Source organism: Glycine max, chromosome 13 (assembly GCF_000004515.6).
Source record: "Glycine max cultivar Williams 82 chromosome 13, Glycine_max_v4.0, whole genome shotgun sequence".
In the NCBI taxonomy this organism is placed as follows: domain Eukaryota; kingdom Viridiplantae; phylum Streptophyta; class Magnoliopsida; order Fabales; family Fabaceae; genus Glycine; species Glycine max.
Genome location: NC_038249.2, coordinates 207,261 through 279,349, shown reverse-complemented (window position 1 = coordinate 279,349; position 72,089 = coordinate 207,261). Strand labels below are relative to the sequence as shown.

General features: G+C 34.6%; 3 protein-coding genes and 1 non-coding gene across 4 annotated transcripts; 1 reads left to right on the top strand and 3 right to left on the bottom strand.

The window, feature by feature from the left end:
* The first annotated feature begins 24,175 nt into the window (after positions 1 to 24,175).
* Positions 24,176 to 25,443, top strand: LOC100500530 (mitochondrial import inner membrane translocase subunit Tim13). The gene is made up of 2 exons (XM_003542101.5): positions 24,176 to 24,441; positions 25,136 to 25,443. The coding sequence occupies exons 1-2, from the start codon at positions 24,328 to 24,330 to the stop codon at positions 25,280 to 25,282; spliced, it is 261 nt and encodes an 86-aa protein (XP_003542149.1). The 5' UTR covers positions 24,176 to 24,327; the 3' UTR covers positions 25,283 to 25,443.
* Positions 25,444 to 28,205: 2,762 nt separating this feature from the next.
* On the bottom strand, positions 28,206 to 30,450 carry LOC100804569 (uncharacterized). Its single transcript, XM_041008613.1, has 3 exons — positions 30,076 to 30,450; positions 29,385 to 29,550; positions 28,206 to 28,881 (listed from the first exon to the last, which is right to left on the bottom strand). The coding sequence occupies exons 1-3, from the start codon at positions 30,448 to 30,450 to the stop codon at positions 28,292 to 28,294; spliced, it is 1,131 nt and encodes a 376-aa protein (XP_040864547.1). The 3' UTR covers positions 28,206 to 28,291.
* A 9,293-nt stretch (positions 30,451 to 39,743) lies between these two features.
* Positions 39,744 to 39,882, bottom strand: MIR9724 (microRNA MIR9724). Its single transcript, NR_126756.1, has one exon. It is a non-coding gene; the product is annotated as a microRNA MIR9724 (primary transcript).
* A 10,245-nt stretch (positions 39,883 to 50,127) lies between these two features.
* On the bottom strand, positions 50,128 to 55,300 carry LOC121173367 (uncharacterized). Its single transcript, XM_041008612.1, has 3 exons — positions 54,576 to 55,300; positions 50,876 to 50,960; positions 50,128 to 50,304 (listed from the first exon to the last, which is right to left on the bottom strand). Exons 1-3 carry the CDS (start codon positions 55,298 to 55,300, stop codon positions 50,128 to 50,130), a joined length of 987 nt encoding a protein of 328 aa, XP_040864546.1.
* Positions 55,301 to 72,089: the final 16,789 nt, after the last annotated feature.

The window sequence follows — 72,089 nt, the reverse complement described above, 5'->3', positions numbered from 1 at the left end:
ATTATTATTATTATTATTATTATTATTATTATTATTATTATTATTTATACTTGTTTCTTTAATTTTTTTCATTGTACTGGAATTTAAACAACCAATACATATTAATTTTACAACAAAATTTGGTAGGCATTACCAAAAAAAAAAAAACACTTCAGCTGCCTCCACCACCACAAGTCCACAATTCCCAGGTTCCTTCGTATTCCCCCACCTACATCATTTCGCCAACTACTAACTCACCCACACTTCTCCAAAAAAACACTTCTTCTGCATACTTCCATGCCCTATTCCTTTGGGAAAAAACACTTAAACGGCTGCCACCATGCGTTCAGACTCATCTTCCAACTCAACCGACACAACCATCAATTCAGACTCATTGGCCGAGTCAACTGACACGACCATTAGTTCAGAACCTGCATCTATTACAAGCAAGGCAAGTCTAAAATGAATAACTGACTTACCTTGTCCATTTCTTTTTAATATGTTAATCGAAGTTTTTATGTTGTTAGTACATGGTTAGCTCTTCGTCTTGTCTTCTGCTATTCTGTTATGAATCGAAACTTGTTGCTTAGTTCATCTTTTCAATGCATGCATCCATATGTTTTGACTAATTAATATTATCAACTTTGAGTTCAAAATTTAAAACCAAACAATATATAAATAACTGTTGCAAATTTACTTTTGTTTACCTTTCACTGCCACACTAGAAAAAACAATTTTTTTTCCGGTGTTTCTTCTTTTCTTCGATATTAAATTTGCAATATTCCACTCATGCATGCTGATTAAATCTAATGCACTCCTGCTAGGATCCCTACCATGAAATTCAGATAGCATTATGTTTTTTGTAATTTTTCATTGACCCACATTGAAAGACTGATATAGGTCATATGTAAATTAATTACACTTTAGTTTAATTTACACCAAATATGAATTTCGTTTACCTACACTTTTCTGTTGTTATTCTTCAATTTGTATTCCAATTGAATGTCTCTTTATCGCAGTAGCTTGTCTGCATCAAAACCTTTAACTCCAAAATACGGTTTATAAAACCTGCCAACTTAACAACAAATATAACCATCAACATTTCATCCACAATATTATACGAGCATTTAAGGTTGTAAAAACACTGCTGAAATTTGCAATTTCTTGAGTTCAGACCTATTTGCTTTTACTCATTGCATGATAGCCTGATTAATTTGATTCTATTATTCTCATTGTTCACATATTTTGACATAGTTGGTTATAATTATTGCACTCTATCTCACTGCAGATTCAATATCCATTTAACACAAAACCCTTAATCATGTAATTCACAACACCATTCCACAATGATACGGTTATCTTATAAGCCCAATTTGTTTTTTCTTTTTTATTCTTTGATTCGCATAATCTGATTTACATTTTCTCACTATGGTTTTTTGCAGGACACCATAGAAGTGCCTTCTTTTTACCACCAATAGTGGCCAGTATACCCTTGCTTTGTCCGCTTTAGATATGATGGAACAACGTTCTATATCAGACTAAGACAGCATCAACAGAAAGTCTACTTTGCCGATGGACTAAACCACTTCAGAAAAGATTTAGAAATTTTTGAATCTGTCACCATTAAATTCTTGGCATGCGAAAACAACTCCACTTTTGACCTTTATTTCATCCCCTCACTACAGCACCAGAGCTGCGGAAGGCCACACCTCTTCTCAAGAGAGCGTATTTGGACACTTCAAATTACACAGTCAATGCTTGTTGCACTGGAACCGCTGGTAACCATGAAAACCTGTTCCAACTTCCTTATACAACTTCCTGCTTATATATGACACTATTTTTTCTTCCCTCCACAGACTTCCAAATTGTGCCATGACACATGTTAACGCTTGTGGTAAACACATGACCATTCTGAGAAGAATTGGACCTCCATTACATTTGAATGTTATGGTCCTTGACATTCGAATGAGCCAGAGATATGTTATACAACCATGGTATCAATTCCTCACGGATAGTGATTTCTCACACGGCGATGAGGTCTCTGATCAAGGTCGTACCTGAATCAAATAAACATTAAAAATGCAATATCTAGGAAGTGATCCTAGGTCGTCTCCCAACGAGCAATGGTCAACCAAACATTCATAACAGATAGTAATAAAACAGTAACGAATTAGGGGGGTTGTTTGTTTTTGTAAATTAAACAGCGAGCAAATTTTAATTAGAAAATATCATAATTAAAACATGTTGTTTCCCCTTGATTCACAAGTAAGTCTCTTATCCTAGGTTACGAGAATTTATCCTTTATCAGTTTAACCACTTAATCCAACCCTAAATTAAATTACTAAGCGAAATTTAACATAAGGAAATCATTATGTGATTAAACAACACATACACCAATTAATCATGAACAAAACTGATCATTAAGCATAAACGTAAATTAAGCACAGAGACAATTAATCAAGCACTAAGCATGCATGGGTTAATAACAACAAATACAGAGTAATTGGTGAAGAGGAAAAACTTATCAGAATTCAATAGTAATAATAAAACCTCAAAGAGAGTTGTGCTTGATCCTCAAGAGAAAACAACGCTAGAGACTTAGTCTTCCATTAATCAGTAGAAAACAAAATTGCAGATTGAAGCAGAAAACGAAATTTTATTGTTACGTGAATAGTAAAAACTGGAATTGCAAAACCTAAAATTATTCTTTCTCCCAAAAATGAAAAGGCCCCTCCTAAAACTAAAACCTTGGTGTTGTTATATAGGTTCTCAGCCCCAAAGCTTACAAATCTGTTTTAAGTCCAAGCCCATTAATAAAATAAAATCTGGACAAGATAAGATAAGATTTGATAAAATAAAATAAAATCTAGATGAAATAAAATCTAGATAAGATAAGATAAGATAAAATCTAGATGAAATAATATCTAGATGAGATAAAATCTGGATAAGATAAGATTTGGTAGAATAAAATTGTCTACTCTCTTCAAGTCCAAGCCCAATTTCGGATTCAAGCCCAATTGCTTATAATTCTCCTGGAAGTAAATTAAAAACACAAAATTAATCCAGTAGGCCCAAATGATAAAACTGCATAATTAATTTGACAATTAAGGCTAATCAGTAATTAAAATGGTGACAAAAAGGGTTAAGAAATAGGAGAAAATGATGACACATCAAATCCCCTCACACTTAGCCTTTTGCACTCCTGGGAAAAAAAAAAAACAAAGCAATGGACAAATCCAAAGACAATAAAGAGAAACGAACAAACAACAATTACATATTTCTCAATGAATCTCAAGGAATGAAAAGAATGGGTAACATCCAACACGTAAAGAGTTAAAGAGTCAAGGTCATCATGAAAATCATCCAAGCATCTCAAACATGGCAAGATAGTCAATCAGCTCAAGAATCAAAAGTGATAAAGCCTCACAAGATATGCATTCTATCTCTCAAGTGTCTAGGCTATTGTTTACTCTCAGAGCACCCATGAAAACAAACATCACATAGACTTGGCAAGACTCTAAAATTGACAACCACATCACAAGCACATGCACATGAGGATCAAAAGGTCTTTTAAGGTTGTAATGGGGCCAAGGATAAGGTAGATGAAAGTATGGGATAGTAGCTAAAACTCAAAGGAATAGAGGAGCAATGGGGAATAAGTGGGAAGTAAGGAAAAGTAGTGAACCCCAAAACCAAAATTACAAATTAAGCTTTAAAAAGTAAACCCAAAACAAAATCAACCAAGTCTTCAACCAATCCAAGTCTTCAAACCAAGACCTTATTTATTCAACTTCAATTTTTTTTGAATTTTTATTTTATTTTTTTTGTGTATGTATATATATATATATATTTTAAACGTGGACAGTAGCAATTGAAAGAATTTGAAAAATAAAGCCACAATTAGGCAATATATGTATACATCATCAAGCATGGCCAATAAAAACATATCATCCAATGAAACATACCCCCCCCCCCCCCCCCCGCACACTTATTGTCAAATCATGGTTTTTCACTTAAGGCTTGTAATGAGCTTCAAAACAAAGAAAGGGGAACATAGGCTCAAAGGGGCTAACAAAGGAATTAATTCAAGGTAGGCTCATTTGGCTAGAGGCTTATAAGAACAAAATGCTTAAATCATCTCCCAACATGCATGTGAAGCAAGAAGTATCAACAAGAGTCAAGCCAAGGCTATTGTGCAAGCAATCAATGGGGCAAAACACACTGAATAAAATAGATGATGATGGCTCAAATTCTCACCAAGGGTAAATCTATCACTTTCAATTCGAACTTTCAAAACTAAATTGACATGTAGAGAAAAACAAGGGTTTCAATTCACAAAATGCCAAGAAACTCCTATTTCAAAAACAATTACCCATTACCTGTACATAACCCAAAATTCAAGGAGGAACATGCAATGTTGTACACAAACATAAAACCAAAATAACAAAATTAACCTAGAAAAAAACTAATAAAATTAAACTAGAATACCCAACAAAATTAAAGAACAATCTCCCCCCCCCCCCTCACACTTAAACAACACATTGTCCTCAATGTAGCACAATCATAAGATCAAGAACAATCAATAAATTTGGACAAGTGCAATAAAAGTAAAGAAGGAGACAGAAAAAGAAAACTCCCTAAGTCATGGTGGAAGAGAAGTAGGGTGAAGTAAGGAGGTCTCCTCCACCACTACATCCACTAAGGAGGGATTTGTGAGGAATGGTTTCAGCCGGTGTCCATTGACCTTGAAGCTCTTATCTGTGGATTCACTTTTGATCTCAATTGTACTATAAGGAAAAACATTAGTTACCACAAAAGGACCAATCCACTTTGACCTCAACTTACCACTCATGAGTCCGAGCCTAGAGTTATACAATAAAACTTTCTGTCCAACCACAAAATTCTTCTTAGCTATCAATCTGTCATGGAACTTCATGGTCTTCTCCTTGCAGAATTTGGAATTCTCATAGGCTTCTAAACGGATCTCATCTAGCTTACTTAGTTGCAACTTCCTTTCCTCTCCAGCCTGATCAATAGAGAAGTTACATGGTCTTCATAGGCTTTGTGCTCTATCTCTACATGAAGATGACATGCCTTGCCAAAGACAACCCGATAAGGAGACATTCCTATGGGTGCTTTGTAGGTAGTCCTATGCGCCCAAAGAGCATCATCTAGCCTGGTGCTCCAATCTTTTTTGTTCAGCTGCACAATCTTCTCCAAGATCCTTTGTATCTCCCTGTACGAAATCTCAGCCTGCCCATTAGTTTGGGGGTGGTATGGTGTGGAAATTATGTGCACGACCCCATACTTTTTGAGCAAGGCATACATGGATCTGTTACAAAAATGGGTGTCTTGATCACTAACGATGGCTCTAGGGACTCCAAACCTGCAAAACAAATTAGATCTAACAAAATCCCCAACGACCATAGCATCGTTAGTTCTGGTGGGTTTGGCTTCCACCCATTTTGAAACATAATCAACAGCAAGGAGAATATAAACAAAACCAAAAAGAGACAGGGAAAGGTCCCATAAAATCTATACCCCAGACATCAAACACCTCACAAAATAACATGGGTTGTTGAGGCATTTGTTGTCTCCATGAAGGTGAGCCTCCTGCTCTCTGACAAGGCTCACAAGTGCTATAGATTCTCCACGCATCCTTGAAGATGGTGGGCCAATAGAAACCGCAGTCAAGCACCTTGCAAGCGGTCCTTTGTAAGCCAAGATGGCCACCTGGTGCGGAAGAATGAAAGAATTGCAGGACTGAGTCAATCTTATGGTCTGGAATGCATCTCCTAATAACCTGGTCACTGCATAACTTCCACAAATACGGTTCATCCCAAATATAATGCTTAGCATCACTTTTAATTTTATCATTTTGAGCTTTAGATTCTAAGGGAGGAAAAACAGAAGCAACCAAATAATTCACAATATTAGCAAACCAGGGAGTGGGGAAGGAATCAGAAATACTATATAGAATGTACAAATGGTCATCTGGAAAATCATCCCAAATGGGTGAGTCCTCAGACGCTCTCTCAATCCTACTCAGGTGGTCAGCCACGAGGTTCTGTGCACCACTCTGATCACAGATCTCCAAATCAAACTCTTGGAGCCAAAGCATCCACCTGATCAATCTAGGCATTGATTCAGCCTTCTTCAACAGGTACTTCAGAGTTGCATGGTCAGTATAAACAATAACACGAGTACCAAGCAAATATGAACAAAATTTTTCAAGAGCAAAAACTATCGCTAATAGCTCCTTCTTTGTGGTAGTGTAATTTTCTTGAGCAGCATCCAAAGTTCTGGAAGCATAGTAGATCACCCGAGGCAGCTTATCAATCTTTTGAGCAAGGACAGCCCCCGATGCGTAATTGGATGCATTGCACATTAGCTCAAATGGGGTTGTCCAATCAGGTGCCTGAATGATAGGGGTGGTAGTCACCGCACGCTTGAGGCAATCAAAAGCCTCCTTGCATCAATCATCAAAATCAAACTCCACCTCCTTTTGCAGGAGATTGGATAGTGGAAGGGCCACTTTGCTAATATCCTTGATAAAGCGCCTATAAAAACTTGCATGACCAAGAAAAGAATGAACCTCTCGCACGCAAGAGGGGTAAGGAAATTGTGAAATAACATCTATTTTTGCAGGGTCTACCTCTATGCCCCTACTGAAAATGATATGCCCTAAAACTATACCTTGTTCTACCATGAAGTGACATTTTTCAAAATTCAGCACAAGGTTAGTTTCAATGCATCTACTAAGAACTCTATCCAGACTATCCAAACATGTATCAAAAGAGGATCCATAAATAGTAAAATCATCCATAAACACCTCTATGCAACTCTCTAAAAAGTCACTGAAAATGCTAAGCATACACCGCTGGAAGGTGCCAGGGGCGTTGCATAGGCCAAAGGGCATCCTCCTATAGGCAAAAGTGCCAAATGGACAGGTGAATGTGGTCTTTTCTTTATCCTCAGGAGCAATATGAATTTGTAAATAACCAGAAAAACCATCAAGAAAACAGTAATGAGACTTACCTGCCAAGCGCTCAAGCATTTGATCAATGAAAGGCAGGGGAAAATTATCTTTTCTGGTTACCTGATTCAGCCTCCTATAATCAATGCAGACTCGCCAGCTGTTCTGCACTCTTGTGGGGATAAGCTCATACTTTTCATTCTTGATCACTGTGAGGCATGTCTTCTTAGGAACCACTTGGACTGGACTCACCCACTGGCTGTCAGAAATGGGGTAGATGATTCTAGCTTGCAAGAGCTTGGTCACTTCCTTTTTCACCACATCTAGAATGACGGGGTTGAGTCGCCGATGTGGCTGCCTCACTGGCTTAGCTCCATCCTCTAAAAGTATCCTATGCATTCAGGTAGATGGGCTAATACCAGGAATGTCTGCTAAAGTCCATCCAATGGCTTTCTTGTGCTTCTTGAGAACTAGCAACAACTTCTCCTCTTGCTCAGCAGCAAGGGAGGCAGAGATGATCACTGGAAAATTTTCCTTGTCCTCCAAGTAAGCATATTTGAGGTTTGTTGGTAAGGGCTTCAACTCTGGTGTGGGTGGTGGCTGAACAGTGGGAGGAACCATGGTAGGAGAAGAAGAAGGTTCCTCAGCCTGTACCTCATTAAGCAAGTCAGAAGTATATGTACTTCCTGCAAAATGGTTAGTGCATTCTGACTCTAAAAAATCAACATCAAGAGGTACAACACCCAGAGAATCAGAACCAGACTCAAATTCAAATTCATTCTCAATGCATAAGGAATGACAAGTATGCAAATCAAATAAAAATGGATGTTTTCTACCATGAAGAATATTGTCAAAATCAAACATATAATCATCAACAATCTGATCAATTATCTCAGCACGAAAAACAGAATGATCCTCAGATGGATGTTTCATGGCATCAAGAATGTTAAAGTGAACAACAATATCACCAAATTCCATAGACAATATGCCAGCATAAACATCTATCTTGATTCAGGTTGTTTTCATAAATGGCCTGCCAAAAATAATTGGAACTGAACAATGGGAAAATCCCTCTTCCATATTAAGAACATAAAAATCAACAAGAAAAATAAGTTCACCAACCCGAACCAGCACATCCTCTATGAAACCTGCGGGGTAAGCAACACTTCTATTTGCCAAATGAATCACCACATATGTAGATTGCAAAGGTACAAGAGATAAATAATTGAATATGGACAGAGGCATGACACTAACTGATGCTCCTAGATCTAGCATGGCATTCTCAAATTTACTATTCCCAATAATGCAAGGTATACAGAAAGTACCTGGGTCCTTACATTTCTCAGGAATGTGAGGAACAAATTTACCTATCAATGCTGACACATTTTTGCCCATGCTAATCCTTTCATTTCCTTTTAGCTTCCTTTTGTGGGTGCACAGCTCCTTTAGAAACTTGGCATATCTTGGAATATGCTTGATGGCATCTAGTAGAGGTATGTTCACCTCTACTTTCTTGAAGGTCTCTAAGATCTCCTTTTCCACTTCTTCCATTTTTTTGTTTGGAATTGCTTTAGGTGGGAATGGAAGAGGGATAAGAGGTTGCTGTAAGTCAAAATTACTAGAAGAAGGTCCACCTGCATGAAAATTTTTGTTAGGAAGCTTTCTCTTTTGTGCAACTATCTCATCCTCTTTTTCAGGTGTAGAATGAAGCTTCACAGGTTCAGGTGCAGGTGCTACTACTGGTGGAGGCACTTGAATTTGGTTGCCAGACCTCAAGGTGATGGCACTCACATTTTTCGAATTTTGCACATTTTGTGAAGACAATTTGTCAGAATTTTGGGACTGAGCTTGGTTCATCTGAGTAGCCATCTGCCCCATATGATATGTCAGACTCTAAATGGAGGCTCTTGTCTCTTGCTGAAATTGCATATTCTGGATGGTCATTTGCCTCACTAACTCTTCTAAGTAAGGTTGAGGAGGAGCCTCAGTCTCTTGTTGTCTTTATTGTGACTGCTGCTGTATTGGAGGAGGAACATATGGCTTGCTTGGACCAGCAGCATCCTGGAAAGGAGGAACAGACTGTTGTTGTTGTGGAGGACTTGTCCATCTCAAATTTGGATGATTCCTCCAACCTGGATTGTATCTATTGCTTGAAAGGTCATAATTATTCTGCTATTGTTGGTTTTGCTGCTGAGGAGGTCTATTATAAATGTTTGCAGCATAAGCTTCATGTTGCTCATTGACTCCAGATTGCTGCAAAGAAGGACAGAGATCTGTATGGTGATCTGCAGAAGAACATAGACCACAGACTCTTGCAACAGGTGTAGATTTTTTATTCATGGCAAGCTGAGTTACTAGGTGGACCAAGGCATCAAGTTTTCCTTCAAGCTTTTTATTTTCAGTAGATGAAGATGAATCTGTGGCCACCTCATGGACTCCTCTAAGGACAATGGCATTATTTCTTGCACTGAATTGTTAGGAGTTGGAAGCCATCTTCTCAATCAAATTCCTAGCCTCAGCAGGGGTCATATCACCAAGAGCTCCACCACTGGCAGCATCAATCATACTCCTCTCCATGTTGCTAAGTCCCCCATAGAAATATTGAAGAAGGAGTTGCTCAGAAATTTAGTGGTGAGGACAGCTTGCACACAATTTCTTGAATCTTTCCCAGTACTTATACAGGCTTTCTCCACTAAGTTGCCTGATGCCTAAAATGTCTTTTCTGATGGCAGTGGTCCTAGATGCAGGGAAGAATTTCTCCAAGAACACCCTCTTAAGGTCATCCCAGCTGAAAATAGACTTGGGAGCAAGGTAGTATAGCCAATCTTTTGCCACTCCCTCCAGAGAATGAGGAAAAGCCTTTAGAAAGATATGATCTTCTTGGACATCATGGGGCTTCATGGTGGAACAAACAATATGGAACTCCTTAAGATGCTTATGAGGATCTTCAACTACAAGACCATGAAACTTGGGCAGCAAATATATTAGTCCAATCTTGAGAACATATGGAACACCCTCATCAGGATATTGAATGCACAAGCTTTCATAAGTGAAATCAGGTGTAGCCATCTCCCTAAGAGTCCTCTCATGAGGTGGAGGTTGAGTCATGTTCTCAGTATAAAAATTAGTAGTGGAATGCTCAAAATCAGAATATTCAGAATCACCCTCAACAGAATGCTCAAAATGCACAAAATGACCAGGATGCACACTATGCCTAACTAATCTATGAAAGGTTCTATCTATTTTGGGATCAAAGGGTTGTAAATCACCTAGATTGCCCCTAGTCATGCACTATATGCAGCAAATAATGTGTTTCTCAACAAGCACCTAACAAGGGGGGTAAAACTACAACTATACTCAAACGATATCAAAATGAGCTGAAATTTTGTGAGGAACACCCTAAAATCATGAAAAGATAGCACAAAAATTTTCAAACAAAAATTCAAATTCTAACTATGAAAACTACCTAAGGAAATTTTAGAAAAAAAAGGACAATAATAATTGAAAAATAAAAAAACTTAGTAAACGGCTGATTTTTCGAGTTTGGGAGACCCCAACCGGCTTCAGCCAATTGTTAAAGAATGGGAAATTTTTTTCTACCCAAAATGCATATATAATAATAGTTATTCTGATACCCGAAGCAAAAGTTATGGCCGTTTAAGTTTTGCTAAAAACAAGTTCCCAAAATTTTTGTCTCTCTCAAATACTGCCACACCAAGTGCTCCTGGTATTTTTCACACAAAATATGAATCAAAAGAAGCTACCACACAAAAAATCAGCCAAAAATAACAACTCTAACTATCAAAACAAAAATCGCTAATTAAATTGTAAAATCAGTCGCTAATCACTGTTCAGCACTGTTCACAGCAAAAAACACAAAGTTGAATCAGTCGCTGAATCAATCGCTAAAAACAATCACTAAAAAGAAGATGCAACTAAAATGCAAAATAGAACGCTACACAAAATAAGATAACTAAACACTATTATGAACCTTTGGCCCACTGCTCCCTGGCAACGGCGCCAAATTTGATCGAGGTCGTACCCCAATCAAATAAACATTAAAAATGCAGTATCTAGGAAGTGATCCTAGGTCGTCTCCCAACGAGCAATGGTCAACCAAACGTTCATAACAGATAGTAATAAAAAACAGTAAAGAATTGGGGGGGATTGTTTGTTTTTGTAAATTAAACAGCGAGCAAATTTTAATTAGAAAATATCATAATTAAAACATGTTGTTTCCCCTTGATTCACAAGCAAGTCTCTTATCCTAGGTTACGAGAATTTTTCCTTTTTCAGTTCAACCAATTAATCCAACCCTAAATTAAATTACTAAGCGAAATTTAACATAAGGCAGTCATTATGTGATTAAGCAACACATACACCAATTAATCATGAACGAAATTGATCATTAAGCATGAACGTAAATTAAGCGCAGAGACAATTAATCAAGCACTAAGCATGCATGGATTAATAGCAACAAATACAGAGTAATTGGTGAAGAGGAAAAACTAATCATAATTCAATAGTAAAAATAAAACCTCAAAGAGAGTTGTGATTGATCCTCAAGAGAAAACAACCCTGGAGACTTAGCCTTCCATTAATCAGTAGAAAACGAAATTGCAGATTGAAGCAGAAAACAAAATTTTATTGCTATGTGAATAGTAAAAACTAGAATTGCAAAACCTAAAATTATTCTTTCTCCCGAAAACGAAAAGGCCCCTCCTAAAACTAAAACCTTGGTGTTGTTATATAGGTTCTCAGCCCAAAAGCTTACAAATCTGTTTTAAGTCTAAGCCCATTAATAAAATAAAATCTGAACAAGATAAGATAAGATTTGATAAAATAAAATCTAGATGAAATAAAATCTAGATAAGATAAGATAAAATCTAGATGAAATAATATCTAGATGAGATAAAATCTGGATAAGATAAGATTTGGTAAAATAAAATTGTCTGCTCTCTTCAAGTCCAAGCCCAATTCCGGATTCAAGCCCAATTGCTTATAATTCTCCTGAAATTAAATTAAAAACACAAAATTAATCCAATAGGCCCAAATGATAAAACTGCATAATTAATTTGACAATTAAGGCTAATTAGTAATTAAAATGGTGACAAAAAGGGTTAAGAAATAGGAGAAAATGATGACACATCAGTCTCCTTCTATTACAGGAGCAAAGATAAAATATGGGAAATTGTGATCCGCCGCAACAAAAATTGGGATTATTAAATTCATTTTATGTAGTTTAACTTGTGTATGTGTTTCACTTTCCTAAACAATTTGCTTATTTCACTTTCAACACTAAATATATTATCAATATTGAATCTATTGTTATTTGCACATTACCTTTTATTTATGTATGCTCTAAAAAACAAATTACATGCAAATGTATAAATGTTGACTTGGTTTAAGTGGAATATAACTATAGCCTTTCTTTTCATTCATCGAGACCAAGTCAACGGTTCCAAATTTGATATATCTACCATGTTATTCAAGTTTTTTGAACTTCCCATTCTTACGAACTTTCGCAACTCTACAAATTAACAGGCCACAAATTTCTTAAAAAAATTATATAAAAAGTAGTCACAATTATCATGATTTTTTATTGATTGATAGTACAAGTACAAATTTTTACTATCTATAAAAATTAAAATATAACAAAAATATTTTGTTATTAAAAAAATATTTATTATATAATTTTTTTTATAATAATTATATAAAAAATTCACAATTAGCATATTTTTTATTGATTGATAGCACAAGTACAGATTTTTACTATCTATAAAAATTAAAATATAACAAAAATATTTTTTTATTAAAAAAAATATTTATTCACTGCTATCTACACATATTAGTTACTTGGTCGGTATTATGCCAAAGGGAGAAGTTCAGCTATAGATGACTGAAGTGCTTTTCCTAAAATGCTTAAGCTATAGATGCCTTGTCCTTGGAATGGGCCAGCCACCCTCTGGCCACTGCGGTATGTTACTTACTTACTGACATGATTGTTCTTCAATAATTCCTCTAACACAACTCAAATGACAACCTCAAATTATTTAAATGTTCGAATTACATCAACTTATATGTGTCTAACTACCCTTGAATGATTGCTTTCAACACAAATTTCTTAATAGTAACAATAACATTACGATTTCCGATCCATCACAAATGAATATATCATCACTACTATGTCAATCTGCCCAATAAATATTCCATTCACAACATTACCAAATTTTAACACCCATTAAATCTTCTTTCATTAACATTACAATTCAAAAATTCCACAATTCCAGTGTGCACATTACAAAAAACCAAAAACCATTTGCCAAATTACATTCCCCCCTGCTACATTATCAAATTACACTCTTCTGCTACATAATAAACACACTAAGAAGCAAATACAGACCCAATAAACAACCAATACAATCCATATAAATTTTTCCTTCATCTTCATGTCACTGATCCTGCTTTGCAAATCCTTTTCCCTCAACTTCAATTCATCAACCTCCTTCATCAAGGCTACAATGATCTTCTTTTGACAATTGTTGTCAACTGGATCATGCCACTAAAAAAAATTGCACCATTTCCTACATCCCCAAAATAACCAAAAACAATCAACAATTAACACATAACATAACCCCTACCAAATTAATATTCCTTACCTTGTGTAGACCACAACCATAAAAACGCCTCCCTGGATTTTCCTCAGTCCACGATGTCACTAGTGGAGCCTCTGTGTTACAGAGACAAAACACGCCACTGCGGGCCTCGGAGGTGTACGATGACGAACTCCTTTCCATGGTGCCATTTACGGAGGACAACAACACCTTAACCCCTTAAACACCTTTTAAACAACAGTTGCTTAGCACAATTTCAGCCCCAATGACAACTTCTTTCAGATCTCTGTCACTGTAATTACAGCCACAGCTTAATATTATAAATACAAATAGACATCATGTGTAACTCTAAATTACACCAATTACCACATAAAACATGTCAAATTACATGAATGACCAAAGGTTCCAAAGGATTGAAAAAGGTTATTCATAACTTTATCACTTGTTCCACTTCTTGCACTTCTTCACCTTGTTCCATGAACATGTCAACTCAACAAGGTTAATCATCCAGATCATCCTATATTCATATAAACATCATACAACTAAATTAATCTTCCTTTTCCTTAAAAATTCTCCATCCAAATCCTCCATTTTCTACAATCCACACATTGCAAAACTACTGCTCATACAGACCGCATGCATCTTCAAAACTACAACACATAACATAACAACACAGAAAAACATTGAGGCAACCCATTTTGCAAAACGAAAATCAATCAAAACAGCAATATAACAATGAAAAAATAACTAAGATGAACAACTGAACAAACTGCAACACTAACAAATAAAAACCGATAAAAGAGTGGAAATACCTTCACCAAATACAGACTTCCTAGAAGTGATGACCAGATTTTACATGACTCCTCAGCTACCTTAACCCTCACGCGCTTGCCATTTGCATCACCAACCAACACCGAACAAACTAAAACAAACATAAAAACCCAAACACGGCGGTAAGCCAAACCCGACATTCAAACTGCAAAACGAAAATGACTAAGGCATACCCGTCTCGAGGTTTTTGACGTCGTAGGATGAAACCATGAATGTTAGTTGCTGATCTAGCCCCAAAGCTCCCTCAACCTCGGTTTTCTTTCATCCTCTATTCCAATCCTGCTCAACGACCACAACGTTCAACTTCGATCGTTTTACCGCGACCAAGCCAATGCTCTACTCATTAGTGCTGAACGAAGACACGGCTCTGGTTCACTCGCAAAATCGCCACCTCTGCTAGGGTATGCAACCTTGTAGTTTTCGTGAAAGGGGAAACTGGACCGTTCTTCCTCGTTACAACCCATTACCCTACCCTCAACAGATCCCGACCATTTCATTTTTTAATATTTAAATCCGACGGACGCCATTCATTCGTTGTTTTTTTGACATGGTTCTTCTATCAATCGGTAACCCTTGACACATCCCAACCATTAAATATTTTAATCTTCAAATATGACGGATAAGATTCACACGGTTCTTTTTTTTTTTTGCACAAACTTTCATAGGGTGCGAAAGTAGTTTCACTTTCGCATCCTAGACATTGTCTTGTTTTAGGCCTAACCCCTTCTTTTGTGAAGTAAGAAATAAAATATACAACTACTATTTACACCTATTTTTTGACACATGCACCTTTTCCATTTTGGGCCCAGCCCATATTTTTGAAGTCCGAAACAAATAAAATCGATGGCTACACCCCTTTTTTTATATGTGCACCCCTGCCACTTAGGATAGTGACTAGGCCCGTCACATCAGCACTCTGTTAGAATTGACTAAGTCCAAGTCAATCCTTTGAATTTGACCCACAAAAAAACAAAACAAAGAAAAAGAAATAAAAAATAAAAATAATTATACATATTAGTAAAGAACTCTTTATTTTATTGTATTTCTTTATTGTCTCTATTGTTTGTTCTTCAATGTGATTTATTTTATCATAGCTTGTTAGTTAGTTTAATTAATATTGTATCGTAAATATCTTCTTTTCCCATATTTCAATACTGCATCCTTAATTACTACGTGTACTCCCGACTTCTATTCTATCCCTCTCCAATTCCATTCTACTTATCTGATTTCGTAGCACTATGTCAAACATTTATTTATTTTTGCAAATCTACATTAGCATTCTTTAGTACTTGTTTACGTTCCGTGCACTCCATGTTGGGTCCTCGACTTGCTTGACAATGTTTCAATAAAGTGTGAGTAAATTTTATGAATGTCATGTTAGGTTTTCGAATTGCTTGACTTCACAAAGTTTACCATAGAATCCAAAATCTTTCAAAATAAAATAAAATAAAATAAAATTAATCCAACACACAAACGCTTTTTTCTACAAAGAATTATATAAGTATGACCTCTTCATTGCACTTGGGGATATGTAGGAGCGAGGGCAAATCACTTGTCGACCAAAAAAAATTAAAAAAATAAAATCCTTTTATTAGAAAAACTAAAAAAATAAAAATTTGATTTCCTTTTCTAAATTTAAAAATAATATAACAAAATATAATTCGTGTTTTCAAGGGAAGATAAAAAATTAAAAGTCACTTTATTTTTAGCACCCTCAATTAAAGGTTGTCGTCTTCATGACGAACGCGTGGGGTGCTAACACCTTTCCCGTATGTAAACGACTCTTGAATTCTTTTTCTCAAATTGTAGACTATTCTTTATGCTTTTTTGGTTTTCTTGACGTTTTCCTTAAATAAATGTTGGTGGCGAATCCCCAAGTTTTCCAATTTTTGGAAAACAATTTATTTATCTAAATAATTTTTATTTCATCGTCCCGTCATGACCCACATTGCAACAAAGAGATTTTATTTTCTAAGCATAAAAGAGTTTACGTGGGTAAAAGATTCACATCAACGTTAATCATCAAATTAAAAACTTATCAACTAAGGGTATGAAAACATCTTCGACCCAAAACAAGGTCGTTCAATTTTTGTTTACAAAAGGAAAACAAGTTATGCAGTGGAATAACATAAAGTAACATATTCAGAACATTATGCAAATAATATATAAACTCATGCCCTAATACCATATCCTATTAGAGCATTGTGTCTCAGCATCCTCTAACACGAGGTTCTTTAAATTCATCCATCTTACCATCTGCTCTCATGAACATAAGGTTTGAGATCATCACAAGATTCAAACACAAACAACACACACGTAGTGATTATCACATTCCTAAACAGGTAAAGATAAACAAAAGCACACACACATTTGTTATCAACTCAGCATAATTCACATCATTTTACCACTCATTTCCTAACATCACTTGTCCCAAGGATTTAATCACAAAATCACATACCACACTTTCACATCAGTCACATGTTTAGAACAACACATCTTAAGTACAACGCAACATCTCATATCCACACAATTCATTACCCACCATCACGTAACAAGTCGCAATGACCATTACATAGGCATTATGCAACAAATAAATTAAGACTCAATCTTATATGCAATGTGGTATCATGTCAGTGAAAAACCTCGTTGAACGCTTAAGAGTACATGACTAGACAGACCACACACTAGTAAGTTAGGTCACTCTCACTAGGTAAAATCATAGGGAGACCAATCAGGGTCACGTTGTTTTGCAAGAATGCTCCAACCATGTGGGATCAATACAAGCTTAAAGGAGCTCTCAAACCGAGTGTATTTACCCCGAGGACCTAGATTCTAAAGAGTCTGTCAGGGCCTCTCCCTCTTGATTCAGGTCCAACCCCGAAAACATTTTAATGCAAAAACTGTATATATGAATTATACAAAACACATAACTCCTCAATTATTCTCAAAATAATTTTAACTTGCCGCACCTCAAAGTAATTCAACTTGTCAGGCTCCCACAGTGGACCCTATCACAATACTCGGCGTGCATTAACTTTTTGCCCTTAAAGGGTCTTACAGTCGTTTGATTGTATGGTTTATAGCTCATAACTCAATGCACACAACATCTCAATATATGTATGATCTCATAATTTAACACATACTCAACTTATCACATACACTCAATCTCAATCACAATGTTATAATCCCAAAGTAACACGTTATCACACCTCATGAATCATATACACCACATAGTATTAATATATACATGGCACAAACACAAACTTTACCTATGAACTATACAATACACACAACCACTCAATTGTTTTCAAAATCATTTTAACTCGTTGTGCCTTAAAGTGATTCAACTCGTTGGGTTTCCATAGTGGATCTCGTCATAATACTCGTCGCGCAAAAACTCATTGCCCTTAAAGGGTCTTACAGTCGTGTGATTATATAGTTCATAGCTCACAACTCAATGTCATCAGTTTACACTTCACAACAACACATTATCACTTCTCATACATAATATATATATATATATATATATATATATATATATATATATATATATATATATATATATATATATCCATGGTTATCAAACTCTCGAGTTAACTCACTAACTCTTACGAGTTTATGAATCTACTTATACTCTGCGAGTTGACTCATGTGTAAACTCTCTTTTTAGTAGACTTTGGGTAGACTCTCGAGTTTACCAGGCTGGATCTTTGAGCTTCACTGAGGTCCTTCAATGGTGATTTTCCACCATGAAGATGCAGCGGAAGACAAAGGAGAAGAAGTGAGAGGAGGTGCCATCCACTAGGGAATAAGCCATGGAAGAAGGAGCTTCGCCACCAAGAATGTGCCTTGGATAAGAAGCTTGGAGAGGATGCTTCAATGGAGGAAAAGAAAGAAAGAGAGAAAGAAATAGGGGGGAGCACGAAATTGAAGGAGTAAAAGGAGAGAAGTTGAACTTTGAGTTATGTCTCATAAGACTCTCATTCATTAAAGTTACAACAAGTGTTACAAATGCTTTTATTTATAGCCTAGGTAGCTTCCTTAAGAAAGTTGCTTGAGAAGCTTCCTTGAGAAACTTCCTTGAGAAGCTTCCTTGAGAAGCTAGAGCTAAGCTACACACCCCCCTCTAAGAACTAAGCTTACTTCCTTGAGAAGCTTCCTTGAGAAACATCCTTGAGAAGCTTTCTTGAGAAGCTTCCTTGAGAAGATTCTTAGAGAAGCTACAACTTAGCTACACACCCCTCTAATAGCTAATCTCACCTCCTTGAGATGAGAAACTAGAACTTAGCTACACACACCCCCTATAATAGTTAGGTTCACCCCCATGCCAAAATACATGAAAATACAAAAAAAAAGTTCTTACTGCAAAGACTACTCAAAATGCCCTAAAATACAAGGCTAAAACCCTATACTACTAGAATGGCCAAAATACAAGGCCCAAAAGAAGGAAAAACCTAGTCTAATATTTACAAAGAAGAGTGGACCCAATCTTGGTACATGAGCTCAAAAATCTACCTTGAGGTTCATGAGAACCCTAGGGTCTTCTTTAGCAGCTCTAGACCAATCTTCTTGGAGTCTTCTATCCAATACCCTTGAGGGCTAGGATTGCATCATCCCCTCCATCTTGGAAATGATTTGACCTCAAATCCCGAGGTTCTTCATACTTTGGGCTCCTTCCCTCTACACCTATAAAAAGAATAAAAACATATGTATTAGTGGTGTTGGGTATGTTAGAATAGGGTAAGGTCTAAAAACTCCTTTCATGGACATCTTCCTATGAGGGAACATGGTTCCTTGCCAACTCAATGAGTAGTGCTACAAGTATAAAAAAATATGGGATAAACCTTTTGTAAAAGTTTGTTAAGTCATGGCAGCCCTAGATTTCCCTTATACATGGTGGAGTAGGCCAATCTGGAAAGATCTTTATTCTCTTAGGTTCCGTGGGAACCCCTTGATCACTATTTAAAAAATTAAGGAAAGTGATGCAAGAAAACATACCTTTTTCTGTATTTTCATGTTGATTATTCCTACAAAAAAAATACGACAAACCTAAGGTGTCCCATATGAGCACCTAGGTTTGTATTAAAACCAAAAATAAGAACAAACCTACCTAATGAGTCCCTATGTACATGAATCACGAAGATGTTGGGTGCATGAGTGGTTTTACAAAAGAGGATTGCAACACTCAACACATTCATCATATCACTTATTTTAGGAATTTGGTGCCTAATAATGCCTATTTTTGGCACCAACAAAGCACAAGTATTTAAGCTCTTACGAACCAAATCCTCATCCAACAACTCCTTTACTTGAGGAATAACGTCAAGCCCAAGAGGTGTGGCAATGCTAACAAGTGTCTTTTTACAAAGGAGAAAATGTGGAGGTTGTCTAAGAGGGGAAGTTTCTTTAATTTTTATCTTTATTGTAAAATGATTTTCCTTCTTGGCTAACCTCTTAGAGAAGACACTTACCTCCTTACACTCCTCCTTAACCATTAATGGTTGTCCTTCTTCTTGGGGGTAGATTTCTTCACTAGCTTCTTCCTCTTTTGCTTCTTCACTTTCACTAGAGGAAGGAGAAGTAGTAGCCTCATCTTGGCTATTATAAATGTCTTCGCCCCTCATAATCATGGTTTTCTTGGTGGGGCATTGAGAAGTAATGTGTCCTCTTCCAAGACATTTAAAGCACTTTATGGAGCTAGTCTTCTCTTGCATACTAGCCTTAAGGGTTTTTTTTTCTATTGTCTTCCCCTTATCATCTTTGGGCTTAGAAGGTGTCACCCCTAAGGTGCCTTGCCCATGGTCTTTCTTTGGATAAGAGTGAGAGCCATAAGATTTTGAAGTAAACTTCCTTTTAAGTTATTGTTATACCTTATTTCCCAATCTAAGTTAGTCTCTACATTATCCTTCCCATGGAAGTATGAGACGTTAATGTTAGCCTCTTGAGGCTTTCTTTCCTTTTCTCTCCTATGGGAGTGAGGTCTAAGATGTGACCTATGCCTTCCTTCATAATAGTCACGAAGTTCTTTACTTAGACTCTTGCAAGAGTTATGACTACTATAGAAGACGTGTTTTTCTTTTCTTAACTCTTTTAGTATTTTTCTTCTTTCTTTTTTCCTTATTTTCTCTTTTCCATCTTGACTTATTTATTCCACTCTTTTTTCCTTTTTATTTTCTCTCTTGTTTTTCTTTCCACAACTTAAGAGATCTCAACTCATCTAATATCTTATACAAGGGGTCCTTAGGAGTAGAACCCTCACCATTAACACTAGATGAAGAATGAAGTCTCATGTTGGTCTCTAAGTTGTGGTTCTTTCTTGTTGGGGATTTGAAAACAAAAGGTAAAAGAAACTATGGTTGAAACTAGCCAAAATAAACACTAAAAGAGGTGTGAAAGATAAGGTAAAAACTAATTGGTAAAAGGCAAGCTATCTAGGTGATTTGACAATGAAAGGTAAAGGAAATAAGCTATGAAAGTAATCAAGAAATGTAAACTAGACGAATCCTAAGAGTGTTTGGATGACCACATTTAAGGTTCCCAACAAAACATTCACTATCCTAAGGAAAAAGTGCCTAAAATTATTACACACAAATGGAAGTAGGGTGACCTATTGGAAGCTTCCAACTTACTTCCAATGAAAAACCTTCTTGTTACAAAATTTGAAAACAATGAAGGTAAGTAAATTGTCAATTACAAAAGTACATAAAGGTCCTCAATTTTGGTGGTTGCTCTCTCTTTGATGATTCACTCAATTTGGAGTGCTTCTTAGTTCAATAGCTTTTAAGGTGGTTGGCCCCTCGCTTCTTGATTGAAATTCTTCAATGGATGACATCAATCCTCCTTTCCAATTCCCTATATGGAAACTCACAAACAAGAAAACAAAGAGACAAACAATAACCAAAGACCAAAAAATTAAATGAAAGCTAAACCAATAAATTTTTAACAAGAAAAATTTTCAAGGATTATTCGACAATTAAAGCAATGAAAAGGACATAGAAGCAAGCTAGGACTCAAAGAGAAACTTAGAATGACTCTAGAGTAGAGTAAAAAAATTAAAAAAAGACTCAACAAACCTCTAGCTTTGGCAATGGTTTTCACACTAATTTTCAATTGAAATTTTGGAACTAAGATTGGTATAAAATAGGCACCAATTATAGAATAAATTTTGAACCAAAACAACAAGCACACTTCCTTTTCATCTTTTTTTTTCCTGAATACTGATTTTTCTGCCAACTTGTGTGATTTTTTGTATTTTTTTTCCTTTATTCAAATCACTTGGTTCTTTTTCTATAAAAAATTTTCCAGATGTCTAAAAACTTCAGCAAAAATTTAGGCTCAAAATTCTTAGTGACCAATTCTCAATAATTTTTACAAGTTTGTATGTTCAAGCTGTCAGCACCAGCGATTTCAGACTTCGAATTTTTTTTAGCATGGAATATTGATTGCCTTGGGCTTACTTTCAACCTTCCTCTATATGTTAAACTCACTAGGCTTGTTTACCAAAGTTTTAGGAGTTCAATATTCAATTAGGATCAAAATTTTAGCCTGCAATTCAATCACCAAAACTCAAATTCACAATTGACACAATCATAAGGAAACCTAAAAGTTCAAGAAAATGTTCACAATCAAAGACTCTAAGAATTTTGCATGAACATGTTAAGGACTGATTAACATGTAATATTTGAATCAAATCAAATAATAGGCTAAAAGAATTTCAAACACTCATGAACAAATGAGTTAGACAAAGAAACAAGAAAAATAAAATTCAACAGAACATAAGAAATCTTATATGACAAGTTTCATGACTAGACATGACTTCTATGACAAAACTTACAATAGGTGAACAATTCACTCTAGATTTTTGAGGTTTTCTTCTACTTTAATGTTTTTGTAAGAATTTTATGGTTTGGGTTTCAGCCACAAAAAATAACAAGACAAAACTAAAAGGAACCTAAACTCAACACAATTCATGGTTCAAGAACAAGAACAAGAAATTTGAACCATAGAAAATCAAATCTAGCTTTTATAGCAAGTTTAATCGGTGAAAACTCTAAAGAATCATGTTAACAAAATTTAGCACAAGACATGTGAGGAGATACATGGTGAAAAATGACGAAACAACAATGAAGGAGAAGGTAAAGCTGAAAATTAATGGAGGTTTAAGGAGCACCTACTTGAAGCTCTTGTGCTCTGATTACCACTTGATGGAAGCTTGCTTGTGGAGCTTCTATGGAGGTGATTTTCCATCATGGAGATGCGGCGGAAGACAAAGGAGAAGAGGTGAGAGGATGTGCTATCCACTAGGGAATAAGCCATGAAAGAAGGAGCTTCACCACCAAGAATGTGCCTTGAATAAGAAGCTTAGAGAGGATGATTCAATGGAGGAAAAGAAAGAGAGAGAAATAGAGAGGGGGAGCACGAAATTGAAGGAAGAAAAGAGGGAGAGAAATTGAACTTTGAAGGGTGTCTCACAAGACTCTCATTCATCAAAGTTACAAAAAGTATTACACATGCTTCTATTTATAGCCTAGGTAGCTTCCTTGAGAAGCTTTCTTGATAAATTTCCTTGAGAAGTTTCTTTCAGAAGCTTCCTTGAGAAGTTAGAACTTAGTTACACACACCCCTCTAATAACTAAGCTCACCTCCTTGAGAAGAGAAACTTCCTTCAGAAAATTCCTAAAGAAGCTAGAGGTTAACTACACACACTTCTCTAATAGCTAAGTTCACCTCCTTGAGATGAGAAGCTAGAGTTTAACTACACACCCCTATAATAGCTAATTTCACCCCTACGCCAAAATACATGAAAATGCAAAAAAGTCTCTACTACAAAGACTACTCAAAATGTCCTAAAATACAAGGTTAAAACCCTATACTACTAGAATGGCCAAAATACAAAGCCAAAAAGAAGAAAAAACATATTATAATATTTACAAAGATAAGTGGGTTTATACTTAGTCCATGAGCCCAAAATCTACATTTATGAGAATCCTAGGATCTTCCCTTACATCTTCGGTCCAATCTACTTGGAGTCTTCCATCCAATGCCCTTACGGGATAGGATTGCATCATATTTTATGTATGTTTAGTGTTCAGCATATCTTCATTTAGTGTATTGTTCTCGAATAAAAAATTTTCACCTTTAATTTAAAATATTGTAATATTATATTTGTTTAAATTTTAAAAAAATTCAAACAAATATTTATATTCGCTAGTTATGAAAAATATTGAATTCATAAAAAAATTAAAATAATTTAAATTTGTTAGTTAGAAAAATAATTCAAACAAAAATTTTAAATTATTTAAATTTGTTATACAAACTATTGAAAGAAATATTTTAAATGTATAACAAATTTGTAAGTTATAAAAATGATTGAAATAAAATTTTAAAATATATTAAATTTGTTAGTTATAAAAAAATATTGACACAAAAATTTAAATTTTTTTACCACAGAATAAATTAAATATATAATTCACAATATTTAAATTTCAATTTAAAAAATAAAATTAAAAACTAAGCAATTTGTATGTTCATACGGATTAGAAATCCGTATGAACCATACGGATTGTCAATCCATATATTTCTAACAAAAATTTGTATACCTCTTTTTCTCTGACAACGAAAAGCAATTCAACTTCATTGTATACTCTTAAACAATGCTCATATATCATGGGAGACCAAATACGCTTCGAATCCTAACGGAGACAACTTACACTAAGTAAGATTTCACAAAAAAAAAAGAAAAGAAAAATATTAATGCTACTATTAGGAAAACTGCCAGCAAAAATGCTTGTGCCCCAACAGAATAGGTGAATTAGGGTTTCAAGGAAAGGGCATTACTTTAGGGGTTATTTAACAATAGCTTGGCTGCTTCTGTTAGGCGGCAAACATAGAGTGCGTTTCTAAGCTACACTTCACAGTTGGGAAGCAATGGATTCGTTCTCAAATCCATCCAGTGGTTCGTCGCACCAATTATCTGCGCACGATCTCAAAAATCAGTTGAAGAATCAACTTGCCATTGAGTATGCTCAACAATTTCTTGAGGTATCTACTTTCCCCTTTTAACGAAAGCCAGCCTGGGCTAGAACTAGGAAGAAATAATCTGATTCATAACCTAATAGCTCTATTCACTTTTTTTCAATGAAAGTAGTTCGAGTGAGGAATAGGGGTCACGCTAGGAGAAAGGAGAAGACATCGGTGGGTGGAAGGAGGAAATAGTAATGGGAATTGGGATATCCGGCATGGGAGTAGAGGAGAGGCATAGGAAATTTAGGCCATGAAGGGCACAATCTCTCTAATTGTTTATTATTTTCTTTTTATCATTTCTTCTGTTTCATGAGCAATATTTTCCCTTTAAAGATTAGCAATAGTTTACCTCTTGGTAGTTGCTATTGTTAATGTAGATTGCGAAGATTGGCCTAGGTATATGAGATTGATGATGGTTTCCTCATCATATCTAATGGCACTTAGTCATTGATATGTTTCTTCTACATGAATCGTTTTTTATTACCAGCTGTGGATAACTGGTGCTTTCAAATATCTGAAAAAGTCTCGAGGTGCAATTGGTTTGCTCTAGCCACTTGCAAATTCTTGAAAAAATGTCTTCAGCGTTGGCACAATACCCGGAGATTGCCATTTATTTTGCAAACAGTGGATAATTATTAAGTACTGATTTTGTTCAGTGTCTCATCTGCTATCTACAATTCCAGTCACCTTCTCATTGTCATTTATTTTGCAGACTGTGGGAAGAAAGTGTTTTGAGAAGTGTGTTACAAAACCAGGTTCAAGCCTCGGTGGGAGTGAAAGCAGTTGCATCTCTAGATGCGTTGATCGATATATTGAAGCCACAGGCATAATTAGCAAAGCGTTATTCAGTTCACAATGAAAATAAATCTTGTAGTTGCTCAGCATTTTGTCTACTAATTTGTAGACATTGGAGATTATGTGTTATCCGGGTTTTTCGTTTCCCTTTTTCTATTTCCCATTATAATAGACAATCATGCATTTTTATTTTATAAATAATATTTCTGAAGATTTAGTTTTCAATTGAGTTGATTGATGTATAATTAATGTAATAGATTTTATCTAGTAGGATAAAACTTTGTTATGGTTGGTAATTATATACTTGTAAGCGATTTCCTCATAGTTGTATTTCATCAAACACAATTTTATTATCTAAGACCTCAGGATTCAGAATTTTATGAGTGTTTTTAACAATGATAATTAAAAATTTGTTAGATACAATTTTATTTGTTTCAGTAAAGACTTGGGTGGGGTCCAAGGACTGCAGCAATCTAACCCATACCACCATGTGGATACCAAATGGCACGTTGGACAAATCAATTGGGTAAAAGCTATTACTGACGGATCCGTTACGCAGAAAGGAAAACAAGTGGCTTGTGCTGGTGTTTTCAGAGATATGCATTGTAGGTGGATAGTTGGGTTTATGAAAAATTTAAGATCTACAAATTGCAAATGTGATTATGTCTAAAGCTTTTGGGGGTAGCTACAGCGCTCCACATGGTATGGCCAAGTGGCATTCGCAAGTTAACAGTGGAAAGTGATTTCAAGATTGTGATTCAATTTACTAATCAGGGTGATGTTATGCATCTTTATTGGTCCTTGGTGGTTTTTATTTGTCATTAAGTTGTCAAAATTCAAAAAGAGTGTAAGTTTGTGTTAGCAAACTTAGTTGCAAACTATATAGTTTTAATGGCTGACTGTCAAGTTAGTTTTAATGGCTGACTCTCATGTTACTTCCTATACACACCCACCCCCGCACCCCCTCCTACATTCTAAAAATTTATTTTAATTTTGTTAAGCTCGAAGACTAAGTACGACAACACTTTATACACATTATAAAAAATTATTTTAAATTTTTTTTAAGCTCAAAAAACACTTTATACACACATTATAAAAAAAAATTAAAATTTATTTAAGCTCAAAGACTAAATATGACACCACTTTTTACATTCAGGGTTAAGGGTCAAACACACACATATTCTAAAAACATATTACTTTTATGGTTTAGGATTTAAGGTTTGAGGTTTAGATATTGGAAATATGGATTTAGGGTTAAGGGTTTGGGATTTGGAGATTGGAGATTGGGGATATGGGTTTAGGGTTTAAAGATTGGGAATATGGGTTTAGGATTTGGGGTTTTGGATTTGGGGTTTAGTATGAAAAGCTCGAAAGCAACCTCATATTCGAAGGCTACAGTCGTTTAATCATGTTTGCATTAACTGCAAATGGTTTGATCGCAAACAATGGAATTAAAAAAAAAAAGAGACTGAAGAGTTAGTTGCTTGACAAATGAAGATTTTGGCTTACTAAACGAAAGATTGGAGTCGTGAACTCATGGATCTCAAGAGATATTGATCTCAAACCTGTTTCATGTTCTCTATCAGTATCACAGTTCAAGAATCCTCCACCTTCTCCAATCCAAACTTGGGCTCAGACTAGTTTTAGCCTTCAAGAATGTAGGGAATTCTTTCCCCTTTCACCAATCTTACTCACAAAGAACTAGTACCCAATAAGATTGTCCAATTACTTGAAGTCAAACGAGCAAAATTAAAGAGTGTTGCTAGGTGTACCCAGCATTATTGCTGGTGCACCCAGCACTAACCATGAAAAGACAGAAATACCCCTTACGGATCAAGTTGATCCGTAAGTTAATTTTTAAGACTTACGGATCAACTTGATCTGTAAGTCTTTTACGGATCAAGTTGATCTGTAAGTTGATTTTTAAGACTTACGAATCAACTTGATCTGTAAGTCTTTTACGGATCAACTTCAAGTTGATCTGTAAGTTTTTTATGGATCAAGTTGATCCGTAAGTCTTAAAAATCAACTTACGAATCAACTTGATCTGTAAGGGAAGAAATTAGTAGGGATAGTTTTGTCATTTTTAAAGAATGTTGGGTGCACCAGCAATTATGCTGGGTGCACCTAGCAACACTCAAAATTAAAAGCTTTGAAGTCATGGGAGCCCAACCCTCCATTCAATTTTCTTGTCTCTTCGATCATCTACATCACTAACCCCAAAAGAAGGTAATGAAACAGTAACTAACGCAACATTTTTCTACGAAGCGTTGCATTAAGATCCAATTTACAACGACTTCAGTAGTACTGCTCGCTCAAGTTAGAGAATGAAAGACATTGGAACTCCACTCTAAAGCATTTAAGCTTATACCAGCGAATTTAGTAGTAGTATTCGGCATTGTTAAAGGGGAATATGATAAGACTATTAGTTGCTCAGATGGATCAAAGGATAAAAATGGCTGAAGTCATTAGGGGAGAAAGAGGGAAGAAAAATTGCATAAACATGAAACATTGTCACATTGAAATGCTTCTTTCTGCACTAGGAGCAAATTTACAATACTTCTGTAAAACCTATCCCATTGTTTAGTTAACAAACTTTAAATATATACAGTTTCCTCTCAATTTTTTGTTTTGAAAGAAAAAATGATCACACATGTCAGGTGTTATAACTTGCGGGTAGGAGTACATGCAATAACAGGACTGAAATTTTTTTCCTGCTTTGGGGTCACAAAATTGCTTTGCTACTGGAATAATAAATATCAACAGATATGTCTAATGCTTTGAATTCTAAAAAAATAGTATTAATTATAGCAGGGTATCAATTCCTTAATAAAATTAAAAGTGGAAGGAAAGAAATACCCTGTAATTACATATTAATTAAAACTACAAATTGCATAAAGATGTGGAGCTTAACTTAAAGGGAGAGTGTAGGTCGAGACCGTCTAGTATGATACAAATCACAACTACAAATGAAACAAAGTGAAATATGAACAAAATTAATTCATCATTAAGCAATACGTGTATAGTCTACTAATCTAAAGTCTAGTTTCACTCTTGAACTAAAAACCTCTAATCAAAGTTTTGTCTTGTATTGGCACTCTTGGTTCCCAACAGTTCCATTAGAAAGATTAATTGCAACATCACAAGAAGTGGAGGAAACCACATGGACTTTGATAAAGCCTAAGATGCTGACTTTCCCAGACATCCTCACGAAAGTGCTTAGGGGCAATGTACCAGATGTGACATCAGATAAAAGCTGAGAATTGGAGAGCAAACGGTCGGCCATAATGGTGTGGGTGAGATTGAATCCTTTGGTCTCACCGGATGAAATCTCTCCGGCAGAGATCGGGACTTCACCTATCAGCTGCCCTCTGTAATTGAGGTGGGCAGCGCTGTCTGAATACTGGAATCCCACCTTGTTCGGGTTCTTCACTGAGACATCCACTCCCAAGGTCACATTCAAATCTACCCTTAGTTTTACTGGATCCAAGCTCACGTGAAAGTCCTCTAGCTTCGTTGAGTCCACTATGGTAACAGGATGCTTGGCTTTGAACACTGTCAACGCTAGTATCACAATTAGCAATACAATTGCAATCACAACACCTGTCACCGTCAGGCACACTTTTCTCCCTTTACCAGATCCTACCTTTATTCTGCTTGTTCCTTCTCATCAGCCTATATTGTCAAGAAAATGTTAAAAACATATACAGTAAGCAAATGTTAAAAACATATACAGTGATGTCATACCAACTACCAAGTATATTTGGGGTATTTGTTTCTTATATATACATGTAAATGTACTGGATGTTTGGAGGGAAATATAACAACTTACAGGGTTGTCCTCTCCAGTGATTTCAGATACAAAGTTTATAATCTTAATTTTTCAAATTTCATTTCCTTTCTAACAAATGCAAAAGGCCATAACTTTCCAATATTTAGTTTCCTTGTCGGCTCGATCGAAAGACAAGAAAGGTGAAAATTGGTATACCTGGGAATGCAATTGAGGTTATCAGGGGTGGGTGTTGGTCGCATACATCCACCGCAAATCAAAGATGAAATCTCTCAAAATGCAATCCTAATTCAAGTCAGGATAAAGACTCGTATTAAAGCATTATAATTTCTAACAAAGACATATATATAACTTACAAACCCTAAAGGTAACTTACCTTCAAAGGATCCGTTATCAAATGATAGTCGGCAGTCACGAAAATTGAGAAGAGAAACTGTTGAACGGGGATGCGTAGGATTACACTTTAAAGGCTGTTCAACGGAACTGCCATTAAAAGCGGAGTGATGGTATTGCTTTTTTGCTTGACAGAACCGAAGAACTAACTACATCCACAGTTGACACTTTGACATTCGAAGATGTACTACAATTTCCCCCCTTTTTAATCGACTCTAATACACTATTTTTTTTATAATACACTTTATCTAATAGTACATACTACAACTCTACTGAATGAAGATACTTTCAATAGGTTAAAATAATGTTTGCTATACTTATTTTCATTTAGAAAAATATTAATTTTAAAAAGAAAATTATCAAAAAGTTTAGTATAAAAAAGGTCAAATGACTTATTTGGACTAACAACACATAAGAATAGATAGACACAAAACAAAGGAGTAGAGTGCCTCTTACAAAATATAGAAAAATAGAGAGAACCGACACGGAAACAGATTAAATAATAAATAATTGGAGGAAAAGAAGAAAACAAGGAATGATACTCAATCAATTGTTAACAGCAGAGTCTATCACAAGATTTGGTAGTAGTTTTCAATCAAAGAGGTCTCATTCAAGTCAAGGGTTTGAGTTTGCAAAAGATGTGAGAACACTTGTAGTAACCACATTTAAAGAACATTCAATGCAAGGGAATAGTCACTGAAGTCTGAACAATCAGAATAAGTGGTGTTAACATAGTTGTCAATAGCAGCCGTTGCGGCCGCTATAGCAGCAGGGCGGAGCAGAGTGGCACCCATCCGCGACGGGCACATGTGTAGCGGCGCAGTTTTGGGTCGCGGCGGAGCGGTGCGGGTTGCAGAGCGGTTTTTTGCGCCGCTACTTCGAAGCACTGGTGGTTCTGAGTGGGTTCGGTGGTTCTGTTTTCTGTTGCTTCTTCTACTTTGTTCTTCCCAGAGAGAGAGGGAAGAGAGAGGGAGGGAGAGAGAGAGAGAGGGCTCTATGTTGCGGCGCGGTTTCAATATATCATTAGGGGATTCAGCAAAAAAAAACATATATACCACTAGGGTTGGCTTATGTAGAGGCAAACAATATTAATATATAATAATAATGCTAATAATTAAATATTACAGAAATAATATTAAATAAATATAATAATATCATAATTTTATAGTATTAAAAACTTGTATATATATATATATATATATATATATATATATTTGTTTTAAAGTTTAACATATCTAGTTAAATTGTAGCCAAACAATATTAATATATAATAATAATGTTAATAATTAAATAATATAAAAATAATATTAAATAAATATAACAATATCATAATTTTATGATATTAAAAACTTACATATATATATTTATATTTTTGTTTTAAAGTTTAACATATCTAGTTAAATGGTAGCCAAACAATATTAATATATAATAATAATGTTAATAATTAAATAATATAGAAATAATATTAAATAAATATAATAATATCATAATTTTATAATATTAAAAACTTATATATATATTTATATTTTTTTTGAACATATATATATATATATTATTAATTATTTAACATATATAAAAAAACATTAGAATAGTTAGTTAAAATCTGGCATACACTCTACCTATTCAAACACAATTTTAGTTAGATAAAAATGCATTAAATCTTACAGTTTCGAACAGTCAATTACAGAATTATTTGAGTGCATTCATTTGTATAATATGCATAGCAAATTGCTATCTAATTACTCAAGTTTATGTTTCTGTTCCTAATAATTTGCAAAAAAAATTGTCAACATGTATTTGGTAAATGAAGGTGTTTGAAGATATCTAGCTTTTTGAGAGCCACATTGTTACGTACTGAACCAGAAAATGAAATAAAAGTTTAATCTTCATTTCTAAAAACTCAATCTCTGCCCTGGTATCTATGTGATACAGCAGATATGTGAAATTGAACCAACATTCACAAAAAAGGTAGCAAGCAGCAAGCTGCCTATGCTTAATAATGCAATTATAAAATATTGACTTTACCTGCATGCCAAATTTAACAAGAGATTGGAAATATTGACTAAGAAAAGCACCAACCAACACAGGAAGAAACACAACCTGGTGAGGGAGAATGAAGAGGCAATTGAAAGGAGATGACAAAGGGACATCACAACAAATCAGAGACAGACAACATTTAAGAAGGAAGGCTTACTTTCAATGTTGATATCAACAAGTCAATTACATCCACAACTTAATATTTTCCAACAAATTGAGCTGTCAAAAAGGGAGTCATGATCCACAATGTTAATTTTTCAGCTAGTCAACGAGGGAAAAAGTTTACAGTTTATGAAAGGTAGTATTAAATGATAAAATATAATAACTCAATTACTATTCAACAATAAAATATAAAAACACAGTTTCCCCCTCCCCCATCTTCCTCTCTGAAAACCTAAATAACTGCTCAACAGGGTTGAATTTAATAAAGGCCACACTTCAGTACACATCTGGTGGAGAAACCTTAAAACTGAGGTAAGCCATTGTCTGTGGGAGCCCACATTCAGTAAAGAAACTATGTTAGGCTTCCTATTCTAAAAACAAATTTGATGAGTTTCAATGTGGTTTCAACAATAATAAGTATAGAATCTATAGATATGAGACCTTGGATTTGGCACCTGATCCCTACTAAAATAATCACATTTCTCAGCATTTTAAATATATTCAAGCTGGAACCATGCATTCTCATTCCTAAGCAATGATCAAATTAAGGTATGTTTAGAAGAGCTTATTTAAAGTTTACTTTGGCTTATCTTCAGTAAGCATTCTAGGATAAATAATGAAAACAACTTATATCTTATGTGAAAATAGTTTAAACTGATTTCTTCAATTATAAAAATAAATTATATGATATCTAAGTGCTTATACAATAATAGACAGACTCAAGTTTTAAAGAGAAAGAAAAAAACCAGCATGTATGAGGAAGAAGTCAGCTAAACATGTATGGTGCATTTGGCTAAAATGCAGTGCTAAGTAAAATCTCAAATACATTGTCAATTTTTAAGGTGTTCACAGTAGATGCACCAGAGAAAAAATAATAATACAAGTGATAATGTAAAAAGTTATTCCCAAGATATATCAATTGACCCGCTTTAATTACATGTAACAATTGTCAGTACAGATTCGTAAGTTTTAATTGGTGGAAAATAAAGTACAGAAACAAAGTTCTTGCTGCAAGGATTACATGAAGAAAGAAACAAAGTTACAGAGGCATGCCATGAACCAAAATCGATAAGATACAAGAGGGAGAAAGGGAAACCAGATCTGAATTTGACAACAATGAAAGACTTCAACTAGCAAAAGTCAATGCGAGTGAATGGGGAGAGAAGAGTGTACCTATCACTTGGAGATTGAAGTGCGAACAAACGATCTGAATCGATGTTAGGGTTTGTGAAGGCATAGGGTTCTTGGTACTGAGGTTTGTTTGATTCTAAAATTTGGGGATGCTAGCACTCGGGGTTGGTAATTGGTAAACCGGGTTAGGTTGTTTAATAATTGCGTCGGCTGAGTTGGGCTGCTGTGGGTGTGGGCTGAAAATGTAACCCATATGGACAGGCCCATGTCATTAACAAACCTTTTTTTCTTCTTCTCACCCTCTACTTCTTTAGCTTTTTGTAAAAGTAGTTTCCGTAAATTGCGCTGTTTAATTTTATATAATAGTTTCCGTTAAGGATATTTTTGTCAAAACAATAAAGGTGAGGGTGCCAAGATTAAACCGACTATCAATATCATGGGCCTTATGGACATAAGTTAAGGAGCTGCTCTATCCAAAAAAATTATTAAATTATATATATTAAGTCTTATTCATTATCACAATTTCATAACTTTTTTTTATTTCTTAAAGTTGTAGAACATACAATTTATTAAAAATATTATACTTCTATTCTTCTTATAGGATACTTGTATTTATTAAAAACATTATACTTCTATTTTAAATGTCTCATTTTACATGATAACCCATTTTTTTCACATTACTTTTATCCCTCCTATTAATGTTGTTAACTAACATTAATTAAAATATGTGAACAAACAAAATTATTTTAACATTTTCATTTTAAAACCAAAATTATCCTTTCTAACAATTGAAGAAGATGCAACTTTTGATTGAGATATTATATCGAACATCTAACCATAAAAAATAAATATTTCAAACAAAGGAGTTAAAAACTGGCATAACACTAAAATTTGAAATAAAAAATCATATTCAATCAATAGACATTGCTAGAAATTCGTCTAAGAAAAAATGCAACAACTAAATGACCTAACACGCACAAAGAAAAATTGAACTAAAAAAAAGAAGGAAAGATATTAACACATGTGTATCAACAAAGTGAGTTCACATTCAACAAAAAGTTAGATTCAAGTCTAATTGGAGGAAAAAGAAAAAGAAAGAAGAGTGTTATAATATTTTCCGGTTGAAAATGATGACATCTTTTATGGAGTTAAGAGGAAGGAAGTGAAAATATTTTAAACATAAATTTTCATAAGTCATGTGACTAATACATGCTTACTTTCTATTAAATTATTGAATAGTGTTTAGGAGAGAGGGGGTCTGAGTGTAATATAAACTAGATAATTAATAGTTTTTTTTGTAGGATAGTAAAAGATATCATGTGCAATTTAAAAAAAAAACGTGTGCGAGTGTAATTTAATCTTAAATTACTACCTAAACTTTTAATTTGCGTTATTACCATAAATTTTTTTATGTTTGATTTTAGTATTTGTTGTAAGTCAAGGTCCATTAAGTGATGTTGTGTCATGTTACTTAACTGATAATATGACGTTCTACTAGTTTGTCACGACAAACTAAAAAGCACAATTTTCTTTAAAAAAAAAATACACGCGACAATCTTGTTTGACTCTTTGATGACATAACAAGTTATTGGACAACCAATGTAGCAATCATGTTATCAAATAACATTGTTACTTAATAACAGACTAAAATTTTAGAAAAATAAAAGACCAAAAACACAATATTATTTAGAGACAAAAAATACAATTTTTGAAAAAAAAATAGAACCAAAAACTGAATTAACTCTAAAAATACAAGAGACATAATAAATAAAAGTAGTTACTAACCAAAATATAAGGAAAATAACATGACATAGTAATGGGTTAAATAGATTTTTATATCCAAGTGTTGAATCTTTTAACAATATGAAATTCATTTTAATTTTGAGATGTAAGGCTTTCATATACTCCCAATAATGGTTCTGACTTTTATGATTCTGATGCTAGTAATAAGCCTTCTTTTTTATTTTAATCCTAATAATTTTTGTCAATTTTGATTTTTCTAAAATTTTCTTTTATTGTTTTAGTATGTGTTGGTATTTCCTAATGATATTACAATCATATATTAAAGAAAAATTTAAATAATGGGGCTAAAATAAATATTTTCCAATATAAAAACTATATAAGAAAATTATAATATTTTTAGTCTTAGATAAAATATCATAGATCTAGGTCAAAATGTATTGGATCAAACACTAATCTCATTCACAAAACGTAATTGTCACTAGTTCAAGAAAATTTTATATATGAAAGAAATCAAATACAAATTCTTCAACTAAATAAATCATTCACCCACATCCACATCTAAAATAAACAAGAATTGACACTATTGTGTCAATTATATAATTTAAACAAATTTACAGTTTTAAAATTATTATAACAATGACAAAATCTTATAAAAAAACTAAAGTAGAGAAATATTTTATAGGGGTTAGAAATATATTTGTTTTTTTTTTTCAAACTCTATGATTTCAATTAATATTTACAAATCCTTTATTTTTTAAGAAAATCCTACAAATTTAATACCGAAGCGACAAAAGTATTTTCAACAATAGGAAGTATAAAAAATATAAACCAAGGCCAATTACACAAATACGCTTCAGATCAAAATCCACACTAAACAGGAATAGCACATACCTAGGAATTTCATAATTTAAATAGGACCAAAATGTTGAGCAAAAATAGTCTTGTTATAAATGACTTAAAAATATTACCATTTCCCTTTATTTTATTGTTTTTACAAAAACAAGGTAAAATACTTGCATTTCCTTACTGCTTGAAAACAAATAATGGTAAAATGTATACAATACCTTGTTCATCATATTCCACTGACCAACTTGGGGTAAACAATTCTTTTCTTTCAAGCAAAGGGAAATCTAATTTCATTGAAAATTATATCTTTGGAGATGTATATTCTGTCATCTGCAGCAAGGCATTTAGAGCCTTCGTGGGAAAGAGAGTAACCCAAAAATATACATTCTTTAGACCTTGGTTGCAGCTTGTGCTGATTATAGGACCTGAGAAGAGGAAAACAGGCACAGCCAAAGACTTTGAGGAATTTGTATTTTGGCAGCTTGTGAAACAGTCTTTGATAAGGTACTTCATTTTCAATTGCTAAATAAGGAAGTCTATTTATTAGGTAAACACTAGAAATGACAGCATGATCCCAATAGTCAAGTGTCATTGAGGCATGAGACAACATAGTTAAAACTGTTTCTAGTATGTGTCCGTGTTTCCTCTCCACAATCCCATTCTAATGGTGCATATGAGGACAGATTGGTCAATGCATAATACCAAGATTGGTAAGATACTTAGAGAAATGCCTATATTCATCTCCCAACAGCTTTAATAGGTAGGTTTAATTGAGTTTTAAACATAGTTTGAAACTGTTTAAAAATAGTTAGGGTGTCTGATTTACTTTTTAACAAGTATAGCCAAGTAAATATGTTGTGTGCATCAACAAAGATTGTGATGGTACCAGCCTAATCTCTCGTTTTATTACTTTTGTAGTACAAATGCACATCTAGGGATTGGAGCCTAGCCTCCCTAACCAACCACCGTGATTACTCCCGAATGAGTAATTCCAGGCTGTCCATCTCTATTTATAGGTGACAACTAACTAACTAACTGCCTTTAACTGACTTGAATAGTTACAAGGCTAACTACTAACTAATCCTGGTTCTGGCTGGTGCTCCGTCTTCCTCTTATACTTTCCATGTGTCCTTCCTTCATACACTTGCTTAATCGGTAACCTAACAGATTGCATGATATCTGTAACCAGTGCTGGACACAAGAGGAGAAGGACCCCACAAATCAGTATAGATAAGTTCAAAAGGAGTGGAATAGACACTAAGAGAAGGGGAGGAAGGAAGTCTATGGGATTTACCAATGCAACAATGTGAACAAAAGTCAGAACCTGTTTTATTGATCATAGGCAGATTACAGAGTTTGAATACAAGTTTCATAGTATCAACAATAGGATGTCCAAATCTAGAATGCCAAGTGGCAAAAGAAATAGAACTATTAGAAATTGTATTTACAACAGAAGCATCATTAATACTATTTACATAATTGGAAACAAAATTTGAAGAAGATGCTCTGAAGACAGGTTCTGAAACATCAGATGAAATGGCATTGATAGTGAAATGAGACTTGAGTTGCTGTCTAGATGACTAAAGCAGATTAGGGAATTGGTAAAGGTTATCAGCACCAGCCAACCCTTGAAGAAGGACCTCTTTAGAGACAAGAGATTTGACCAAGCAAAACTAAGAATGAAACTCAAAAATAGAGTTATTTCTACAAAACTGACTGACACTCATCAAGTTTTTGGTTATAGAAGGAACAAATAGCCGGTTCTTAAGAACAAGAGGAGTTTGCGAATTAAAAGGAGGTTACACCTTATGAATTGATTTTAATCCCTGACCATTACCAATAGTAATTTGATCTGGTCCTTCAAAGGGTGTGGTCTGTTGAATATTTTGAGAAACATTTGTAACATGGTGAGATGCACCTAAATCTGGATACCAATTTTGTGGAGAGGAGCACTGAGCACGAGTTAGATGAGCTTGTGGTGGTGGATTTTTGCGTTGAGGTGGAGCATTCCGATATGGAGGCTGATTAGGATATGAATGGGAAGATTGAGTGGGATATTGGTTTGGATGTTGGTTAGTGGGATACTGATTTTGGTATTGGTTTGGGTGTTGGTTCTTTTGATTGTGATTTTGATTTGAGTACTGATTCTGATTTGGATAGGCCATTGGTTGAGTAGAGACATAGTTATCATCATGCCTGTAATAGCAATAGGAAGCCACATGACCATATTTATGATAGATTTGACACTTAATGTTAGACTATCTACCACCATGACCATAGTTGCGACCACCACCACAACCATCGCGAGAGAAATTGCAGCAACTTCCACAACAATTGTTGAGGAAACGATTACCTCCATAGTAGTTATTGTAGATCGGGTTAGTGCTGTGAGCAGCACTGTGTTGAGCCTAAGCAAGATTGGCTTGCAGCTCTGGAGTAGTGTAGGAACACACTTGCTTCGAGGAATTGAGGCAAAAATTAGGTTTAAAAACTTTAGTGAGATTGATGGAAGCAATTGATTTCTTGCAAGACTTGTCAATGCGAGTCTCATGAGCAAGAAGAAAAGTTTTGACTTCATCAATCGTGAGAGGCTCAAACCTATAACTAATAAGCATAACCAATGACTCAAATTCATCTGGTAATCTGTCAAGAACTATATCAACATGTTCATTAGCCGGAACAAATTCTCCAATAGACGAAAGCGAATCATTCAGCGAAATATTACGAAGCTGCTTCTTCCCAAAAAATGCTAGGACCAAGAAGTTGCACACTTGTTCTTATTGTTTGTGCACTATGCACCGACGATGGCAGAGTTGGGTCAATGCGAACCAGGTGATGCGGTGCACCACACACATGTGGGTGGAAGTGGGGATTGACAGGGACAGGAAGGTGAGGATGGCAACAAACAACGATTCAGATATTACGAGGGGGTTAGACAAAAATCTAAGGATCTATCCATTTGCAGCACTATACAACAAGACCTAATAGAGGATGGGACTATGGCCTTCAGATATTTCTGCACCACAAATATTTCAATCCAACATCATCATCATCATGCTTATGCTAAAAATCTTGTTTCCTTTTTCAACTCACGCATGCAAAGTCCCACCCCAATGAGAAACAACAAGAACAAGTGTGCAACTGAGAACCTATTTGTGGATTTGACAGAAAAATAGTGGTGATTTTTAGCTGTCACTATTTGTAAATTAAACTGCCAGAATTCGCATCCTAAAGACATCAACGTCATTTGACGAAAAGGAACTAATTGAGACATTTTAAGAAAATTTAAGGACCAAATTGAAGAGTTTTAAAATTTGGTGACCAAATTGATAATTAAGCTTTTTAAAAAACTAAAAATACTATAAATTTTACTATGAGAAAAAAAATTATCATTTAATATTTTTTATCTGTGGGAGAATCAAAATGTGAGAGAGGTACAATAACTCACGCATCTTACTCAACTAACTGAGATGGACCCCTTACACTAATCATTTAATTTGAAGGAGTAAAACCATAATTAAATTTTTTTGTTTATTATAGTTGTGACATGAAGACCCGATGCTCATTCTCAAATCTTTAGCTCATTCTCATTTGCTAGCTCAAAAAGCTTGCAAATAGGGGTTGCGGTGCTTTCAATGCTCTCATTCCCTATCATCCCTCACTCTCGGACAAGGCGTTGAAACATTTTAATTTTTAATATGCTTTGCTCGTTCTTTATCTTTGCTCTTTATCTCATTCTAACCTAATTTTGTTTGCCTTAATTTCTTGCATTGCTAGGCTTTGCACTTCTTATTTGTTTCAATGTAAATCTTCTCCTCTCTCTCATTTTGACCTAATTTTGGATGATTTGAGATAAAAACATAGGTTTTGCACTTTTATTTTGTTTCAGTGTCATAAAGTAGTCACGTTGAGATTTGAGAATGACATGTAAGAGTTTAATGAATTTGTTGTAATTATTTTGTTTTATGAGCTGTAAGTGTGATGATAGATTTACATATTTTATTCATTTTCATGTGTTGTAGAAGAAGCAAGATAATTCAAATGTTGTTTAGAGCAAGTTAATGTTGGTGACACACAACGTAGCTTACCTTGGTTGCATCAGGTTTGTTTCATAGCTTAGTAAACTATAAGTTTTTATCAAATTGCTTTTACATTGTGTCAGTTTATCTCTGCTACTGTCACATAGAAGCAAAAAGTATTAGAGTCTCATTGAACTTATGAGAAGGAAGAGAGGCTTTTTTATGTTTTAATCCTTTTTTTTATCAAATAGCTTACTAGTTGAATAATACACTATCATTAAAACATTAGTTGAATATATCCATCTTGTCCTGATAAATTCGATCAATTATTGTTATTTGGGGATTCAAAACGATTTCTACCAAATTTCTAATTATTTCATACTTTACTTTATTGGGAAAAACTCGTTCTACATCGGTTAGAGATAGTGCCAAGATAGAATATATAAGTGGGGACAACCCTCCCCCTATGAGCTAGCTTTTGAGGTGAGGATTGTCTTTCACTTATATATTCTATTTTGACACTATCTCTAACCGATGTAAGACTTGGGTTTTTCCAATACACCCCCTCACGCCCAACATTTTTGGGCTTGGTGCGTGCATAACATAGTGGGTGACCCGTTTAATGGATATAAGACAGATTTTGATATCATCTTAGAATGTAAGTTTGGACCTGAACTCGACCCCAATAACTAGTTCATAGGGTGAGGCTTGTCCCCACTTATATACTCTATCTTGGCACTAACCAATGTGAAACTCGAATTTTTCCCAATATACTTTAGCATAGGTTCGAGTAACAAGCACAAAATGACAATTGATGATAGTGTTGGCAATCACGTAGCAATGAAATGGATAAGCATCATAGCTAGAAAGTAATTCTAAAACTATTCATGACAATGAAGATACACTTAGGCACCAAAAGGTTTTAGTTATGCATAATGCTTGGTTTTGTTCATACCTAGTAAAACTTAATTAGGATCATACCCAAGTATTCCAAATTCCATGGTTTCTTTATGTTGGAAGGGGATCTCCATGAGAGCAGCCTCGGCAAAAGGTGTTTCTTTCTCAAAGGAACTTGTGTTTTTGGACATGATGTCCACAAAATTATCTAATTGCAGAAATGGGGAAAAGTGCTTCAATAATGAAATAAAAAAATGGATTATATTTTTCCACTTCGTCCAGGAACTTCTGAATCTGCATTGTTCTATCATTTATATCCTCTGCCATGTGCTGTCTGATTCATGTGCTCACAGTTGTTACAGATAAGACATGGCTTACTAACTTATGATTGTTGTTCAGTCATCCAGGTCCAATATCCAGTAGAAACAATTAATATTATTTCCTTTTCAGAGTCCACAAGCCAGCTTCTTGAAGTGCAGGTAGTCAACAATTTTTGTCATATACTCATGAATCATAACCACAAGTCCACAACGACTTAATCTGATTTTGTTAATCTAATCCAATCTTGGTAATCTAATCGTAGGCAATTTAATCCAATTTTGCAATTTCTATGATTTCAGTCTGTGAACTTGGAAAAGTAGCTTGCTAAGGTACGCTTTTCTCTAGTCATTTTATGCAGTCATTTGGGTATACCATTCTAAAGGAAATCTACTAAGTCTTTATCTAAATTAATTATGTAATGTCATTCTCTGTTTTCTATTTTTTTCCCACCAAATTTATGAGAATTCAAGAGTAGATTAGTATGTTAGTTGCATTAGATTAAAACTTATCATGTGTAGATTTGTATGTTTTCCAGATCAGAATTAACACATAACAAAGATAGGCACAAAAACAACAAAGATCCAATGCATCAATCAAAACAAAACTGTAACAACCAACTCAAACCTTAGCACACACTACCAATTATTCATACTTTGGCCTATTCGGAATTTGCCCTGTTTTGCAAAGGAGATAAAGCCTCACCCTGTATCTATGTGCATGTCTTCAAACCAAAACTGAAAAACTAGATACCCAAGTACAAATGCATCAAACATACTGACTTGAAAGAACTGCGACATGTACATTCCGCACCAATCAATCAATTATTCTCACTTTCCCTTTCCTGCATATTCACAAACACACGGTGCTCACTACCTAGCTCGACCCCAAACTCATCCAAATCCACACCCACTAAGAAATCAATCAGTGAAAAACATATAAATGAAATAAAAAAACAAAATATAAATCAATAAAATCAAAATTGAAACAACAATCAAAGAAAAAACGAAACACGGATTATTGATCTCTGAGATAGGAAGAGAGATGAACCAGTTATGACCACCGTGCGTGCGAGAGAGATTGCTCTGAACCACCGCGAGCAAGCGGAAACAGCGTCGAGCGAGAGTGGGAGCTAGGGTTGCGAGCGAGAGTGAGGCCGCAGTGTGTGCGTGTGAGAATTTCCAAATTCTCTTGTTTTAGTTAACTAGCCCGTGAGCCCATGCCGATGCACGGGCATACTCTTATTTGTGTATTGAAACTAGTTTTACGCTCGTGCAGACGTCGGGACTTATATCTTGTAAGTGGTATAAATGTTATGTAGATAGTTTTTTTTAAAGGATTGATTGTAAAGAAAAATGAAAAAAAAAAAATAAAAAATTGGCAAGACTAAAAAGAGACACACAGGGAAATACAAATGTTGAAAATAATGCAACACAATTGAACACAACAGTCACCCACAGAAATATCGAACCTTCTTGTTTGCACAAAGCCATGAGAAGACGAACTTGCAGAAAGAGGTGTTGTTTTTTTCAAGCAAAGGCATAAACGACAAACAACAAAATCAATGTCTAAAGATAAACATCAGAAAATATGAGGTTTAGGAAATAATAGCAACCATCCATCCAAAAATAAGGCAAAAAAATAAAGATGTGCTCCAACAAAATTAGAAAGCAAAACAAAAATCTTTAGAAGAAATTGTAAATTATGTGAGGAGGTAGTTAATATGTTGTTGGATATGCATGTCAAACGGGATAAAAATACTAATGTCGTTGGATGATAACAAAAGGAAAAATTGTTCAAAATGTTAAAAAATACAAAATAATTTTGTTCATTGAAGAAAAGTCAGTCGTCAAAGTTGATGTCGTCGTTGTCCCATTCAATATATTTCCTGATCGGCAGTTCCCATGCATGGTCATCAAACCGGTAGTATAAGACTACCTCATCTCCGGGCATCAATCTTTTTTTCATGAAGAAAGTGGAACCATGGGTCAGCAATTGATGGCGTATCATTGTGGATGGTAACATCCCACTGGGTGCATTTTGCCAGTCCACACTGAAGGGTAATAAATTTTTTGGAACCATAGACAAATCTAGAAGCTACTGTTGGAAGAATCTGTATGAACAACGAAAAGAATGGTCAAATAATTTGATCAGGAAGGAATGAGCAGGCAATGGAAGGAAAAAAAACAATTACAAATGATTATAAATGATAAAAGGTGCAATAAAACCCACCAAAGGGAGGCTGAGCTGTATCATCTCCTTTGTGACATCAGTTGTAAAAATATGTCTACCGGATGATACAACGGGCTTTACACACAACTGCATGTGTGTAGGTCCGATGACATCAACGGAGAAAGTAGTATTTTTGTCAAAAGCAACAAAACGAAGAATGACACTCTCATTTAGATCGTGTGCCCTTCTGAATTCCTTTAGGCCATCATCAAAAAAACATTTGCTACCATACGTCCTTACTTGAATGAAATGTTTGTTGCCATCATAGTGGAATAAAACATACTTTGGGTATCTGTACATCCATTGGCTATGAAAAGAGAATGGGACTTGCAAAAGGTTCTGCATCGAAAAGAAGTCAACAGAAGTAGGTAATAAAAAAATGAAAATGATGTTAAGTGAACCATGTTTGTGAGTGTGAAGGAAAATTTACGACAGAGGGTCATATTTAGAAACTATTTACGGATTAGGGTCCCTTTCGAAAGTAATTGTTGGGGGGGTCTATTTTGTGTTGGATGCCGCCAGCTGCACCAGCGATACCGACGATGCCGCCACTAGCTCTGGCGAGAATGCTGCTGATGTGGCTGGGTGCCGCCAGCACCAATTGCGGTTCAAGGTGTGCCGCCACTAGCTCCAGCGAGATACTTGCTGACAGGGCAACCCGCCAATACCAATGGCGGGACATTTGCAACGTGGATCGGTCCCGCCATTGGTTCTTGCGAGACCAACGTGGATACCATGCATGCGAGGTTCTGCCTTCACGCCTTCACACACCAGCTACTAGGGCACTGGTTCTGCCTTCACGCCTTCACACACCAGCTACTAGGGCACTGTTTGCAGGTTAGGATGACATGCAGCAGGCTAGGGCATTGATGATTTGCAAGCTAGGGCATGGGCATGCTGAGGGTTCACATGGATACAGTTTTATATTCACATGCATACAATTTTAATGGACTGTAATTTTTTATTGTAGAGATGATCACACATGCATCGTGTAAATTGCCTTTAAATAAGAGCATTTGTAAGAACAAAATTTCACACTGAAGAGAAAAGCAAAGTAGTCTGAAGAGAGAAACAAAGTAGTCCCAAGAGAGAAAGAAAGGCAGGAAAAGTTTTCTTGAAGTTTGCTGATTCCATCCTGAAAGTTATTTATTTATTTAAAGTAAGGATATTTTGTATTTATTTAAAGGAATGATTTTTTATTGAGTCAATTTTTTAAAGCCTTCTTTCATTTTGTTTGAAGTGTAGTAATTTTGTGAATTAGATTTTTTATTTAAAAATTAATAGCAGTAAGCCTCTTTTTTTTATGATTTTTGTGTTTGAAATTTTTTTAAGTGTAACCCTTCCATTTTGTGTCTGAAATTTTTTTGAAGTTGAGGAATTTTTCATAGAGCAAGCAAATAGATTTTTTTATTTGTATCATTGACAAAATATTTAATTGAAGTAATAATTGTTTTTTTAGAAAAAAATTTGAACTTGAAGTTTAAGCGTATTAATTATTGTAATTAGGCCTTACAAATATTTACCTGATTCACTTCTAGTTTAAGCGTATTAATTTTGTGAATTAGATTTTTTATTTAAAAATTATTAGCAGTAATTATTTGTAAGCCTTTTTTTATGGTTTTTGTGTCTGAAATTTTTTTAAGTGTAACCCTTCCATTTATAACCCTTCCATTTTGTGTCTGAAATTTTTTTGAAGTTGAGGAATTTTTCATAGAGCAAGCAAATAGATTTTTTTTTATTTTTATCATTGACAAAATATTTAATTGAAGTAATAATTGTTTTTTTAGAAAAAAATTTGAACGTGAAGTTTAAGCGTAATAATTATTGTAATTAGGCCTTACAAATATTTACCTGATTCCCTTCTAGTTTAAGCGTATTAATTTTGTGAATTAGATGTTTTATTTAAAAATTATTAGCAGTAATTATTTGTAAGCCTTTTTTTTATGGTTTTTGTGTCTGAAATTTATTTAAGTGTAACCCTTCCATTTATAACCCTTTCATTTTGTGTTTGAAATTTTTTTGAAGTTGAGGAATTTTTGATAAATTATTTAATTAGAGTAATTTTTTTTAGAATAAAGTATGGATGTGTAGTTTAAGTTTAACAGAGCAAGCAAATATATATTTTTATTTGTATCATTGACAAAATATTTAATTGAAGTAATAATTTTTTTTGTTAGACTAAAATTTGAAGGTAAAGTTTAAGTCTATTAATTTTTTGAATTATAATTTTTATTTTAAAATTATTATGAGTAATTATTTGTAATCCTCTTTGTTCATGGTTTTTGTGGCTTAAAAATTTGATGTGTGACCGTTTCAGTTATAAACTTTTGTTGATGGTATTTGTAAGTTAAAAATATTTAGAGGTGACTCTTCAAGTTTTTGAAGTTAAGGAATTTTTTTTGAATTATTTAATTGGAGTAATAATTTTTTTGTTAGAATGACGTATCAATGTGTAGTTTAAGTTTAATAGAGGAAGCAAATAGATTTGTTTATTTTTATCATTCACAAAATATTTAATTGAAGTAATAATTTTTTTATTTAGAAACAAATTTTAACGTGAAGTTTAAGGTTATTAATTTTTGTAATTAGGTTTTTTACCTTGAAGTTATTTTAATAATGTTTAATTATTTACAAGCCTTTGTTCATGGGTGGACAGACCTTACAAATAATTACTTGATTCCCTTCTAGTTTTTTGAAGTTAGAATGAAATTTTAATCTGTAGTTTAAGTTTAAGTTTAAGTTAGTAGATGAAGCAAGCAAATACACTTATTTATTTTAAAACTACTGTTGTTATGATTAATTATTTTTAATTTTGTTCATGTAGGTATATCATGAATTCAATTATTACAGCGTTGTATTTCAACGGAAGAGTATATGAAGACAATGATGGTGTAATATTTGAAGGCAGTAAAAAGGCGATTCAGATTAAACACGGAATTAGTTTCAATGCTTTGAAAAAAAAATTGGAGATAAGGTAAAGTTAGAAAATAATGAAATTATTTCTACTATAAGTTGTAGATTTTTAGTTTCAGGAAAATATGTTGCATTGCAAATTTGTGATGACAAGATGTTGAAACTATGATCGAAAGTTTTCAACAACAACAACAAATGTCAGTTCTAGAATTATACGTAGAAAAGGATGTTGCTGGTGGTTCTATGTTTCATGCTGCAAATTCTGTTACGTCATGTGGACATAATGTATCTCATCATGTGTCGGAACTGCCAAGAAATATAAGCAATTTGCATGATGATGATGATTATCTTGCGTCTAACTCATACGTTGAAGAGTCTTTCGATGAAGGTGATAGTGTTGATGGAATATCTGATACAGACGATGAAGTCACCGACATCGTTGAACCAGTTTCAATTGTTCACCCAACTGAAGGTAAATTTTATGAAATACAAAATTAGTTGAATACATCTATCTTTTTATGAGAATTGTATTTAATGGTAACTAAATACGAGTAGTTTGTTGATGTGATTTTTTTTTAAATTATTAGGTGTACCAAGAATTAAAAATTCATTTTGGAATGATGCTTTACATTATAATAATATCAATTGGAGTCATCTGGACGAGGAGGACATTTGTGGTTTGGACATGCCAACGAATTTTAATGTTGGACAAGAATTATATGTTGGCATGGATTTTGACAGTAAAGATGCAGTAAAAAATGCACTGAAACAATATGTGATGAAGGTGCATCAAAGTTTTAAGGTTGTTGAAACGAAATCACACAAATATATCGTTTGTTGCCCCAACAACAACGCAGAGTCTCCTTGCCCTTTTTATATGAGGGCAATTTTATCTAAAAAAACTGATGCATGGAAAGTGACACAATGGGGTGGACCACACACATGTCTAAATATGACTATGACACAAGACCATGAGAAGCTTGATTCAGATTTAATTGTGACTTGCGTAGTAGGTACGTTATTTATGTTCATATTATCCTACTTTTGTGTTATTTGTTATTTTAATTACAGACATGATCAGAGAAGATCCATCAATAAAAATTTCTTTGATTCAAGAAAGGATAAATAATGAATTTTCCTATAAGGTTTCATACAGAAAAGCATGGATGGCAAAACAAAAGGCGATTGCAATTGAATATGGCGATTGGGAAGAGTCATATGTGAAACTTTCGTCATGGCTAACACACATGCAAAATCATTCTCCTGGCTCTTACTTTCAAATACTACATGACGATTTTATTGTTGGTAATAGGGTGAGTCGCGAACATCGTCAATTTCACAGAGTATTTTGGACATTTGGTCAATGCAAAGAGGCTTTTAAGTACTGTAAGCCAATCATACAAGTTGACGGCACACATTTATACGGGAAATACCGTGGGACCCTATTAATGGCCACATCACAAGATGAAAATGGTGGTGTTCTTCCTCTAGCATTCGCGGTGGTCGAAGGTGAGATGTTAACAGCATGGTCATGGTTTTTGGCCCACTTGCGTGAACACGTCACAGATAAAAATGGAATTTGTCTAATATCTGATCGTCACGCGAGTATAAAGTCTGTTGTCGCTAACGAAGTACTTGGTTGGCAACCTCTCTACGGTTATCATGTGTACTGCGTCCGACACATAGCGAGCAATTTTAATCGCAAATACAACAACGCGAAACAAAAAGAGATGTTCAAGAAATTGGGTAAGGTTTATTTTATAAATGAAGTTAATTTTCTCTTTCATATCTACCTACAACTTTTGATGGTAACAAACTTGATGCAGCGTACACTCCTTGCAAGCATGTGTTTGATCAAAATTTAGAAAAAATTCGTTAATTGAGTCCAGCCATAGCAACATGGATTGATCGCATTTCAAAGGAAAAATGGAGCATGACTTACGATACATCTGGACAAAGATATGGTCACATGACAACCAATCTCTCAGAATGTGTGAATATGGTGTTGAAGGATTGTCGCAGCATACCCATAACAGCATTGGTCAAGTCAACATATAGCAGGTGCCGAAAGTACTTTGTTGATCGTGGTCGCCAAGCCCAAAGACAATTAAGTGAAGGACAAGTATATTGTTCTAAGCTTGTTAAAGAACTTAGAAAAAATCAAGAACAAGATTGTTCGCACATCGTTCGCGTGTATGATATCCACTCCACAAGGTTTGAAGTAGAGGAGACCTTCAACCTTATAACGCAACATGGTGGACAAAAGTGGGTAGTTAACTTGAATGGCCATTATTGTCAATGCGGAAGGTATTCTGTGCTTCACTATCCATATTCACACATTATTGCAGCTTGTGGTTACGTGAGCATGAACTACTACCAATATATAGATGTTGTTTACACGAATGAGCACATCTTAAAAGCATACTCCGCACAGTGGTGGCCTCTTAGGAATGAAGCGGCAATTCCTCCTTCTGATGAGGCATGGACACTAATCCCTGACCCAACTACAATTCATGCGAAAGGTCGGTCAAAATCAACAAGGATAAGGAATGAGATAGATTGGCTCGAACCATCTGAACACCGACAAAAATGTAGTAGATGTGGAGCAGAAGGGCACAATAGGCGCCGATGTCCAATGCAATCTGACCGGGGGAGTAATTCATTTAATTGATTTATGTATGTTAGATGAGTGACTTGTATTGCTTTAGGTTTTGTTCAATGTATTTACTTTGTGGTCTTCAATGAAATCGTCAGTTACTTATTTTTGAATGTGTACTTTTGTCAGCAAATTTATACATTACTTATTTTCAAAATTCATACTAAAGGAAAACTATGTAAAATGTTGTACTTAACGCCCTAAGCCCTAACCAATAACCCATAAGCCCTAATCCGTAACCCCTGAGCAAACAGGAAGGTTGGAAAAACTCTAGACTCATATGCATCTAATGAAATAAAATTACATTTAGAAGTTGAAATAAATGGAGTGGATCAATCCAGGTTGAGTGACATTGGTGTTCATCGTTAGTTAGAAACATTAGTTATTTTCTTTTCTCTACCTTAGTTTTTTTTTAACTATCTACAATGACAAACTATGGACTTAGTCATTATGGACTATCTGAAACATGGACTAAACCCAACTGAATAGACATTACAGAATAAACACTAAACACTACAGAATAAGACAACAGAGTAACACCTAAGGCTTAGGTTTTAAGGATTAAGGTTTAGGGTCTAAGCCTTAGGGTTTAGGGTTTTGGGATTAAGACTTAGGGGTTAGGGTCTTGGGTTTATGGTTAAGGGTTTAGGGTTTAGTGTCTAAGTCTTAGGGTTTAAGGTTTAAGGTTTAGGGTTTAGTGTCTAAGCCTTATGGTTTACGGCTTAGAGATTAGTGTTTATAAGTTAGGGTTAAGGGTTTAGTGTTTAGTGTCTAAGGGTTTAGGGTTGAGGGTCAAGGGTTTAGGGTTTATGGTGTATGGTTTAGAATTTAGGGTTAAGGGTTTAGGGTTTAGGGTTTAGGGTTTATGGTTTAGTGCCTAAGGCTTAGGGTTTATGGTGTAAGGTTTAGGGTTTAGTGTCTAAGCCTTAGGGTTTACGGTTAGGGATTAATGTTTATAAGTTAGGGTTAAGGGTTTAGGGTTTAATGTTTAGGGTTTAGTGTCATGGTTAGTGTCTAGTCTTAGGATTTGTATTAGGGTCTGTATTAGGTCTAAGCCTTAGGGTTTAGGGTTGAAATAAAATTACTCTAGAGTCATATGCATCTAATGAATAAAAATTACATTTAGAAGTTGAAATAAATGGAGTGGATCAAGCGAGGAATTCAAATGAGAAATTCATAAGTAAGCCTTAATAAACTGAATACCATACATTACGTGTGAAATTCAAATGAGAAATATGCAACAACATATTTAAACAGAGACATGCAAATCATTCATTTTGGTGTCCGTGATGCCGTGAGGATGTGCCACATGGTCGATCCCATCTTCGTGCTTGGCGATCAGGATTTCTTCTACCCCGATGCCTCCCCGCTTCTTCTTCGTCAGCCTCTGTAGAAAATTCGTGACGCAAATCAACACCTAATAAGTCACCCATATTAGGTATTGGTCCCGGTACATTCCATTGTGTTCCTAATGGGGCATTAGGTGTTGGAATTGGGCCATGATATTGCTGTGAAGGGCTCATAGAGGGCCATGAAAAATGATCTTGTGTTTCCGCAACACCACCAAACGAATGTTGGCTTGCAGAAGTATCAGTGTGATGACCCTGAAAAGGATACTGATACATCTGTGTCAGATACTGAGCAAATGTTTGTGGCGTGTAATACATTCCATGGCCACGCTCCGCCATTTGTTGGGAATATTCTTCCGCTTCAACAGCCTCCCTTCGTCTGTCTATGCCCTGAGTTTCAACACTTGATTGAAGAATGTGAAACTATTGTGCGGGAAATTGACGCTCTGATGCAGGACCATGTGACACTGGCTCAGTGATTCTCTCTTGCTCTTCGGATAAAATTGTAATTTTCTCCATATAAGGCACGGGATCATCAACTGTCCATGTATTCCTCCCTTGAGGAGACACCATGTATTGTAATGTCTCTGCAACTTCAGCCTATAATTATTAGGGTCAGAAAATTAATGGGCATCATTAAAAAAATGTTCAAGTTAAATATTCAAAAAAACAAAAAAATACCAATGTAGTCGTGTTTGCATTTTGTGGGTCAACACACATCTTTGTCTTTCGCCTATACCAGACCATGTAGTCCGAGTTAAAGCTCAATAGGCCCTCTTGTCGGGGATAAGCGTCGACCCTAAAAGCATGGCGATTGTTCCACTGATCAATCATTGGGGTGAACAATTGCCCCCAATTTTTGTCATGTTTCCCTTTTAATGTTATGCCATGAATGTTTAAGGGTTGCGAAGGAGACTCTGGAATTGGTTGCTGCATCCCAAATTGTCTCAATACTCTGTCCGGTTGGTGCCACTCAATAACTTGGAAACAAATTAGTGGCACCACCGCGCACCACGCGACACTTCCGAGTACACAAATGGGAGGCAACAATGATATAACAGTTGTTGTGTAAGGCTCCCACACAAACAGCATATAACAACATAGTTGTCAACATTTTAGTAAAATAACACATATCATTTTTTATTTTACAAATACAATACCATGTTCTTACCTCATGACATTTCATAATATCCAACTTGCGACGAAAAGCTCTCACATCATCATTGTCGATATGTTGGTTTCCACGTCGCAGCCACCTACAAAGATTAAAATTTAATATACCCTAAAACCATTTATTCTTTTGAAATGAAAAACGCTTTTAAAAATGACTAACCTGTGCCCCAGTGGTTTATTTTCTACTTGGGAAGGAGTCCTCTTTGGAGCCAAGGTTGGACATCATTCTCACGCCCACATTTGTAGTAAGATGCACATACCTCCGATTGATTTAGTTTTATAATCGGTGGCACTGCACATCTCTCTGTATAGAAAAGCAAGTACGGCAGGTCCCCATGCATATGTGCCACAGTCTTGAAAGTCACGTAAAAATTGAAGGTACCTTAGCGAAACTTTGTTACTGCTTTTGTCAACGAACAAGACACCTCCAATGAATCTCAGTATCCATGCACGGGCAAACCTTCATACTTGTTCTTCGTCGTCGTCGTTATTTATTTGTACAAAATGGTGAGCCAGCCAACTTAATTTAACCACACTACCTTTAATTTCACCTTCTTGTGGTCTGACTCCCAATAATTCCTTACATAAATCATCCTAATTAAGATTTGTTGGACCGATTAATGGTAAACCATCCACACGTATACCTAACAATACAGAGACGTCTTGGAGAGTAATAGTACACTCTCCGCATCTCATGTGAAACGTATGTGTTTCCGGCCTCCATCTTTCTATCAGAGCACTAATTAATGAGGCATTTATTTTTAAGTATCCCATCTTAATAATCCAGTAAAAACCAGATTGTCGAAGAAAATGAATAATTTGCTCTGGAATTTCTTCTTCCCCTTGATACGTGGGGACAACTCGTCTGATATGTAATTTTCGATCTTCTTCCCCATTCCAAACATGTTCTGAAACATGCTTAGGTTGCATCCATAATACATCATCATCGATAGGGCCAGACTTAATTTTAACATGTGATGGACATGACGATGAAGATGCCATTGCTACTGCAAAATAAAATATAATACAATAAATTCACAAATCAATTTATACATTATTTGTAGATAATATAAATTAAACTACGCACATTTATAAAAACGTTATTAAATATATAACAATAAATTTGTAATAAATAAAACTGGGCAATTTTGAATATATTCTATAGATAATATAAAATACATGTGAAGACAAATTTAAATAAATAAATAAATATATTCTACAATTAACAAAAAAATAATTAAATAAAATATGGACTAACAAATTATTTATAATACAAACAAATATTGAAATGTAAAAAATTATTTAAACAATATATATACAAAAATAATAATAATGTACAATGTATCATATATTTAATAACGTAAATTTCCTAAAACAAATAATATTAACCTACAAACTAAAACTAACACTATCTTATCATATATATATATATATAACTAAAAACTAAAAATAATTAACTCAAACAATATTAACTTATCAATTCATTTATTTAAAACTATACTATCTATATATAACATACAAAATTATAACATTAAAAAGGCAAATTTACGTGTATCTATTATTACAATTATTTATTTACATGTAAAATGCTTAATATTACAAAAACTAAAAATTTACGTTTGCCCTAAAATTTACAAATATATACCTAAAACTAATATTAACTTGTGCCTAATATTTCTACAGCTAGCTAATATTACGTATATTACGTGTGCCTAATATTTCTAAAGCTAATAATACGTGTGGCTGACTAAAAATATTTCTACAGCTAGCTAATATTACGTGTGTCTAATATTTCTACAGCTAGCTAATATTACGTATATTTCGTGTGTCTAATATTTCTAAAGATAATATTATTATATCACATATATAATATCTAAAAATATATACAACAAACCAAACTAACTAACATATATAATATCTAAAAATATATACAACAAACCAAACTAACTAACCTAACCTTCAAATATCTATTAATACATAAAAATTAAGAACAACATAGTAACTAACCTAACCTTACAATACCTATTAATCCTAATTAACCTAAACTTACAATACCTATTAATACTAACAAACCTACTATTTTTATAATATTAACAACAGAATATATAAATCAGAATATATAAATCTTATTTAAGAAAATCACTTACCAGGAATGAATTATGGAAGAGAAATACACAGCAAAGCAAAGTTGAAGGAAGCGCAGCACGCACACACTCTCACTGAAACTCAACAAAGGAGAAAGGAGAAAAGCTCAACTTGGAGAAGAGAAGAGAAGTTTACGTAAAAATTTACGTTGCTGGAGGTTTTTTTTATAGAAGGAAACGTAAACAAGCAACGGTCAAAAGGCTAAGGCTACTCTGCGTTTTCAGTCCCTACTACTCTGCATGCTGCTGCCCTAAACACTGCAAAGCTGTAACCCTAAACACTGCAAATCTGTGACCCTGGGCTGAGCTTCATCACGTGATGCACCACGTATCTCGCTACTAGAGAAGGCGAGACCTTCTTTTCACATATCTCGCCACTAAAGAAGGCGAGACCTTCTTCACTTGCCTACGTGGCCTGTATCGCCAGTGGCAATGGCGGTACCATCCACGTCACCACGTCTCGCCAGTGGAAATGGCGGTATCGTCCATGTCACGTCCTGTAACGCCAATGGCAATGGCGGGTCAAGCTTTATCGCCAGCACCATCAGCGACTTCCATGCAAAACAAACCCCCTCCGTAATTACTTTTAAAAGAGACCCCTTTAGGTAAATAGTTTCTAAAGGTGACCCCTTTACGTAAATTTTCCTGAGTGTGAATCCTGACCTTTTGAACATGTAATGGTGCAGTAAATCTGATGGTGGCTAAGCAATCGGATGAACGCTACAGGAATGAAATAAAAATAGTAAGCAACCAAGCAAACAAAGCAAAATAGATATAACAAAGATGAGAAGGAGAAATTGCATGAAAAAAGTTACAACAGTTGAGTGGGATCTGGAAGTGCTCATGTTTGTATGTTTACGTAAGATACGAAGGAGTTTAAAAGGTGATGTAGTATATATGTGTGTGTGTGTGTATATATATATGTGTGTGTGTGTGTGTGTGTGTGTGTGTGTGTGTGTGTATGCATTTTTTGGGTTTGTAACTGGTGGAGCGGTTAGTTCTTTAAAACCACCAATTAAATGGAGACTCCTCGATGGTTGGTGCAGAGAAGAGTTGCGAACAGTCACAACTGATAGACGTGAAGAGTGCTTTGCACGATTTTTATACAGTTCCCCGTATTAAAATTAGTGAGTATGAATGCATGATAATGATTACATCTAGTAGGGTATGTACCATGATTAGAATGCACCAAGGGGAAATACAGCAGTAGCAATTGTGCAGTGCATTTATTAAGCACGGGGTCTAACTCGTCTAACTTTGATTTGAGAGTGGAAAAGCTGGAATATACAATGTTGAGTTAGATGTTGTTGTAATAACAGGGATGAATATCGGCGTAATATTTGAATAGCATTTAAATGCGACATTTTTGAATTGTAGGATGGAAGCATACCTGTTTATAAATTGACAAATACTTCCTTGTAAACAACATTAGTGGTAAGATTTTTTGGAATACCTTGATTTTCATGAATAAGAATATGTAGTCCTTTTTTGCTTTTAACTCTTGAAAGGGCAACATATAATTGGCCATGGCTAAAAATTGGGTGTGGCAAATACAGTCCTATGTGTTCCAATGATTGTCTCTGAGACTTGTTTATAGTCATAGCATAAGAAACTATAAACGGACATTGTCTCCTAGTAAGTTTGAATGGTCGTAGAGAATCAGATGAAGACATATTTATTCTAGGTATGTATGTTCTATTTCCAGTATTAGGCCCAGTAATGACTTTGGACTCAACCACATTAGAACCAAGTTTGGTGATAATAAGCCTAGTTCCATTGCACAATCCATCAGCCTGGTCCAAATTCTGTATCAGCATGATTGGAGTACCAACCTTAAGTTTTAATTTATGATTAGGTATGCCTGATGTTTGCAATGAATTCATAAATTCAAGTGTCAATAATCCAAAAGCAGAATTGAGTAGTTCATCTAATTTATCAATACTATCTGCACTACAATACTCCTTTTCGTCATTGGGTATCAGTGATAAGACATAATCATTTATTTTGTCAATAATATCTTTTTTAGAGGCAAGAACAACACCATTTTGCAAGTAATCTATATTGCTATAGTTATGTATCAAATTTGGATATGTGGCTGCAACAATAGCGTGGATAGGATCTGTATAGTCCGTTATAAGGAACTCATTTGGGATGGTGATTTCAAAAAATCCATCATTATCTTGTCCAACTTTGCCATCACCTATGTCGAGTAGCCAATCAGAAAATTGTTTGAGCTCTTGATTGTTGGGCTGCCCGGAAGCACTTGATAACAACCTCATGTTTTTTGTCAATCTAAGAATCTAGAAATGATCCCAAATGTATGATGCATTTATAGTTGCATGGACAATATCTGAGCGATTACCTTTTGGAACAATAGGTAGTATCTATCGGAAATCACTACCAAAAACTATAACTTTGCCTCCAAAAGGAAAGTTGTTGTGCATAATGTCTTTAAGGCTTTTATCAAGTTCCTCAAAAGTGAATTTGTGACACATTAGAGCTTCATCCCAGACTATTAGTTTTGTAACCTTCAATAATTCTGCTAAGTCGCTGGCTTGATGAATATTGCATGTTGAATTCTGTGTTGCAGACACTGGTATATCAAATTTGGAATGTGTTGTTCTACCACCAGGCAATAGTAATGAAGAAATTCCACTTGAAGTAATTGTACAAACAATACCACCATTAGAGCGTATAGCAGATGATAATGTTGTCCAAACAAATGTTTTGCCAGTTCCACCATATCCATAGAGGAAGTAAACTCATGCTGATTGAGTGTCAACGACATGGATAATGGTATCGACAATAGATTTTTGCTCGTCTGTATTTATATATTGACATATTAAGAATTAGTAATATGCACTGTTCTGATTGAGGAGGGTCTAAATAAAAAGTGTACAAATTTTTATATACCTGTCAACAAATGGTAAGATCTGTTGAATTCTGCTGCCAATATTTGTTTGTCATATGCCATTTCATCGCGGATGAGTTTATTATGGTGTTCGTTGGGTGCATATCCTATTGGGTATGTGTATGTCATGGAAGGAAAATCTCATAGGCTTTTTCTGTTGGCTTGTAGCATATTTTCAATTTCAGTCAAGCATTAATGGATTGTTTCTTTTTCAATAAGTTGGATACCTGTGATTAGTATAGTAATAAACATTATGATTACGGGTAATAAGTTCTTATTTAGTATATATAAAATTACCTTGTTTTCTATGATTGAATCTGATATCATCTACCATCCATTGTCATGTTTATTGCCAAACATATTCTGGTCTGTCCATGGTGTTCATAAATAAAAGCTTGACAAATAATTTTGAGGCAGTATGCAGTGCCCCAACTATTAGCTTTTTGTAAAGCACCAATAAGTTCTTGATCACTACCTAGAAAGCCTTTTGCAAAACATGCTTCTCTAAATGTACCATACACCATATCATTGATTGTTCTAATGTCTTTGTAAGACTATGCACCTTTGGTATAAGAAAGCATCATTCTGAGGTAAAACAATTCGCCAGTTGAAGGTGGGACCCATATAAGTTTGCCTATTGTATTTCCTTGTTTTCTTGGTTGCTAGCATCTTTTGCGGGTAACATAAACAAATCTTGAGACATATTGATGCTAAGTAAGATCCCGCCCATAAGGGCATATTTTGTTTTGTTAGAATGCATCCAAGCTGTGAACATGGATTCTTTGATTGTGTTTTGTGATAGAACTTCACCAATTTGTTGGTTATCTGTCCAGTAAACTGGTTGTTGATTTTCAAGGTGGAAATATAGCCGCTCCACTGTTGGGGAACGTCCGTGCATTGGGAATGCGAAAATTTTCCAACATGCTTCTAGGGGAGACACAAACCTAGTGAATCAAGCAGAATGGTGCATATTGTTGAAGACACAGTCCGATGAAGCCCAGTTTGAGCTAAATATATTATAACAAATAAAGTTATGTGCAATTATGTTGTTGTTTTTATGAGGTGAGAATAAAAGCATACCTGCAATCAAGATATTGTTTAATTTCATCTTGAACCTGAGAGTGTGCACCATTCGAGGTTAGATCATTAAGAAGAATGGCTGTAATACGGTCAGAACCTTTGTTGATGTATTTGAACAAGTATTTGATTGATGTACTTTGATTGCACCATTCCACATTTAAGTGTTGATGCAATCCTATCCCGCAAGGGCATTGGGTAGAAGACTCCAAGTAGATTGGGCTAGAGATCCAAGGGAAGGCCCTAAGGTTCTCATGAGCCTTAGGGTAGATTTCGAGCCCATGGGCTAAGCATGACCCGCTTATCTTTGTAAATATTAGAATAGGTTTTTTCTTCGTTTGGGCCTTGTATTTTGGTCATTCTAGTAGTATAGGGTTTTAGCCTTGTATTTCGGGGCATTTTGAGTAGTCTTTGTAGTAAGGACTTTTTTTTTGTATTTTCATGTTTTTTTGTCATGGGGGTGAGCTTAGCTATTATAGGGGGTGTGTAGCTAAGCTCTAGCTTCTCATCTCAAGGAGGTGAGCTTAGCTATTAGAGAGGTATGTGTAGCTAAGCTCTAGCTTCTTTAGGAATCTTCTTAAAGAAGCTTCTCAAGGAGGTGAGCTTAGTTATGAGAGGGGTGTGTGTAGCTAAGCTCTAGCTTCTCAAGGAAGTTTTCTCAAAGAAGCTTCTCAAGGAAGTTTTCTCAAGAAAGCTTCTCAAGGAAGCTACCTAGTCTATAAATAGAAGCATGTGTAACACTTGTGGTAACTTTGATGAATGAGAGTCTTGTGAGACACAACACAAAGTTCAACTTCTCTCCCTTTTTCTTCCTTCAATTTCGTGCTCCCCCCTCTCTCTTTCTCTCCCTCTTTCTTTTCCTCCATTGAAGCATCCTCTCCAAGCTTCTTATCCAAGGCTCATCTTGGTGGTGAAGCTCCTTCTTCCAAGGCTTATTCCCTAGTGGATGGCGCCTCCTCTCTCCTCTTCTCCTTTGTCTTCCGCTGCATCTCCATGGTGGAAAATCACCATTAAAGGACCTCATTGAAGCTCAAAGATCCAGCCTCCATAGAAGCCCCACAAGCAAGCTTCCATCAAGTGTGTTTCATATTTCAATAACAATTGTGGATTATATGGCACAACAAATCGATTATCAAGTTCAATACCATTTTTAGCACTGTACGCCCATCATTTCTTCTCCTATAAATTGGAAATCCATCTTGGTCAACAATTGTTGATCCATGGAATTTTTTAGGGAAATATCTAATACACTTCCCATTGACCATACACAGTGATCTTTTATTTGCAAACCCACATGGTCCATGAATCATATGGCTGGAGACTATTTCAAATAATTCGGGATGGCTGTGTTTGTTTGGTATTTCTGCTAAAATGATGCGATCAATATCCTCTGGATTTGGATATTTGTTTGAAGGGTGTAGAAAGATTAAAATGTGGGCATGTGGCAATCCTCTTTTTTGCCACTCAATTGTATAAATAACTGCAATAAAGTTGGATTAGTGATACTATAAACATCAATAGTGTATATTTACTAAAATTTACAAAGTAGGAGAAAAGTGATAGATATTTTTATCACTTACATCCAATAATGTTACCAAAGATATTGCCATGTTTTAGATCATTCATCAATTGATTGAGTTTTATTTTGAAAACTCGTGTGATAATATCAGGGCAATTATGAGGGGTGAGATTGGATTGTGTGACTTTGCGTTGTATTTCTGACCATGTTGGATTACATGTTAATGTTAAGAATAAGTCTGGAAATCCAAGATGTCCACAAATTGTCATCCCATCAAAATAGAGTTGCTCCATATACCTCTGACCACCAACAAAACTACTTGGCAGTATGATTTTCTTTCCTTTATCCCTACCAAGTGTTTGAGGATGATCATTAGAGGTACTTAAATTGATGTATTTGTCAACCTTGAGTTGTTGTTGATGTTGCCTAACATAGTTTAGTTTTTGAGACTCAATCATACAATATCCATCAACAATCTATTGTTGAAATAATCTTCTCGAATGAAGTATAGTTTGAGCTTCATTGGTTCTTGACTGTAGCCTGTAACAAAAATATTCCCATAGTGTAACTTTTTTTCTCTTTGCAGTATGTATATTGGCATGATCTTTATGAGGTATATATGCTCTGTAACCATCTTCTCCTTTTAGGTATAAAAGGGGATATTGCAAAGGCAAATATGCAGGATGAAGTTCATGTATTCTCTTCAGAAGTCCAGATTGTTTTTCTATTATGATATATCTTTTATCAGTTGTGTGATCATCACCAATAATCAAAGCAGCAACTTCAGTGGTAGTCGGTAAGTTATATCATCTTCCATCTGTTTGTCTTTGACTAATCAGTTTTAGTTTGAGGTCAGGAAGTGCAACAGATTGCAATTTATCCCTTGCCATCCTAAACTTCTGGGCATAATGATTGTGAGCATCAAGCATATTTTTTATTCCAATGATAATGTCTTCATTAAGCATACGATGCATGCTGTAAATTTGAAATTAGTCAGAGGACAATTGGCAGACATTTGAAAATGGAAATTTTAAAAGGTGTAACATAAGTATAAATACTGACTGGTTCTATGAAAGTCTATTGTTGATCTCATTGTTTGTATCATAAATATATAGTTGTGCAAACTTGGGTGGGTTATTAGGCATAGGGAGGAGACTTCCAATAAGATGATGTGTTTGGCCATGTATACGGAAAGTTGGAGGTCCCCTTCTAGTGTTATAGGATGTGCCAATTTTTATACCCGATGATGTGAATGCAAACATTAGATTATACGAATGTATGTTTTGCTGAAAATTCTTAGTTGTAGGATCGTGGTCATTGAAAAGTAAGTAATTCAATGGATGGGGTGGTTGCTGCAACAGAGGCAATTGTATTTTTTCATCAGAACAACATAATGAAAACCTTGGTTTCCTGCTTTGTTTGTCTTTCTTTATCCTCTCATCATACCACATCATAGCTTTACAATGTTGGCATTCCCATACAGGATCTCCAATATCAATGTAAGCACTACCTATAAATTACTTATCAGTAATTTTATACATCGAAGACAAAAGAATGCATTTTAAAGATGTTAGGGAAAACCTGTATTTTGATATTCAAATGATGCGGCTAGAATGCTCTGATCATCATAATCATCAAGATCATCTATTGTTGGGTCGTTGAATGAGTATTCTATATATATTAATTTGGCATAAAATATATGAGCTGAAAGCATTTCATTCAGTTATTCAATGATGCAAGAAGCACAATATAAATAATGGATGATTACCTATATCCATGTTTTCCTGTGTCATATTCACATCGTCATCAGTGCAATCTGAGAGGTCATGAATCACAAATTGATCTTCCTGTGTAGTGTTAGATGGTGTGTGATTTTTATCTGCATAAACAGACATCACGATGTCATATATATAACTTGATTGTAGAATAAGATTAGAAAATGATGTAATAAAAAATCAAATGTGTCTATGTAGATATGTAACAATAACATTACAATAAAAATTACCTATATGAATGTAACACTGTGTGATGTTGGAACGATAATCACTGGGTTGGCATGTGGATGTAGAAGGGGTTGCTTCATTTTTTTTATTGTCATAAGATGACATCAAATTCCTCTAGATGAACGAAACATTGACTGTATGGTCAGTCGAATGATGTCAAGATCGATTCATTGATAAAGTCATGTTTGTCGGTGGTGTAGATTGGGAGCTTGTAGTGGGGTTATGATGGTTAAAGGTTGTGCTACACTGTGAGGTATACTGGAAGTTGTTTATAATAATAGTGTTTGTAAGTATAATATTAATCTCAATAATGTATAAATGAATTACAATTTTGTATTCATTGTTACCATTAGTGACTGGACATTGTTTTTTTGTTGTAAAATAATTTTCCTATGCTTTCTTCGTTCAACATAGTTGTCCATTTGAAGTTTGATTTTTGTAACAACTGGTTTATAATTGCCAAAGACCATGAAAATTAAAAGTTAAAACTTACAACATAAGTAACTGTAGTAGTTGGTAAAAAAAATGATACCAATATCACAGTCATTTGGATGCACCAGTGAAGGGATATGTGTTTTCAATTCAAAAAGCACAATAGCATAGAAGAATACAAAAGTCTGTAGTAAAACACATTAAATTTCATACTCGATGGTTTGGTGTTGTGCGAATCGTCTGTTGCTGTAAAATGCTTGTTTTGGAAATTCTCTCATGTCTAAGCATTTATGATCATCGTCCTTCTTTTTGAAGTTGAATACATTCAATGTTTGATGAGGGAGGAAACAAAATATTTGAAAATAAATGGTGCATTGGCAAAAAAATTGAAAACATAAAAAGTTTTTGAAGAATAGTTTCGATTACATTAATATTGATATTGATTGATTGACATCGACGGGGAATTGAGAAAGGCCATGGAATGAGGGAAGTAACTTTGGGTGCTATATCGATTGAGTTTACTTACAATGCAAGTGATTGATTATACACTGGGTGAAACCACCTAACCAATCAAGGTAAGTCAGTCTTGCTGGTAAAGTTGTATCTAAATTTGGTTCATCAAATGCACGGAGCGTGGCATCCCAAAAAATAGTCGTCTATAAAGGACAGAAGAATAACAATATACACTTTATTACCTGCACACATTAAGTGTGTTTGCAGCTAATGAGATTAGTGACAATATAACAATTATTTATTATTTTTAAAAATACACAAAGGAAGGAATATATATTTACGACATTCTTGTTATTGTTGTACATATGAATAATTTGTGTATGCCTGGGATAACTTAAGTATGAGATTTTAATTATTAATATATGCTGAGAACCATTGGTTAATAATTATAGGAATGGTGAGCATTAACATCTTTTGTGTTTTGTCATAGGCTAAGATATATAATTGATTCAGTCGCTCGATAGATAATATTTTATGCAGTAATATAATAATAATAATTGAATTAAAATTAAAGATTACAAAAACCAAGCAATTGAACAGGTGAATAAGAAATATGTTTATACCATATATTGAATCAAGTGGAACAACAAATATAATATTGTCTAATACCCCAACACATTTGAAAGCAAAAAACATATCAGTTTTTCTAAGGGACAACCAAAGCAACGAAATATTGTTATAACTGTTCTCCCTCTTATTTAGGTGGACTCGTCTTTATTCCATCCGATCTCTTTCCTCAGGATGATCTCCCATACACCTTGGTTTGGAAGATGAAAAAAGACAACCTCATCTCGAGCCATCAAGTTGTTGTGTCTCGGGAATTGGTACTAAGGTGTAGTGAGAGTTTGTAGACCATCTTGGATAGACATCCTCTAAATCTGATGACCACGGGGTGGTTCAACAGTAAGATATTGAGATCTGCAGCCAATGATATCCACAGCATCAGGTGGCAACACCTATATTTAAACCAACATAGTTAATTAGAATCGGAAGGACGGGAATTTTGTTGATGGTGGTTTATGATATAAAAAAGGATACTCTTACCAAGAGGTGTAGGAGTAGAGATGATACGATTGGTAATATTGATGGTAAAGACATATGTTCTCGTGGTACTGTAAGGTCTGCCAGATGTTTGTCTGTCCAGTGGTGGCATGAAATGCAGATAAAAGCTTGTATTTCTATCGGGTGCAGCAAAATGAACCACCAGGCCTTCATGAATACCCAACGCTCTTCTGAAGTCCTTCAATCCATCCACAAAATAAAATTTGTTACCATCTCTTCTAATCTTTATAAAATGTTTTTCTACATTGTAATCAAACGTTACATACGGTAGGTAAGTAGGACCCCATTGTCTGTAACATGCTGATGGTATTTGAATGAAGTTCTGGAATTATACATCAATTAGATGGTTAACTCCACAATAGTAGATATAATTCTTATGTTAATGTTATACAATAAAATGAATAAGATAATCAGTCGGAAAACACATATTCTATCAATGTGAAAAAATTATTTGAAATTTGTATATAGCTGGGTTGCCGAAGAAACTGGGTGCTGCCTGAACGACGAAATGTGTCATAGTTAAACTTTTGGGAGACATGAAGCAAATAAATTGTTTGTATATCTATGGAGATTAATAATTCGGCCAAAGAAACTTATAAATATAAAGGAAAACAATAATGTATAAAGAATGATGGATATATGAGAAGAATAAAGACTGAACTAAATAAAAGCAGAATAACTTACGATGGTGGAGGCAGTGGATCTTACAGAACTCATTGTGCGGGCACAGTTTGGTTTTGGTGTTGGAAGAATGATGAAAGAGTTGTTACTCACTTGACGATAACAACAATGTAAAATAAAGACTTTATATCTACGATACCCAATTCCCCATCACTAATAATCACTAATCACTAATAATTAATAATGAATAAACTAATGAATGATTAACCAATCATCAATTAATAATTATCAATTCAATTAATTTAACTTTAAATTGAAGCAGTAGTTAAAAGGGTTTCGAAACCGCTGTTTATTGGAATTTGTTATGATGAGGTGACTTGAAAGGACAACATATGATATATGATATAATATAAAAATATATAATAACATATATAACATATAATATAATATATAATTTAATATATTTAATATATTAATATAATAATACAATAATAATAAATAAATAATCGCAAGCATACTCACGCATGAAGTAAAAACCATCACAAATAGAAGGAAAAGAGAACACTGCGAAAGACAAAGATGGAGAAACAGAAGATTGAAGGAGAAAGAGTAACCAAGAACATTGAAGGAAGGAGAAACACAACAGAAAGGCAGGAGAGAGAAGAGAAAAGTCATATAATGTATATTTATATATTTTTTAGTTAAATATTTATTTATATCAATATCTCTATGTGAAGATACAATGACCATCTCATCTGCAAAATGAGAAATGATTATAGGCTATAGCTATTCTGGGTACTGACAAAGGCATAACCCCCAAAATTGCAAATTTAATTTTAAGAAATATAATCACACACTCCAATAAAATATAATAAATGGATTTTGATAGTTTCCATAAGTTACCATTTGTTTCAAAGGCATACTGCAAGCTACATCCTTCGTAAAGTAATAATCATATGTCACATTAAAGCACAACAAATGTAAATGTTAGGAAGAAGATGCTCTGCCATGAAAACTTGCCATAGGGTTAGTTGTCATTCTAGAAGTAGTTATTGTAGCGGTTATCGTAGTGGGAGTGCGGTTATTATACATATTTGATAGGCCTTTAAATATCAAGAGGCACTAAATAAAACGTAGAACATTCAGGCTTAAGTTTGTTATTTCCTTTCTTCCTCTTCGAGACTGCCCTTAGTCTCGAATTTAAGGGAACCACCGCTAACAATTGGTCCGACCTGCCACTCTTCAATGGCGGACACCGAACTTTCCACCGCCTGTGTGGATCGTCTTGAGGCCGCCATGGCCAAACTCGCTGCAATCCAAACTTCCACCACTGCAGCCCAAACTTCCATTGCTTCCAAACTTGATGACATTCTCCGGATACTGAATACCATGGTACCCAGACAACCCTCTCCATCTTCTGCCTTTGCGAAGTCACCACCTATGTCGCCTTTGCTTCCCAAGGTAACCAACCCATCTTCTTCCTCTGTTAAACCACCACCAACAGCAAAAACCATACTGCCTCCACCAATAGTAGAAATCACGTTGCCTCCCCTTCCCATGGCAACTTCCCACCTTCCCGTTAACAAGCACCACACACTCTCCTCCGATCCCCTCCCAATCGCCAGTAACCGGTCTCACAAAGCCATCCAGTCGCAACATCCTTCTCTTTGACATTCGCTTCTCCCTTTCTATTGTGTGTGCTGCCACGGTCAGGGACACAAATCTCAACCACCCCTTCCTCCTCCTCCTCTTCACCATTCTCGTCGCTGCCAAAGGGCTTTGTCTCCGCAATCATCTTCAGGCACTAATTCTTACACCCATTTTCATTTGGGATCCAGGTTCTGTTTTCTGCACCCAACACCTTGAGGACAAGGTGTTTTTGATGGGCTAAGGAGTGTTAGGAAGAAGATGCTCTGCCATGAAAACTTGCCATAGGGGTAGTTGTCATTCTAGAAGTAGTTATTGTGGTGGTTATTGTAGCGGTTATCGTAGTGGGAGTGCGGTTATTATACATATTTGATAGGCCTTTAAATATCAAGAGGCACTAAATAAAACGTAGAACATTCAGGCTTAAGTTTGTTATTTCCTTTCTTCCTCTTGGAGACTGCCCTTAGTCTCGAACTTAAGGGAACCACCGCTAACAAATATAATATGATTATATATAATATAAATATATATAAATATAAATATAAATAAATAAAAACATTAAATGACAAAAGCTAATATGTTTTATTTGGATATATAATAAGACTGTAACACATAGTATTAATCTTTGTAGTCTATAATGTCGATGAATTACATATTCTGATAATTTTCTACAAATAACCAATTTTAGTAGTAAGGATCAGTTTATAACCGACACCAGTAAGCATCACAGGAGGATAAAGCAAGGAAGGAAGTTTTTTTTTTCCATACACAACATATGTAGAGCCAGTTACATCAAAACAAACTAAACACAATGGGTTTATATGTTATCCGGTTCACTATACAGCCAATTGTTATCCTCTGATTTAATTTAATAAGTATCATGTCAATGGTGAAAGTTAAGAGTATGAGACGGATGAAGAGCAAACATAAGTTAAAGGATAAATACGATGATTCATATATATATATATATATATATATATATATATATTTGATTGTTTATACATCATTGGTATTAAATGTTGTTGTACATCACAAAATATATTGTCATATGTACTGACATAACACATTCAAAATGATGAAGTTGATGTTAAACCAAACATACAGGCTGATGCCACAGGATTTTGTAACCACTAATTACTCAGGTTTGATATGTTTGTTAGTTGATAGCTGATATTGTGTATACTCATCTGAATCAAAATCAGAACTGGTTTGCTGACTATTAATCCTTTTGGTTGGAGTTAAACAACCTATGTTTCCTGGATCGTAATTAGCGGATTGTGACAACGATGGTTGTGGACCCATTTAGCAATATATATATTAACAACAATATAATAAGCAAAGATTTGTCACATAATAATAGTTAAAAACATTTGTCAATCCTACACCCAGAAAAAAAAATCGGAACAAAATACCCACCGTAGGATGGTAAATTGGCGGTGAACTTTCAGGCTCAACAGCTATCACCTGTTTGAGGCTGTTAATTTCACATATATTGACCACCTGAGCATTGTGCAAAAACTTATCTACCAGATTACTTTGGCTAGATTGGGACTGAGAACCACCTTTATCATGTGTTATTCCACCAGAGTAAAATGGGACACACAATCTGAATGGACCGCAAGTAAAAAAATTAGAGTTGCAGCAAGACAACATATAAAAAATGCAAAATTAATGACAAACATATCACGAAATTGTTGTATCTTTGCAATGTCAATGTTGACATACAATCTAGACCCATACTTGATATTTTGGATGCTCAGAGGATACTTGTCTAGAAAAATATCCGTCAACATGAGCAACAACATAAATATTTATTGACCAAAGGGAATAAATCTGTAAAACAAAGACCAATTAACACCGGACTGACCTATAGCATCTTTGATTTTACCCAGGCTCAACAGAACAATCAATGGTTCCTGAAGCAGAAGGTTTTTGTCAATAGCATCATGAAGCTGAATAGTATAGTACTCCCAAACAATCATTATGATGTCCGAGTTACTATCACCAGACAATCACAATCACCATATTAATTGTTGCTAACCTATTGATGATATAAAATAATAAGGAGAAGCTGCAATGGTTTATTTTGGTTCCTTTGGGAGGATATATATCTTAAATTAGGACATTTGAATACCTGTTATCTTTGAGCCTGACTGTCATCCTGTGAGGGGGATTAACTGTCTTAACATCAATGAGATCAGCGACCACCCCAACAATGTCTTGCCCAAGATGACCACCCAACACAAACGTTAGTCCCAGAGAAAAATGTATACGAAATTGTTTGTTATATGAAAAACTCAATAAACTGACCCACTAAAGTATGGCGTGGCGCCACCCCGGAGATTATATCAGCAAACAGAGTAATCATGTAGACATTAGAAGGAATTTCTGGATGCTGGATCTCCTTGACAAATGTAGTTCTAATGAAATAAACCAAAAGTGGAATTGGGCTGACTCTGTATTCAAATTGACTGTCAACAATCCTCTAGTTCTGAACCAAATACGAAGAACCACAATGTAACTTGTGCCAAAACTCAACGAACAATTCTTGCCAGAGAGTAGCACCAATCTTTGTACCCTGAAACACCTAAATCACAAAATGAAGTCACATCACATACAATAGAAATTACTAATAACAACAAGCAGAAAGAACACAACAATAACCATTTGGTCCATCAACACCATCTTAATTGCTTGTTTACTATTTTGCTTTCTAACTTCCCAAAGATTAGTGATACGGACAACTATCTTCCATGTTCCTTTTCTTGTATGTAACTCAGATATGAGATTTTCCTTTCGAGACATGGCTACAACACAGATAATGCACAAACCTGGGTAACACAGTAAAACCAAAGTCCTAGTAAAAGACCGGTCCTTCAAAACCCTCTGGTTAGAATAAAATAAAAACAAAAAGGTACACCCAAAACAGTAGCAAGCATACGCTAAACACTAAACAGGAGCAAAAAACGGTAGGCATACCAACTTCCAAAACCTTTAGTGTAGAATGAAAACAAACAAATACACAACAAATAGGATGGAAATTGTAGGAGACAAAATACCACTGACAATGGAAGACATAGACAGAGGCATGGTAAAAAAATAGTTTGTTTATAGCATTTAGTAAATGGAGACGTTTTAAAAAATCAACAAATCGGCAGAGAATGAAAAGGAACCAAATACAAAACTGGACAATGAAAGCAATCAAAAAAGAAGAACAAAATCGTAGTTCCAGACCTGGAGAGGAGAACAAAATAGCAACAGATGTTAGCAAAACCCAAACAAAAAAGGTAAAGAGTAATCGGAAAAGAAAAATCCAGAAGAATAAAGGGAATGAAAAGGAACCAAATACAAAGTTGAAAGCTTTAGGCATAAAAATGAACACAAAGGCCAAACCACAGAGGAGGCAAGACAAACAGTAGTCCACAACATCAAAATCAGACAAAGGTCACACCTTTTTTCAGTCCAAAGCAATATATATAAAAACCAAAGCAAAAAAAAAATGATTGCATGCAAAGCACCGAGAATGAAAAGGAAGCAAAATACAAAACAGAAAGCTCAGCGAGCAAGAAGCAAATACAAATCTAGACAACAAAAGCAAACCAAAAAGAACCACTCCTGAATAGGAGAACAACCTACTAAGGAAAAGTCATCAACAAAAACCCAGATACAATGTAAGAGTAATGGGAAAAAAAGGAAAACAGAGAATGAACATGATAAGAAAGTCACCCAACGGGAGAACTTGAAAAAAAAGTCAATGCAAGACAAACCGGCAACAGACGGAAAAACCAAACGTCGGTAAGTAGGTTTGGAGAAAAGGGCAATTCGGGAGGTGCTTTTTGTTTTTTTTGGAGAGAAAGTGGAAGTTCAGAAGGCAAACCCAAATGAGAGAAAGGATGGATAAAAAACAGGCAGGACACATGGAGGGAGTCGGAAAAGAAGGAATGCAAAGAGGGGTCACTGCGTAGAGGGAAAAGGCAGAGTTTTTTTTTTTTTAGTTTGCCACGTGTGACAATGACATACAACTGGCAGAGGACACGTGGAGGGAGTGGGAAAAGAAGGAATGCAAAGAGGGGCCACTACGTAGAGAAAAGGCAGAGTTTTTTTTTTTTTTTTTAGTTTGCCACGTGTCACAATGACATACAACAGGAAGTCAGGGCTTTGTTTGTATAAAAGATAAAGAAGTTAGAATAATTAATGTTGAGCTACATCTGATTTTAAGGTAACATGTTAATATTATATATTGTTTGATATTGTTTGGAATAAAAGAAATGATGTACAATAAAAATATGTGAATCAAATGATTGCATGATTGGAGAAATTTTTATATTACTTTGTTTTAACAGTTTAAAGTTGTAATTTAATAATTATGGTTTCCAAACAATGTATTTTATTGTTTACAATTTGCTGAAACACGTAAATTAAAAACACATTTTTAATAATAGTTATACTGAGTTATTTAATGTTAGTAATTTTATTCATTTCACTTTTGTATAAAAAATATTTATGATCTTTTCGTTTTGATAATAACAAAGTTATGAAAATTGATTCCAGAATTATAAACTCTCATTCTATCTCTTCTAACAGTTCTTCCTCTTCAAAATTGAAATATTGACAAGTGAAAAATTATTAAACTATGATCTTTACTTTATTTGAAGAGTTTCACATTCAGTTTAGAAATTAACTTCCTCTTATTTAAAAGTTTTTAAATTATGTATCATCTTTTCAAAAATTGATTTTGATATCTTATTTGATTTTTAAAATTTAAAATAATCCTTCAATTATTTAAATATATTCAATTTTATATTTTGAATAACACTTGAATTAAAGATCATTTTAAATATATTCAAATAATTAAATGATTATTTAAAATACTTTAAATACTTTGGTAACTCATTTTATTTAAAATACTTTAAATACTTTAAATAAATTGAGTTACCAAAGTATTTAAAGTATTTAAAACAATCATTTAACTATTTGAATATATTTAAAATGATCTTTAAAATACTAATTTTAAATACTTTAAATATCTTATAGATCTTGGTATTATGAATAGACCAATCTGTCCTCAAACGCACCATTAGAATGGGATTGTGGAGAGGAAACACGGATACATACAGGAAACAATTTTAACTGTAGAAGCAAGCTTCATGATGATGAATCAAGTTGATTCAAGTAGTTTTGATGATAACAAAGATGATGACAAAAAGCCCAAGAGAATGATTTCAAGATTGAGTCAACAAGATTCAAGAATCAAGAGAAGTTTGATTTCAAGATTCAAGAGAAGATGAATTCAAGATTCAAGAAAAGAAATCAAGAAGACTTCACAAGGGAAGTATTGAAAAGATTTTCAAAAAAACAAACATAGCACAGTTTTATTTTTCAAAAGAGTTTTTCTCAAAATTTTCTAAGTTACTAGAGTTTTTACTCTCTGGTAATCGATTACCAATTACCTGTAATCGATTACCAATAGCAAAGTTTGATTTCAAAAGCTTTTAACTGAATTTGCAACGTTCCAATTGATTTCAAAATGGTGTAATTGATTACAAGATATTGGTAATCGATTATCAGTGTATCTGAACGTTGAAATTCAAAATCAATTGAGAAGAGTCATATCCTTTCATAAAATGCCTTGTGTAATCGATTACATGGTTTTGGTAATCGATTACCAGTGACAAGTTTTGAATAAAAATCAAAAGATGTAACTCTTCCAATGGTTTTCAGGTTTTTCTCAAGGTCATAACTCTTCCAATGGTTTTCTTGACCAGACATGAAGAGTCTATAAAAGCAAGACCTTGACTTGCATTTCAATAACAATTATTACAACTTTTACACACAACTTTTTGATAACCTTTTGATATCTTTCTTCTTCTTCCTTTGTCAAAAGCTTTCTAAAGTTTTATGGTTTCCAAACCTTGTTCTTTCACAGAAAACAAGAGTGTGTTATATCTTTTCATTCTCCTCTCCCTTTGCCAAATAGAATTCGCCAAGGACTAACCGCCTGAATTCTTTTTGTGTCTCTCTTCTCCCTTTTCCAAAAGAACAAATGACTAACCGCCTGAATTATTTTGTGTCTCCCTTCTCCCTTTTCAAAGAATTGAAAACGACACAGTCTGAGAATTCTTTAGATTCTTCCCTTTTCCTTAAACAAAAAATTTCAAAGGACTAACCGCTTGAGGTATCTTTTGTTTCCCCTTCACAAAGTTTCAAAGGACTAACCGCCTGAGAACTTTGTCTTAACACATTGGAGGGTACATCCTTTGTGGTACAAGTAGAGGGTACATCTACTTGGGTTGTTGTGACTGAGAACAAGAGAGGGTACATCTCTTGCCTCTCTTGTGGATCAGTTCAAGTGGAGGGTACATCCACTTGGTTGTTACAAAGAGAACAAGGCAGGGTACATCCCTTGTGAATCTTTGCTTGTAAAGGATTTTACAAGGTTGAAAAGAAATCTCAAGGACTGCAGGTCGCTTGGGGACTGGATGTAGGCATGGGTTGTTGTTGAACCAGTATAAAACTCTTGTGTTTGTCTTCTTCTTCCTTACACTCTTTAATTTTCGCTATGCACTTTAATTATCGCTTTTACTTTTGGTTAAGTTTCTCTTTTTGTTCTTTACTTTCTTAACTTTGTTGTAAAAGCCTAATTGAATTAGTAACATTAAGAAGCATAGATTTTTAATTAGTAAAGGTTCATTAATAATTAATTCAACCCCCCCTTCTTAATTATTTCGAGGCTACTTGATCCAACATTAACTATGTTGTCTCAGGCCTCAACGACACTTGACTATTGGGATCGTGCTGTCATTTCTAGTGTTTACCTAATAAATAGACTTCCTTATTCAACAATTAAAAATGAAGTACCTTATCAAAGACTGTTTCACAAGCTGCCAAAATACAAATTCCTCAAAGTCTTTGGTTGTGCCTGTTTTCCTCTTCTCAGGTCCTATAATCAGCACAAGCTGCAACCAAGGTCTAAAGTATGTATATTTTTGGGTTACTCTCTTTCCCATGAAGGCTCTAAATGCCTTGCTGCAGATGGCAGAATATACATCTCCAAAGATATAATTTTCAATGAAATCAGATTTCCCTTTCCTTGAAAGAAAAGAATTGTTTACCCCAAGTTGGTCAGTGGAATATGATGAACAAGGTATTGTACATTTTACCATTATTTGTTTTGAAGCAGTAATGAAATGCAAGTATTTTACCGTGTTTTTGTAAAAAAAATAAAAATAAAGGGAAATGGTAATATTTTTAAGTCATTTATAACAAGACTAGTTTTGCTCAAC

Bases quoted from the DNA above. Each gene is read 5' to 3' on its own strand.
- LOC100500530 (XM_003542101.5), top strand. From the start codon at position 24,328: ATGGATTCGTTCTCAAATCCATCCAGTGGTTCGTCGCACCAATTATCT. The intron at 24,442-25,135 runs GTATCTACTTTC...TTTATTTTGCAG, and splicing joins ATGCTCAACAATTTCTTGAG to ACTGTGGGAAGAAAGTGTTT.
- LOC121173367 (XM_041008612.1), bottom strand. From the start codon at position 55,300: ATGAGGTTGTTATCAAGTGCTTCCGGGCAGCCCAACAATCAAGAGCTC. The intron at 50,961-54,575 runs GTATTTGCCACA...TAATCTTTGTAG, and splicing joins TCATTGGAACACATAGGACT to GTGGCTGCGACGTGGAAACC. The intron at 50,305-50,875 runs GTAAGAACATGG...TAATAATTATAG, and splicing joins ATATTATGAAATGTCATGAG to GCTGAAGTTGCAGAGACATT.
- LOC100804569 (XM_041008613.1), bottom strand. From the start codon at position 30,450: ATGTTTTTTTTTGCTGAATCCCCTAATGATATATTGAAACCGCGCCGC. The intron at 29,551-30,075 runs GTTCTTTAAATG...CTGTGGATGTAG, and splicing joins ACTATTCCCTTGCATTGAAT to TTAGTTCTTCGGTTCTGTCA. The intron at 28,882-29,384 runs GTAAGTTACCTT...GCTGATGAGAAG, and splicing joins TGATAACGGATCCTTTGAAG to GAACAAGCAGAATAAAGGTA.